The 72089-nt window shown below is 44.1% G+C and overlaps 2 protein-coding genes across 6 annotated transcripts; one reads left to right on the forward strand and one right to left on the reverse strand.

The window, feature by feature from the left end:
* Nucleotides 1–6100: 6100 nt before the first annotated feature.
* Nucleotides 6101–40369, reverse strand: LOC124041520 (fizzy-related protein homolog). Of its 4 annotated transcripts, XM_046359203.1 has the most exons (14): nucleotides 24335–24473; nucleotides 22517–22734; nucleotides 22362–22432; nucleotides 17551–17679; nucleotides 17368–17431; nucleotides 17142–17272; nucleotides 16871–16953; nucleotides 16521–16704; nucleotides 13823–13888; nucleotides 11862–11964; nucleotides 11431–11615; nucleotides 10856–11089; nucleotides 7998–8195; nucleotides 6101–7807 (listed from the first exon to the last, which is right to left on the reverse strand). In XM_046359203.1, exons 3-14 carry the CDS (start codon nucleotides 22428–22430, stop codon nucleotides 7766–7768), a joined length of 1488 nt encoding a protein of 495 aa, XP_046215159.1. In that variant the 5' UTR covers nucleotides 22431–22432; nucleotides 22517–22734; nucleotides 24335–24473; the 3' UTR covers nucleotides 6101–7765. The 4 variants fall into 4 exon arrangements, with proteins under 4 accessions (XP_046215159.1, XP_046215160.1, XP_046215157.1 ...); XM_046359204.1 differs by lacking the exons at nucleotides 22517–22734; nucleotides 24335–24473 and adding an exon at nucleotides 40351–40369; XM_046359201.1 differs by lacking the exon at nucleotides 22517–22734.
* On the forward strand, nucleotides 39671–44216 carry LOC124041521 (splicing factor 3A subunit 2-like). Of its 2 annotated transcripts, none has more exons than XM_046359206.1 (8): nucleotides 39671–39849; nucleotides 40397–40683; nucleotides 40777–40823; nucleotides 40913–41022; nucleotides 41125–41174; nucleotides 43015–43155; nucleotides 43277–43345; nucleotides 43455–44216. In XM_046359206.1, exons 2-8 carry the CDS (start codon nucleotides 40486–40488, stop codon nucleotides 43764–43766), a joined length of 927 nt encoding a protein of 308 aa, XP_046215162.1. In that variant the 5' UTR covers nucleotides 39671–39849; nucleotides 40397–40485; the 3' UTR covers nucleotides 43767–44216. The 2 variants fall into 2 exon arrangements, with proteins under 2 accessions (XP_046215162.1, XP_046215163.1); XM_046359207.1 differs by lacking the exon at nucleotides 39671–39849 and adding an exon at nucleotides 40027–40156.
* The last annotated feature ends 27873 nt before the right edge of the window (nucleotides 44217–72089 follow it).

A 72089-nucleotide genomic window follows, 5' to 3' on the forward strand; every position in this document is an offset into this window, starting at 1 on the left:
CCCTTTGTCATGGCAAGCCTAAGTTGCATAGACTCAGCCTGTGTGCAATAATAGTGCTTAACATAATTTTTAAATGACTACCTTTATCTCTTTACCCCACACATCCAATTATCTGTAGGGTACCTCAGTCGAGCTGTGAAATTATTTAATATCTTTTTCTCCCCAATTTTTTGTGATATCCAATTGCGATCCCATTACAATCTTCTCTAATCGCTTCAACTCCTCAATGGGCTCGGGAGAGGCACAATTTGCATCATGCGTCCTCTGAAACATGACCTGCCAAACCTCGCTTCTTAAAACCCGCCCGCTTAACCCAGAAGCCTGCTGCACCAATGTGTCGGAGGAAACATCATTCAACTGATGATTGAAGTCAGCCTGCAAGCGCCTCGCCCACCACATGGAGACGCTAGAGTGCGATGAGCCAAGAAGTTGAGTGTCGTCCACATAGCAATGATAGGTGAGGTTATGAGGTTATGATGGAGCCGAGTGACTTGGTGTATAGAGAAAAGAGGAGAGGGCATAGAAGCAAGCTCTGGGGGACACCAATAGTGAGAGTATGTGGTGCAGACAAAGATTCTCTCCACGTCACCTGGTAGGAGCGGCCTGCCAGGTAGAATGTGCAGAGCCTGAGGGGCACAGCCATGAGAGGGTGGAGAGGTGGATCTGATGGTTCACCGTGTTGAAGGCAGAGGACAGATCTAGGAGGAAGAGAACAGAGGAGAGAGAGTCAGCTTTAGCAGTGCGGAGAGCCTCCATGACACAGAGAAGAGCAGTCTCGATTGAGTGACTGGTCTTGAAGCCGGACTGGTTAGGGTCAAGAAGATCGTTCTGAGAGAGATAATGAGAGAGTTGATCAGATACAGCATGCTCAAGTGTTTTGGAAAGAAAAGAAAGAAGGGACACGGGTCTGTAGTTTTTGATGTCCGGGTGTTAGTTTCTTAAGGAGGGGAGCGACCTGTGACATTTTGAAGTGAAATGCGACGCAGCAGGTGGTCAGGGATGAGTTGTTGAGGGAAGTGAAGAATGGGCCACGGTCTCCAGAGATGGTCTGAAGAAGGGAGGAGAGGATGGGGTCGAGCCGGGAGGTTGTCAGGCGGCCAGGCCACACTAGTCACAAGATTTAATCTGGAGAGAGGGGAGGAAGTGGTCAAGGCATAAAGTAGTTCTGTGTGAGTGGGACCAGTGGACTCAATAGGCTGAGTAAATGAGGAGTGGATGTCAACAACCTTTTCAAAGTGGTTGACAAATTAGTCCGCAGAGAAGGAGGAGGGAGGGGGTAAAGGATTAAGGAGAAGGTGGAAAAGAGTTTCCTAGAGTTAGAGGCAGAAGCTTGAAATTTAGAGTGATAGAAAGTGGCTTTAGCAGCAGATACAGAGGAAGAGAAGGTAGAACGGAGGGAGTGAAAGAATGATAGGTCCTCCGGAAGTTAATTTGAATCCATTTTCACTCAACTGCCTGCAGCCCTGTTCTTTAAGGGGTGCCAGGAGGATAGGGGACAGTGCGAGTCATATGATGCGGAAAGAGATGAGAATTAGGGGACAGGAGGTGAAGAATTTAGCAAAAAGGAGAGATGATAGGATAAATAGAGAGTAGTGGGGGAGAGAAAGCGAATGTTGACTTTAAAACAGCTACAGAGTTTAATGGCTGTGATAGGAGAAAACTGAGGATGGATCAACAACATCGTAGTTACTCCACAATACTAACCTAATGGACAGAGTGAAAAGAAGGAAGCCTGTACAGAAATAAAATATTCCAAAACATGCATCCTGTTTTCAACAAGTCAAAAATTTGGCAAAGCAATTAATTTTTTTGTCCTGAATACAAAGTGAGTACTGTACACATTATTGCACATGTAGATAATACATTTTAGGTTTAGTTGTATGGAGTAAAAAGGACATTAATTTCTGTATGTAGTGAAGGAATGTAAGTGAAGTAAAAGTTGTCAAAGATATAAATAGTCCAAGTATAGATACCTTAAAAAACTTCCATAAAAAATTACTAAGGGAGTACTTTTAATTATTTTTACTCAAGTACTTTATACCCCTGCATGTTGGTTATTGATTTGGCCACTTAAAAAAAAGAATTACTGCAAGTCTTGTCAACAGGAAGCAGCGACAGCATCATTTTCAACTTAAGTTTAAGGAATATGTAACTTTAAACATTAATTTCCAATGTATTGTACTTAATCAGGTAAAGAACTGCTGAATGAGTCCAAAAATGTGCTGTTATTGATACATTTTGATGGTGTACCAGAAATCACCAAAATGTGTTTGGTTTTTTGATAACATTGAGTTTTATTGCATATTTCCGGTGGTTTTGACCCACAGATTTGCAGATAGACTGGCAGGTCAACTATTTTTTGGCTTGTCTAGCTAGCTAATAGTTTTTATAATAATATTTTCAAATGATGCACCTGGACACTGTACCATTTATTTATTTCACCTGGCTGCTGGTTCCTGATATTTTGAAAACATAAACTGAAGAGTCACCTGAAGCTTGAGAGGAATATGAGATGCAGTAGAGGGCTTGTAGCAAGGAAGACTGGCTACTACTGTGAACCATGTGTGGTGGGCTTTCTGGCACCCAGAGCTGCTGAGGCATCATTCAAGTGTGTGCTATACACAATGGAGAAGTACAGTGGCTACATGACTCACAATGGTTCCCAGAGTAGCCTTCTACAAGATTGTCGCCAGACTCTTCATCAACCATCTCCCTGACTACCTTTCTTTGATCAAGCCATAAACTGTCTCTCTCCATCTTTTTAGGATGCATCATGCACTCAAATACTTACTCTTGGTTGACCTAACTAACTACACTGCTCAAAAAATAAAGGGAACACTTAAACAACACAATGTAACTCCAAGTCAATCACACTTCTGTGAAATCAAACTGTCCACTTAGGAAGCCACACTGATTGACAATACATTTCACATGCTGTTGTGCAAATGGAATAGACAACAGGTGGAAATTATAGGCAATTAGCAAGACGCCCCCAATAAAGGAGTGATTCTGCAGGTGGTGACCACAGACCACTTCTCAGTTCCTATGCTTCCTGGCTGATGTTTTGGTCACTTTTGAATGCTGGCGGTGCTTTCACTCTAGTGGTAGCATGAGACGGAGTCTACAACCCACACAAGTGGCTCAGGTAGTGGAGCTCATCCAGGATGGCACATTAATGCGAGCTGTGGCAAGAAGGTTTGCTGTGTCTGTCAGCGTAGTGTCCAGAGCATGGAGGCGCTACCAGGAGACAGGCCAGTACATCAGGAGACGTGGAGGAGGCCATAGGAGGGCAACAACCCAGTAGCAAGACCGCTACCTCCGCCTTTGTGCAAGGAGGAGCACTGCCAGAGCCCTGCAAAATGACCTCCAACAGGCCACAAATGTGCATGTGTCTGCTCAAACGGTCAGAAACAGACTCCATGAGGGTGGTATGAGGGCCCGGCATCCACAGGTGGGGGTTGTGCTTACAGCCCAACACCGTGCAGGACGTTTGGCATTTTCCAGAGAACACCAAGATTGGCAAATTCGCCACTGGCGTCCTGTGCTCTTCACAGATGAAAGCAGGTTCACACTGAGCACATGTGACAGATGTCTGGAGACACCATGGAGAACGTTCTGCTGCCTGCAACATCCTCCAGCATGACCGGTTTGGTGGTGGGTGAGTCATGGTGTGGCATTTCTTTGGGGGCCGCACTGCCCTCCATGTGCTCGCCAGAGGTAGCCTGAATGCCATTAGGTACCGAGATGAGATCGTCAGACCTCTTGTGAGACCATATGCTGGTGCGGTTGGCCCTGGGTTCCTCCTGATGCAAGACAATGCTAGACCTCATGTGGCTGGAGTGTGTCAGCAGTTCCTGCAAGAGGAAGGCATTGATGCTATGGACTGGCCCGCCCGTTCACCAGACCTGAATCCAATTGAGCACATCTGGGACATCATGTCTCGATCCATCCACCACAGACTGTCCAGGAGTTGGCGGATGCTTTTAGTCCAGGTCTGGGAGGAGATCCCTCAGGAGACCATCCGCCACCTCATCAGGAGCATGCCCAGGCATTGAAGGGAGGTCATACAGGCACGTGGAGGCCACACACACTACTGAGCCTCATTTTGACTTGTTTTAAGGACATTACATCAAAGTCGGATCAGCCTGTAGTGTGGTTTTCCACTTTAATTTTGAGTGTGACTCCAAACGCAGACCTCCATGGGTTGATACATTTGATTTCCATTGATCATTTTTGTGTGATTTTGTTGTCAGCACATTCAACTATGTAAAGAAAAAAGTATTTAATAAGAATATTTCATTCATTCAGATCTAGGATGTGTTATTTTAGTGTTCCCTTTATTTTTTTGAGCAGTGTATATGGGCTACTCATGATGTATTGCTTCTTTGCTTTTGAAGCGCTTTTTAAAATAATTTATTATTATTATTATTGAGTGCACAACCTAATGTTTACCAGTAAATAGGCTATGCATGGTATTATATCCTATTAATAGGATATGGCATCAAATCATATATCCTTACAATGTTGTATTGAAAACCAACCCAAGATATAGGTCTATCCTGTCTTTCGGTCTGAAGAAATCCTTCCATTTTGAGCCAACAGGTTGTTGGGGGGACAGGCAGAATGAGAATCCATTTGCAAAAGAGCTCTATGACCCACTACAGCTCCATTCTGTTCAGGAAATGTCAGCAGGACGGGCCTGGGTAGCCAACACTCAGCTCCACTCCTTTGATAGCCAAGAAGTGTGGTGGTGACTAGCACTACAACTGGGTTTAATATGGATCATACAGACTTCTCTCTCTGGGATGTCTCCTGATAGACTCATCGGGAGGCAGGATTATCCAGATGAAGACATCTACCTCTATTCTCCAACCTTCTCTCAAGGCTTAATGATACAGGTTCTAAGCTGGAGCTGCTGTAGAGATGTAATGCTGTGCGTGTCCTGGTGTATCCCTACATCACAATAGAATATCTGTGTAATTTGCATGGGATTATGATCGGTCTGGAGGAAAGGTTTCTACAAGAAGATGGAAGACACAATCCATTATCTGTCTGGGGAGCACACCGCTTTGATCCTTCTTTGTTTTGTGGTCCAATAGTAGTAGTTTCCATTTGTCTATCTGGTTGAAAACAAACTCATGTGTTTGCAGAACTGAAGGGACTGGATAGGTGAAAACAACAGATTTGCAAACAAGCAACAAGGTTAGACAGGGGGAGGGGGCTTGGTAAGTTGTTTTTAGAATGGCCTTCTATCCCCTCTCTCACCATGACCAGTGAAGGGTAAAGAGACACCTTATTGGCCTCTCCTTTCACTTCAGTGGTCATGAAGAAAAGGAAGCAATTCAATACTATTAAGAAGCAGCTGTGATATGGGCCCATATGGAACATTACCAGTTCAAGACCCTTTGGTTTTGTCTCATCTCTAGAAACAATATTGTTGAAAATCTTAAGCGTTTGAAGGACTAGTTTAAGCAGAAGCTCCATATTTCTCACAATTCCTCAGTCCTTTCACACATGTGAACACTGAAGGGGTGGGAGCTAGGGCACTAGCTCAAGAGGGCTCTGAATGGTCAGTGTGTGTGCAGGCACATTCAACCCATTCAACGAATCCACCTACGTTTTTTATGCAACCATTAGTTCAATCAAATATCACAGGGCTGGATCAAAAGTTTGCACAAACTGCAGCCTTCCAGAACTGGAGTTGTCCACCACTTGCCTGATCTTGGTGTGGAAATGGAACAGAGGTGTGGATGAAAGGCTGCTGTAGAAGAGAAGACTGGTGCCCTCTGGTGCTTCTTTTGTATTAGGACAGCTTTACAATAGCCATCTCACACTGGACTTCAGTTTCTGGTACAATAACATGTGATGAAACCCACCAGAAAAACAGTAATGAAACCCACCAAAAAACTGAACTACTGCTGCTCCATTTCACACATCCCTTTCAGTCCTGGCAGAATCTCTCGGTCTACATGCAGAATCTGCCCACGGGAGATTAACGGTATGATAGTCATCAACACATACAGCAGTTAAAGCTCTTTAGCAAGAATGATGTCTCTCTCAGGGGTCTATTCAACACTACGCCAATCATACACGCTCTGCATTCCCTCTCGTACACACACACTTTATATTGCAAACAGATAATAGCATACACTCGAAAATAGTGATGTGATCACTTAATTTTTTTCTCAGTACAGAAATATTTTTTGACCTTCATAACATTCTTTATGCATTTCAATTTGGCAGCATTCTTTGTTTTGTTTCTGTGTCATAAAATAATAAAGTACAAACGCTTAGCTAGGACTGGCGCTAGTATATACACTGTACAGGTCAGCATTCAATCTTTCAACTATCAGATAATAATCATCTCTCAGAATAATATACACATGCTGTGTGTACTGGACACTTTTACACAGCTCAAAATAAATAGCACTCATTCAAAGACGGCACACAAGGTCACTCAAAACCCACATTCAAACTGAGAAAATGAAAAAAGGTACCACCACAAGAATCAAACAAAGAAATGCTGAGAAAAAAAAATACCCTCGATTAAATGTCTTTATACCGCAGACAGACACACATAGCACAATGTAACCATCAAGGCCTTTAAGAGACCATGAATGTTTTTCCCTTTTCTTTAAAGCGCATTTCAGTTACTGCTACACCCAGGAAAAAAATTACAATTTAAATATTTTTCAGGTTTAATCCTGTGTAAGTATAAATTCCAATGTGTATGCCGAGTTTTTTTAACCTATGTTCCCAAATACTACTTGCTCGCTATCAGACTGAGTGCAATGACATTTTCTTAGAACTAAAGACACCAAAAATTGTAATTTGTCTCTGTAAATGTAGGTTAACCTACATATATCCATGCAAGTGATTACTGAGTACTGATACTTTGGTTAAAAATTAAAAAAGACAATTAACTGGCAAAACAACACAATTTACAGAGAAAAACTGTAAGTGATTCTATGTAGTTTAGTATTTGGCCACTGCTCAAATTTCAAAACGACAACTGCAGATTTGTTTTCTAATTAAAAAATGTAAGATTTCCACCATTATTGACACGCGTCACACAATTAACTTAAAAATTCTTTTTTTTTACCGTGTGAATAAATTAGAATGGTCTACAACATGTATAAAAAAAAGGTACAGGACAGCTCACCCTGAAGTCAAAGCATGTCACACATTTTCATACCTCGTGAGGCAAAAAAATATTTGACATACTTTCATTTTAAGATGTAAACTATCCCTTTATAAGGCAGGCACAAACAAAACTTTCAGGCTCTTCAGGCTGAAGAGTCCGACACGCAACATTCACTCACACAGGAAACAAAACAAAGTCTGCTGTTGCACACTGGCGACGTTACGTGATAAACAATAAATAAAACATTTTAAAAAAGGACAAACTTCATATTTGGCAGGTATGCACAGTCTGTCTGTAAACAAAACAGAATCACTTGGGGAAGCTAACATCCCAGAATCCTCCTCTTCCAGGGAAAATCACCAATTGTACTATATGGGGGTGTGGCCTTGTAATGTCACACTGGTTGTGATGGGTGTTGTGAGGATAGGATTTATTCCACTGGAATATTGACTCCCATCTATCGGCTTGACGACCTGGCCTTGGGTATTTGAAAGGACCATAGGCTACCAGAGGCCGGGGAGGACATAAGGGGTAGAGAAAGGGGAGTTGTTTTTTTTAGAATGAAATCCAGTGTGCTGGTTCACCCCCTTGTTCCCTTGTTGGACACAAGCTTCCCTCTGGCTACCGGATCCTGGTAAACAGGTTCAGAACAGATACGGACTCCTGCAGAGGAAGAGAGCAGGGGTCAGTTCTCTAACACACTAGAATTCTCTACACCAGTGTTTCCCAAATGAGACACTGGTTTTGCTTATTGGGTTGTATTGGTAACAAAATTATTTAAAAACAGGTAGACTTTAAGTGGGGCACAGGCAGCACAAAATCAATGTCACCAGTCAATGAGGTGCGGGGTTACCTTGGTGGACCTCATCTTGCTGAAGACGTTCCAGAAGCGCAGGGTCTCGTCTCCGGCGCCTGTCACGATGGCCTCTCCGTCAGGGGACATGGCCAGGTAGAGCACTCTGTAGGAGTGGCCTGTGAGTTTCGCCACCTGTGTGAGAGAGGGGTACTTCCACACCAAGATCTGGTTCTGGGAGTAACCGTGTGTGCTCACCTGGAAGTAAAAATAATAGTGACAAATGCTTAAAGGGGATAATCCACCCAATTTTGTGAAAGACTATGTTCAGTAAAACATTTCCCCCCCATGATTTAACTTCTAAGTGGTCGGTCTGAAATAAAGAAATCTAGTAGGAATGTGTCATAGCTACATGTTCTCGTTACTGGAGATCGGGTTATGGCCCATCACGTTTCATAATTACTTGGGGCTGGATTCACAAAACATTAAGAAAAAAAAGTTTAAGGAAAAATTCAAGTTCCTAAGATAGTTCATTCTTAGGAACTTCGTAAATACCTTATGTGGCATTGACATTGGTGACGTGCTTGAACCCAATCCCCCGTCGGGGGAATGGCAAGTGACGCCACTGTAAAAAACAAAAATAGTGGTTCGACATCAAGTCGGCTGCTAAGAAGAGGGGAGCTGAGAGACCATTCATGGGGGCCAGCTGGAGGAGAAGGTGTTGTCCATGATAAGAGAGATGGTGGTAGAGGGACTGCACGAACGGTAAGTTAGCTGATGTAAACTCACCCCATTCCGTACAAATGTTCGCAACCGCGACATTCAAACGAGGCTACACAGAAAACTAATGGGACTGTGTTGACTTCAACATCTGGGGTGTGAACTGTGTTTCTATTCAAGGGTTGATTGACATGGTAATGGACATTAGTATTGGAGAAAAGTTGAAAAAAATGGACCCTCCGTTACATTATGACGTGTCATGCCGTAACGTACAGCACGCATAAAGCTACTATTTCTGTCTTACAATCTCTCTCCACCAGGTTTAGCACTTCTCTCATCGTTTAAAAACAAGAAATGGACAGTGACAGGGGTATATTTTGCGTCGTCACTGCAAGCGATCACGACTCAAAAAAATGGTTTACTTATGAAGATCACTTTTAGCGCCATCCTAAAAACCCGATTCAAATTCGACACAAACCTTCAAATAGGTATGTAATCACACATTATATAAACTCTTTAGTGTTTTATTTACATTTTAGAGGCAAAAAGGTGGACAGATCGAGTGAAAAAAAAGCAATTTTCCCACACAACCTCTCTCCTTACTATCATGCATTAGTTTCGCTACCCGACGGGGCTCATTGCCTGCTTGAATTATGCAGAAACGGGCAGCGTTTAGGTCATGTCATTTATTTTGTTGGAAAGGGGAAAAAGTGTGCTTTACAATGGTGTTGATATTACGTTTTTGGTGCGCTAAAATAAGGTCAATTGTACGGACCAAGGCGATATGCAAAAGTGAGTGAGTTTACGTTAGCTAACGCATAACGACATTATAGCCAACATAGCTAACCTTAGCCAAGTTCTTCTTTGCCATTTGACGAGCTAACACTAGCTTTTTAACACTTCTACAATATGGTAATATATTGTTAATTACTAGCTAGCTAGATAACTAATTGAACGCACTTCATCTTTCTTGCCGAATGTAAATGTCCGGTAGCCAACTGTGTCTGTGACGCTAGAAAAGGTTAATTAATGGTTCCAACAGTATCCACTCGTCACAAGACACGCATTTAGCTGTTCTAAAGTGAAGTACATTTCCAAGAAGAAATCCTAGAACATTATTTTCAAGTATTAGTGTGTAAAGGGTCTGAATACTTATGTAAATGTGATATTTCAGTTTTATTATATATATATATATATATTAGAAAAAGCTTCTAAACCCGTTTTTGCTTTGCTTTGTCATGGTGTATTGTGTGTATATTGAGGGACACACACATTTTTTTTACACACAATACACCATGACAAAGCAAAACAGAGACTTGTCCCTAGCAAACTTTTGCATAGGTGAACCTTATCCCCAGCCTATGAGCAGGTTTATGCCTTCAAATGAGTTGATTCAGCTATTTCTGCCACACCAGTTGCTGACATGTTTATAAAACAGAGCACACAGCCATGCAATGTCCATAAACAAACCAATGGCAGCCTTATTGAAGTGACTTTCAACCGGGAGGTCCGTGGGGCGACGCACAATTGGCCTAGCGTCGTCCGGGTTAGGGTTTGGCCGGTAGGGATATCCTTGTCTCATCGCACACCAGCGACTCCTGTGGCGGGCCGGCCGCACGCTAAAAAAGGTCGCCAGGTGCACGGTGTTTCCTCCGACACATTGGTGCAGCTGGCTTCCGGGTTCGATGCGCGCTGTGTTCAGAAACAGTGCAGCTTGGTTGGGTTGTGTTTCGGAGGACGCATGACTTTCGACCTTCGTCTCTGCCGAGCCCGTGCGGGAGTTGTAGAGAAGAGACAAGATAGTACCACGAAATTGGAGAGAAAAGGGGGGTAAAATTCAACAAAAAAAATAACACAGCACGCATTCAACCCGGAAGCCAGCCAACCCTGTGCACCTGGCGACCTTAGTTGTGCACTGTGCCCTGGGCCCGCCACAGGAGTCGCTTGAGACAAGGATATCCCTACCGGCCAAACCCTCCATAACCCGGATGACGCTAGGCCAATTGTGCGTCGCCCCACAGACCTCCCGGTCATGGCCGGCTGCGACAGAGCCTGGGCGCGAACCTAGTGTCTCTGGTGGCACAGCTAGCGCAGCAGTGCCCTAGGCCATTGCGCCACCCGGGAGACCCCATTTCATAATCATTTGTTGGTCAGGTTTCCCAAAGAATGAACTCAAAAAGCACCCACTAGCTACGTACCAGTTCATTGGTGTGTTTGGACCAGGCCAGGTTGCACACCTGGGATCCGGTGTCGGTGCACTGCAGGGGCTGGCCCGTCAAGGTGTTCCAGAAGCGGATACAGCGGTCGGCTGTGCCCCCTCCAGATGCCAGCAGGCCGTGCTGATGGGGGGACCAAGCAATGGCCTTCACCGCAGCCAGGTGCTCTGTGTACTGCTGCACCGGGAGAAGACTGGAGTGGTTCCATACCAGTAGCTATGGGGAGGGGGAAGGATTGTTAGTTTTCTAGGAAAATAATGCTATAGGATAAGGATAAAAGCAGTCGTGTAGTTAATCAAGAGAGGGTTTAACTATTGTGAGATGGGATAGGTCAGACTGCAGGTTTGTGTTTCTGTGTGCGTCTTGTAATTACACCGATACCAGTAGTTGGTTGGTCTGTGCTGTGCAGGGCTGAGGTCAATTCCATTTAAAATTAGTCCATTTAGAATATAGACCAAATTCTAAATTTTCCTCATCGAAAAACGTTGGAGAATCAGAATTTCAATGTACTTCCTGATTTCAAATGGCATTGACTGGTGCCTTGTCTGTGCATGTACCTTGTTGTCGTTTCCCCCCGAGGCAAGCAGCTGATGGTCTGTGCTCCACTTGAGGCCGCAGACTTCCTGTCTGTGTCCCTGGAGACGGCGTTCTGACTGGAGGGGTGGGGCTCGGATGTCCCTCTGCAGGATCACCCTATCACGACTGCCCGACGATAACTGGTCGGCATTCCACGCCAACGCACCTAGAGAAAGTTTGCAAATAAATGATATTCAAATCATACAAAACAGTTGAAATGCACTCAATTTTCATAGCTGTTTTGACTAAACGCTAAATGTTTACATGAAGCCATAGCAATATAATTAATAGATATTGTATTCTGTATCAATCTATTTCTATGGTGCATCACTACTGTTCCTCTCTCTAAGGAGAAGCTGTCCTGTTCTCTCTGTAAGACGGGCAGCATCAGTCTCAGTCTACACCCACTCACCCACTCTGGCTGTGTGTCCCTCCAGTACAGACAGCTTCTTCCCTGCTGCCGCATCCCAGATCTGTACATAGCCCTTATGAGTCCCCACTGCTACCAGGTTCCCCTGAAACCACACACACACAAATACAATAACCAGACATGGTATCAGGGCAAATCCATCACACCCACTGAAATCTCTAGAAACACATGACTACAACGGGATATAGGGTCGACTAAGGGGCAGAGACATATATTTAGCCAACTTTCAGAATTTATTTCATTCAGTTATATAGCATTGTTTAGACATTACTCATGTAATGGTAATAGGGTGCAAACAATGGCTGCCATAGAATGTTGTAGTGTCCTGTACAGTGCATTCGGAAAGTATTGAGATCCCCTTACTTTTCCGACATGTTGTTACGTTACAGCCTTATTCTAAAATGGATTAAACAAATGTTTCCTCAATCTACACACAATAGCCCATAAGGAAAAAGTGAAAACAGGTTTAGACATTTTTGCAAATGTATAAAAAAATAAGACATAAATACCTTATCAACACAAGTATTCAGACCCTTTGCTATGAGACTCGAAATTGATCTCGAGTGCATCCTGTTTGCATTAATTATCCTTGAGATGTTTCTACAACTTGACTGGAGTCCCAAAGTTGACAGTGCATGTCAGAGCATAACTCTAGCCATAAAGTTGAAGGAATTTGTCCATGGGCTCCGAGACAGGATTGTGTCGAGGCACACACAACACATTTCTGCCGTATTGAAGGCCCCCACGAACACAGTGGCCTCCATCACTCTTAAATGGAAGAAGTTTGGAACACCAAGACTCTTCCTAGAGCTGGCCGCCCGGTCAAACTGAGCAAATCAGGGGAGAAGAGACTTGGTCAGGGAGGTGACCAAGAACCCGATAGCCACTCTGACAGAGTTCCAGAGTTCCTCTGTGGAGATGGGAGAACCTTCCAGAAGGACAACCATCTCTGCAGCACTCCATCAAGCAGGCCTTTATGGTAGTGTCCAGACGGAAGCCACTCCTCAGTAAAAGGCACATGGCAGGTCACTTGGAGTTACCAAAAGGTACCGAAAAACACTCAGACCATGAGAAACAAGATTATCTGGTCTGAATGGCAAGTGCCACATCTGGAAGAAACCTGGCGTCATGCCTACAGGTGGTTGCAGTGTGGTTGCAGCGTCATGCTGTGGGGAAATTTTTCAGTGGCAGGGACTGGGAGACTAGTCAGGATCAAGGCAAAGATGAACAGAGCAAAGTAAAGAGAGATCCTTGATGAAAACCTGATCCAGGGTGGTTAGGACCTCAGTCTGGGGCGAAGGTTCACCTTCCAACAGGACAATGACCCTAAGCACACAGCCAAGACACTGCAGGACTGGCTTCTCTGAATGTCCTTGAGTGACCCAGCCACAGCCCAGACTTGAACCCGATCGAACACCTCTAGAGAGACCTGAAAATAGCTGTGCCGCAACGCTCCTCATCCAACCAGACAGAGCTTGAGAGGATCTGCAGAGAAGAATGGGAGAAACTCCCCAAATACAGGTGTGCCAAGTAGCGTCATACCAAAGAAGAATTGAGGCTGTAATCGCTGCCAAAGGCACTTCAACTACTTTGAAGTGCCCCTCATCGATCTACAAATACCCCATAATGACAAAGCAAAAACAGGTTTTTATATATGTTTGCAAATCAGTTAAAAATTTCTTTAAAAAAAAATGTAAATATCACATTTCATACCCTTTACTCAGTACTTTCTGAGTAAAGGGTGTGAAATGTGATATTTACATTTTTTTTAAAGAAATTTTTGAATATGGGTGTAACATAATAAAAAGGTATGAATACTTTCTGAATGCACTGAAAATGCATCATAATGCAAAGTCTCAATGTCCCAACTCTATAAACACAGTACATGGCTTTGATAAGGGGTATACATGAGAACATATCGGAGGCAAAGTAGACAGACACACCCTCTCTGACCAGCCCACTGACGTGACAGAGTCCCCCTCCACTGACAGGTCACACAGACGAGTCACCTGGAGACCAAAAGATATAATTGATATATTGTCAATTACCAACTCATGAAAGAGCTTACACATGAAAGAGCTTACAAAAGGCCTTTGAGATAAATGGAAACATCAAATAGTAGGCCGTTTCTCGCGGTGAGAAGGTGGTCACTGATTTCAGTGTATCAAATAGTAACTTTCATGATTTTTTATTTTTTTTATTGTTGCTGAAAACCAGATGTTCCGGCTTAGTTATAGTGAAACATGTCAATTCTGGCCTCATTTTGACAGTTTGTTGCAAAAGTGACACATTATGGTCTTTTAATAGTAAATCTAGCCAGGATTTTATCATACATGTCAAGCGGTGCAGTTCCAGCTCTGTCTGTCCGTGGCCTCTCTTTCACGGTGCGCACTGTCACTGTGACCGTTTCCATCTTGTCCAGCTGTGTCTAACATTTCACGTAAATCCTGTTTCATGTCTGCATCGAAGTAGCGGTCCTTGTACCGATCATCTAGCATGGTGGCAACACAGTAAAGAGACTCAGAGAATGCCACCAAATCGCTTGTTCACAGCCTCAAGTACTTTTGTAAGTTAACCCCACAGTCTGTCGGCAGTTTTGTTGAGCAGGCGTTTCAATGACATGACAGAGGGTATCACATCTGCTGCAGGCGCAATTGAGCTTATTTCTTTAGTCCGTTGTTCGAATGGTGCTAGGAGTGTGTTCATGTTTCCAAGTTTCAAACATGTTCTCAAATGCCATTGAAATGGCAGCAGCGGTATGAGAACCAGCACATTCTTGAGCATGCAATAAATACGGCTTTCAAATCAAATCAAATGTATTTATATAGCCCTTCGTACATCAGCTGATATCTCAAAGTGCTGTACAGAAACCCAGTCTAAAACCCCAAACAGCAAGCAATGCAGGTGTTGAACCACGTTGGCTAGGAAAAACTCCCTAGAAAGGTCAGTATGATATCCTCGTTTACCAACTGTGCTGTCAGACTCCATGCTCATGGGGCTGACGTCGCTGGTCCAGATGTCAGATGTGAAGCGAACAACAGTGATGCACATGGATGTGAATTTCAACAATACTGTGTAACTCTGGTAGGGCAACATCTGAAAAATAGTGTGTACCAGGGCTCGAACAGTCAGAGAAAGCCAACATAATCCACAACAGGACGGTTGATTGTCAAGGGCAATGAATTCCATTATCTTGGCGTTAAATGAAGTTCGCCTCTGTGTTGTCTCGCTGAAATGTTCTTACTCTTTCAAAGGACAAGCTCGACTTGAACTTGTTTAGTTGTTGGAAGTGTCCGTTGAGAATTTCTCTGCTTTTGTTCTGTGTAGCGCTGTATTTTTCATGGATATATAGGTATGCATGTCAGCTTTGACATTGGATTTGGCGTTGGCGTTAAACTAGACATCAGGCCAATGTTGGGATTTTTAGCTAATATCGGCCGATTCCGAAATGCTCACCGATATATTGTGCATCCCTACAAGTAAGTGAAAGAAATAGGTTGATTATGTTTTCATATGGGTATATCTCTATTTTTATTTTATTTTATTTTAGCTTTATTTAACCAGGCAAGTCAATTAAGAACAAATTCTTATTTTCAATGATGGCCAGGGGCAGAACAACAGATTTGTACCTTGTCAGCTCGGGGGTTTGAACTCGCAACCTTCCGGTTACTAGTCCAACACTCTAACCACTAGGCTACCCTGCCGCCCCGTAGCACGCACTTGCTCACTTCTGTCATCATGATGTAGCCAAGAATCATATTACCTCTACCTGACACCCTTGGAAACAACTCTTACAATTCCAACTATTGAATTCTGCAAGATACTGTTAATTATACAACTAACTTTTTGGGCCAAGCAGAGATGCTGGAAAAAAATGTTTTGCCCAAGCTACATATGTATAGATCAGTCTGCTAATACTAGTAAAGGCCCAGTTTGTGAAAATATATATATTAAAAAACTAAATTAACATCCATCATAAGAACAAATAGATGACATTAGTGGTCATGTCAACTTGTTGTATTTTCCCCCTGAATGCTATGACCGATTGGTTGCTCAGTCCACTATGACAGTTGGCTCATAATACAATGGCTGTGAGTTCTAATCCCACATGGGGCAGATAAAGCATTTGGAGATAAAAATCTATTTACAATAATCATCTCATACCCAGACACTTCTAATTCTGAAAAGTAAAAGCATACCTGTAAGAGGGGGTTGCCCTGGTAGTAATTGTAGATTTTTACAGTACCCAAGACAAATATGAGTTAATTTGGCCATTGGAAAAAAAGCTACTACGTAATAATGCAATACGGGATGGATTGAATTGAGCCCCTCATGTTCATTTTCAAGGTGATGATCGCACTTCTTCCCAGCACAATATGCAATAAATGGGAGTTTTACATCTCAAACATTATTTTTGCACCCCATAGATATCAGGAATTCGCCACCTTACCACTGTGAGCCAACTGTCCAAAGCCCTATTTACTTGCGATGCGCATTCATTTCATCAGATTAATATTCATGAGCAATTCCCCACACCCACATCTTCTCACCTGAATGATTTTTTTTTTTTGAAGGGGTTGGGCAAAGGCTGAAATTTGGGTTGAGAGTTACCCTTTAATACACAATCACAATCACACACACCTGGCTGGTGCAGGCACTCCACAGGTAGACACAGGTTCCCAGGCCGACACTGAGGACGTTGAGGGAGGACCAGTCCACCAGGTTGAGGTAGAAGTCATCCTGCAGCTCCGGAGCATCCAGCACCTTGAAGGGGATCTTAGAGATCTTACGTGTGGGTTTCCTAGGCGACCGTAACAGCTTCTGACTAGGAGGGAGACAAGGAGGGCTGGATTGCTCATTCAATGTGAAACAGAAGACTCTTCTTCACCAAGAGTAATATCATTAGAATGGAATGAGAGGGAGAGGAGGAATAAAACATCACTGTTGGCCATATAATATAAAATGTATGAGAAAGTGAAGGTGGTGGTTACCTGTTGCTGCTAACAGGAGACAGGGAGTATGGAGAGACAGTTTTGCCATCCTCAGGGAGAGACCGTTTGGCACAGACAGAATACTGTAAACCCACACAAGTGGCATATTGAGAATCAAAAGTTAACATGTTGTAGTACGACTAACAAATATTAAAAGTACGACTAACAAATATTAAAAGTGGCTAACTCCAGCATACAGCACAGCACACTAGTCCTGGTAGTTTTGAAAAAGACGCCATTGCCCCAGAATGTATAAGGGCCTACTACGGACACTAAAGAGGCTCCTCTTGGCAGGGGTTGAGGGCTGGAGGCGGCGATCCTCTGACTGGGGGTCCTGGACCTTCTCTATGCCTGCCCCCAGCAGCTCGTTCTTTAGCAGGGCAGAGTACGCCAGGCCGTCTGCTAAAGGAGAAAAAGTGGAGGACAGGGTGAGCAGACATGCATGAGCAGCACAGATTAAGTGCGTAGGAGACTTTTAAAGGAGTCAAGAGGGTTACCTTTGCTAGTGTCTGTTGTGCCATCCTTTGTCTTCCTGTTCTGATTGTGGGACTTCTCATTCTCCTACACAACATCAACACAGTGATTACATGTGCTGAAACCCAGAAAGTGATTACAATCAACACAGATGTAAAACTTTTGGGCAGAAGACAAAATCCCAGGGTGCATTGCAGGGGACTCACGTTGATGCGGTGGAAGTTGACGCTCCAGTTGGCGCCGGCGCGGGAGGGAATGAAGCGGTCGCCATGTTTGCTTGGTGACGACAGAGGGGAGTTGGTGGGTGTCAGCGCTCGTACTGCATCTATGGCCTTCTTTACAGGGGGGAAGAGCGAAGGATAGTGTAAGACGAGGAAATCGTCAGAGGACACCAATTTTTAAGCCAATTTCCTGCAGTTCTACACATTTCTCCAATGGAGCTGAGCTAAAATGTTTGCAGTTTTAAAGCTAGGGCACTATACACGTTTTATTTTGAGTCGATACCACAGACTTTCAGTCATTGCGCTAATGCTCGCGGCTCCCAAAAACTACCAACTTCCTTCATACTGGACAGACATACAAATTCACGACCTCATCTGCCTCTTGGGAAATAGATAGCCAAAATCCCTTTCAAACACGTTAGGAAAAAATCTAAACAAACTTAGAATTTTGGGTGTAGTTATCCTTTAATGCAAGTGCATTTATTAATGTATTTGTATCGCCATATAATCCACCGAAAAAAGGACCGGTATAAGATTAGGAGATAACAGACTTCAAGGCAATGTGCTGCGTAGGTAGAAGCTTGGCAGCTCAATAAAGTGCCAGAAATGCACACTGGCCATATACTGTTACATTAAGTGTCATGGTATGGTGTTGGGTGTCGTAAAAAACAATTGATGCTATGCCCAAATGTAAAGTGGTGCTAAGAAGTGCCGTGCTAAGAACGTTCAACTCTGTGGTGATGTTAACATTGCACCCCTTTATTGAAGCCGGCAAAATCTGGTGTTTTATATTTGCTCTTTGCAAAGGTTATTCCTCAAGCTCTGTCATTCAAATGTTTATATAGACATACACACACAAAAACAGCAGGTTACAAAATAGCGCTTCTTTTTGATGTATGGGTTGTCATTTGTCAGGGACTGGTCCAAATTCACGTTTCGTCACCCCCATCTTGCCAGCAGTGTGAGAGTAGTGGACACCGTTCACTGGGGGTAGTGTTAACAGGAATCCTTGGGACGTTTAGCATAGGCTAAACCCTAACCTAATCATAAACCTAACCTAACCTTAATCCTTACCATTTCAAAAAGTTAAACTTCAAATTGGGTAGGGACGTCCGAAAGATCCCGCACGGAGTCAACGCCTTGGGCGAGAGGCAGCGCTATGCCAGCTGCAAATGTTGTGATTGTTGTTTTTCCTTTCTAGTGATTACTACCAGAATTCAGTGGCCCATGTCGTTGTTTTCCAGCTGGCTAGTAGGAGGCAGCGCAGTCTTCAGATAATTATTTGCTGGAATCTGTGCAGTTTATCCTTTCAATAGAGTAACAGTTTTTCTATTTAAAAAAATGTCTTCTGGTGCTCCTAAATTTTACGTGGTGCTTACATTAATGTTCTTTCCTCAAATTTAAGAAATCAGCTTTGAATATCTTTGTTTGTGCTTGAAAACAGCACTATCATTTCATATTTTTTTGGTCCAGCTATAATAAAAATATCAGCAGATACTGTATAAGTCAGTGAAACCCATATCGGTGGGGGTTTACACAACACACAGAGATGGGCAGCCTCTCGCAGACAGTCTGAGCACTGATGGAGGGATTGTGCATTCCTGGTGTAACTCGGGCAGTTGTTGCTGCCATCTTGTACCCGTCCCACAGGTGTGATGTTCAGATGCACCGATCCTGTGCAGGTGTTGTTACACGTGGTCTGCCACTGCGAGGACGATCAGCTGTCCATCCTGTCTCCCTGTAGCGCTGTCTTAGGCGTTTCACAGTACGGACACTGCAATTTATTTCCCTAGCCACATCTGTAGTTCCCATGCCTCCTTGCAGCATGCCTAAGGCACGTTCACGCAGATGAGCAGGGACCCTGGGCATCTTTCTGGTGGTGTTTTTCTGAGTCAGTAGAAAGGCCTCTTTAGTGTCCTATGTTTAAGCTGTAAGTAAGTGTCCTAAGTAAGCTGTTAGTGTCTTAACGACCATTCCACAGGTGCATGTTCATTAATTGTTCATGGTTCATTGAACAAGGATGGGAAACAGTCTAAACCCTTTACAATGAAGATCTGTAAAGTTTGAAAGACAGGGTCCTGAAAAAGGTACGTTTCTTTTTCTGCTGAGCACACACAAACACACAGTGCCTTCGGAAAGTATTCATACATACCCCTTGACATTTTCCCATTGTTTGGCCTTAATCTAAAATAGATTTGTTTTAAATCCCCTCAATCTACACACATTACCCCATAATGACAAAAAACAGACTTTTTTGCTAATTTATTAAAAATAAACTGAAATATCTAATTTACATAAGTATTCAGACCTTTACTCAGTACTTTGTTGAAGCACCTTTTGCAGCAATTACAGCATCACATATTCTTGGGTATGACACTACAAGCTTGGCACACCTGTATTTGGAGAGTTTCTCTTATTCTTCCCTGCAGATTCTCACAATCTCCGTCAGGTTGGATGTGGAGCTTTGTTGACACAGTTATTTTAAGGTCTCCCCAGAGACCTTCGATAGGATTCAAGTCCAGGCTTTGGGTCACTCAAGGACATTCAGAGACTTTTCCTGAAGCCACTCCTAAGTTGTCTTGGCTGTGTGCTTAGGGACGTTGTCCTGTTGGAAGGTGAACCGTTGAGGTCTGAGGCCCTGAGCACTCTGGATCAGGTTTTCATCAAGGATCTCTGTACTTTGCTCCGTTCATCTTTCCAGCAATTCTGACAAGTGTCCCAGTACCTGCATCTGAAAAACATCCCCACAGCATGAGGCTGCCACCACCATGATTCACTGTAGAGATGGTGCCAGATTTCCTTTAGAAGTGACACTTGGTATTCAGGCCAGAGTTCAATCTTGGGTTCATCAGACTGAAGAATCTTGTCTATAGGTGCCTTTTGGCAAACTCAAAGCGGGCTGTCATGAGCCTTTTACTGAGGTGTGGCTTCTGTCTGGTCACTCTACCATAAAGGCCTGATTAGTGGGGTGCTGCAGAGATGGTTGTCCTTCTTGAAGTTTCTCCCATCTCCACAGAGGAACTCTAGAGCTCTGTCAGAGTGACCATCGGGTTCTTGGTCACCTCCCTGACCAAGGCCCTTCTCTCCAGATTGTACAGTTTGGCAGGGCGGCCAGCTCTCGGAAGAGTCTTGGTGATTCCAAACTTCTTCCATTTAAGAATGGAGGCCACTGTGTTCTTGGAGACCTTCAATGATGCAGACATTTTTTGGGAACCTTCCCTAGATCTTTTTTATTTGTTTTATTTCACCTTTATTTATGCAGGTAGACTAGTTGAGAACAAGTTCTCATTTGCAACTGCGACCTGGCCAAGATAAAGCATAGCAGTGTGAACAGACAACACAGAGTTACACATGGAGTAAACAATTAACAAGTCAATAACACAGTAGAAAAAAAGAGTCTATATACATTGTGTGCAAAAGGCATGAGGAGGTAGGCAAATAATTACAATTTTGCAGATTAACACTGGAGTGATAAATGATCAGATGGTCATGTACACGTAGAGATATTGGTGTGCAAAAGGGCAGAAAAGTAAATAAATAAAAACAGTATGGGGATGAGGTAGGTCAAATTGGGTGGGATATTTACCGATAGACTATGTACAGCTGCAGCTATCGGTTAGCTGCTCAGATAGCAGATGTTTGAAATTGGTGAGGGAGATAAGTCTCCAACTTCCAACGATTTTTGCAATTCGTTCCAGTCACAGGCAGCAGAGAACTGGAACGAAAGGCGGCCAAATGAGGTGTTGGCTTTAGGGATGATCAGTGAGATACACCTGCTGGAGCGCGTGCTACGGGTGGGTGATGCCATCGTGACCAGTGAACTGAGATAAGGCGGAGCTTTACCTAGCATGGACTTGTAGATGACCTGAAGTCAGTGGGTCTGGCGACAAATATGTAGCGAGGGCCAGCCGACTAGAGCATACAGGTCGCAGTGGTGGGTGGTATAAGGTGCTTTAGTAACAAAACGGATGGCACTGTGATAAACTGCATCCAGTTTGCTGAGTAGAGTGTTGGAAGCTATTTTGTAGATGACATCGCCGAAGTCGAGGATCGGTAGGATAGTCAGTCTTACTAGGGTAAGTTTGGCGGCGTGAGTGAAGGAGGCTTTGTTGTGGAATAGAAAGCCGATTTTAGATTGGAGATGTTTGATATGAGTCTGGAAGGAGAGTTTACAGTCTAGCCAGACACCTAGGTACTTATAGATGTCCACATATTCTAAGTGGGGTTATCACCTCAGCCACGCTCAAAATAGCCCTTTAAATCGTGGCCATCAAAATATTTGCATTTAGAATTATTGGTGGCGCAATGACTGGGCTTACAAAAGCATGTTTCACTCCAGTAGCACATTTCTGATGAGCTGCTCTCGCTCTGTTTGACAGGAGATAGGCTATTCCGCTCCACAAACTAGGCTGTGTGATAAATGAGATACATGACAACTAACGAAAATACACACACGCGCCAATTTAATTCCACCAAATTATGCAAATTAACCTGTACACTGAAGCGTTAACATCACCAGTATCTCTGGATAGATTACCTTCACCCCATGTCCCATCAATTGAACTAAAACTCACTCTCCAAATCCCTGAACATTCTGTGGTCAGCTAAGTGTGTGCCAAGCGATTCATACAGGAATACATTTAGACACCATCTTGAGGTTCGAATTCTAAGATATTTGCAAGATGTAAACAAGGGAACATCATACCATCTCAATACAGAATGATATTGGACAACACAAGCCAATGCAGAATAACAAACAGTACAGACAATACCTTTTAAAAAGTCAATCCACTTACAATAGGGCTGGCATTCTCATTCTGAATGTTGATCTGCCTGAGCAGCCGACACTCATAGTCCTGGTCCATAGCTGTAAAGGAATAGGAAATGATATAGCATTGATTTACATTCAAAAATATCATAGCTACACTACTGACCAAAAGTATGTGGACACCTGCTTGAACACCTCATTCCAAAATCATGGAGTTGGTCACCCCTTTGCTGTCACAACAGCTACCACTCTTCTGGGAAGGCTTGCCACTAGATATTGGAACATTGCTGCAGGTACTTGCTTCCAATCAGCCACAAGAGCATTCCAATTAATTCCAAAGGTGTTTGATGGGGTTGAGGTCAGGGTTCTGTGCAGGCCTGTCAAGATCTTCCACACCATTTCTGTATGGGGCGGCAGGGTAGCCTAGTGGTTAGGAAGTGGTTAGGAAGGTTGCGAGTTCAAACCTCTGAGCTGACAAGGTACAAATCTGTCGTTCTGCCCCTGAACAGGCAGTTAACCCACTGTTCCTAGGCCGTCATTGAAAATAAGAATTTGTTCTTAACTGACTTGCCTGGTTAAATAAAGGTAAAATAAAAAAATAAAAAATGGGGCCATTAACTTGCTGAAACAGGAAAGGGCCACAAAGTTGGAAGCAAAAAATAGTCTAGAATTTCATTGTATACTGTATCGTTAAGATTTCCCTTCACTGGAAGGCTAATAATTACAATTTTGCAGGAGTTTAGACTTTCTGATGATGAAATTAGAGTAAACCGTAAAACACAGAACTTTGAAAAATGTACGGAGAAAAAATGGAATTTGGAAAAAAATTAAACGGATTTCATAGGGCCATACATCACCACTCCAGCCGACACTTGGCATTGCGCATGGTGATCTTAGCTAGTGTGCAGATGTTCTACCATGGAAACCCACATCATGAAGCTCCCAACAAACAGTTCTTCTTCCAGACGCAGTTTTGGAACTCGGTAGTGAGTGTTGAAACCGAGAACAGACCATTTTTTTAACTACAGCCCTGGGCAGTCCTGTTCTGTGAGCTTGCGTGGCCTACCACTTCACGGCTGTCCGTCGTTGCTCCTAGACCTTTCCACTTCACAGCACATACAGTTGACCGGAGCAGCTTGCTAGAAAGGTGCCACATTGAAAGTCTCAAATATCTTCAGTAAGGACATTCTTCTGCCAATGTTTGTCCATGGAGATTGTATGACGGTGTGCTCGATTGTATACACCTGTCAGCAACAGGTGAGGGAGAAATAGCCAAATACTCTCATTTGAAGGCGTGTCCACATACTTTTGTATATATAGTGCACTTGTCAGCTGCATATTATGCATATCCTATGTGATACTGGGCCTTGCCTTAATGATGTAGATTAATTCAATACTTTAGTTCCAAAGCACTGTTTGGTTTTCTGTCAATTGTACCTAGCTGTTCGGGTTGTTTTGTGTGGAGACTTGAATAGCTGGCGCACTAATCTCGCTGGCTGTAAATGAACTTATCCTATGCAGCAGGGGTAACTTTAGGTCTTCCTTTCCTGTGGTGGTCCTCACGAGAGCCAGTTTCATAATAGAGCTATATGCAACTGCTTCTGTCGTACATAATCAGAAAACTGTTGGCGTAGCTTACTGATGTTGTTCTCTCTAAACTAAGCCCGATGGTTTATGTTACAATTTTAATTGGCAGAAAACTCATGTTTAGATCTCTAGTTCAAGAATGATTGAACTAGCTCGCCATATTAATAGTTCTCGACTTGAGCCAATATGAAAGCCACTTTCAAACACCGTCCAAAAATACAATTATTCGACGACACTAAAGCCACTGATTGTAGAAAGCTAACTACAATTACCACGATAAAGCCATGCTAGTCATAAATCACAACTGTTCCTTTCGCTGACCAGTAACGTTAGTACCGCGCTAACGTTAGCAACCTATCAATCTCCAAACGTTCGAACTTGTTTCTCACACAAACATTTTTCAAATGGACCTACCGTGCAGCGTGAAAGACTCTCAGTTATGCACTGAATCGGAGATTTGTCTGGCGAGATTTATGTGGAGAAAAAATACATATTCTTTATTCTCCAGCCCAGAAAGAGACGAATGTTTTCACCAACACACACTTGACCGGGATTCGCAAAGGAACATGGGAAAAACGCGGTGACGTCACTTTTTTCGAATCACACATTTTGCGTTGTCAAGGGAACAGACATGCAGAAGTGATTCTGACGAGTCATGGGTAACTGCATACATGAATGGGGTGTGTCTGACAGTGGGTGTGTCAACAGAAGTGGGAGGATCAACATAAGTAGGTGTAAAGAAAAGTATATAGTAAAGGAATCAAAGTGACATAGTAAAGGAATCAAAGTGACATAGTAAAGGAATCAAAGTGACATAGTAAAGGAATCAAAGTGACATTGTAAAGGAATCAAAGTGACATTGTAAAGGAATCAAAGTGACATAGTAAAGGAATCAAAGTGACATAGTAAAGGAATCAAAGTGACATAGTAAAGGAATCAAAGTGACATAGTAAAGGAATCAAAGTGACATAGTAAAGGAATCAAAGTGACATAGTAAAGGAATCAAAGTGACATTGTAAAGGAATCAAAGTGACATAGTAAAGGAATCAAAGTGACATAATAAAGGAATCAAAGTGACATAGTAAAGGAATCAAAGTGACATTGTAAAGGAATCAAAGTGACATTGTAAATATAATAAAACTAAATCAAGTAAAGAAACATGCAGATCAAAGGAAATAAGTTAACTTAGATAGCCTATAGGCATCTATACTGAACAAAAATATAAACTCAACATGACAACTTCAACAATTTCATGAGTTACAGTTCATATAAGGAAATAGGTCAATTGAAGTCAGTTGAAGCTCGCATCCGCTACAAGACCATGGTGCTTGCCTACGGAGCTGTGAGGGGAACGGCACCTCAGTACCTCCAGGCTCTGATCAGGCCCTACACCCAAATAAGGGCACTGCGTTCATCCACCTCTGGCCTGCTCGCCTCCCTACCACTGAGGAAGTACAGTTCCCGCTCAGCCCAGTCAAAACTGTTCGCTGCTCTGGCTCCCCAATGGTGGAACAAACTCCCTCACGACGCCAGGACAGCGGAGTCAATCACCACCTTCCGGAGACACCTGAAACCCCACCTCTTTAAGGAATACCTAGGATAGGCTAAAGTAATCCTTCTCACCCCCTCCCCCCTTAAAATATGTAGATGCACTATTGTAAAGTGGCTGTTCCACTGGATGTCATAAGGTGAATGCACCAATTTGTAAGTCGCTCTGGATAAGAGCGTCTGCTAAATGACTTAAATGTAAATGTAAATGTAAAGAAAGGGAATCAGCTAATTGGGCAGATTTGTTGCCACTCAAGACAGTTTCGCTTTTTGTTAAGCCTAAACCCAACACTTTTCCTAGCCTCATTCTCCTAACCTGCTGCCCATTCTACCTAAACCTAAACCCAACCCCTTTCCTAATCTTAAATTAATTATCTTTAATTCTTCTAACCTGCCAAGTTATTTATCCTAACCCTCTATTCATTTTAGCGTGCTAAGTAGATATCAATAATGATCGCCATTGACTACACCACTGCTGTCATCCTTACCTCCAAGTGTTTATTCAAGTTGGATAACCTTTGGATGCCACCAGCAGTCGCACCATTGGAAGACATAGTTTGGACCGTAGCCTACAAAAGCCTATTCCTGCACTTTTCCCTAGATCCATCAAACACATTTGGTATGTCATCATTGTGGTCTCTGACTTAATGTCAGACTCGCTCACGTTGAACAAATTTAAACTTGCTCTATTTTTCAAAGCTGTTTGAATGTCATTGAGAAAACAGAGAAGTGTCAAAGATGGTTTTTTCACAAGCATCCTTTCTGAATTTAAAAGTAATCCTCAAAGTAATAATCACATTTTTCAAAAGTATCTAATCTGATTATAATATTGTTGCTGGTAATGTAACTGATTACAGTTTTTGCAATCACTTACATGTAATTCGTTACTCTCCAACCCTGTATGGCACAATACATTTCTGTCAATCAAATTTGACCCACATAATCAATTTCGCAATGCCAGTATACCATAAACACTTTTCCAATACATACTGTTCCATTTACAGTAATAAAAAAACAATAGGCTTATCAAGAAGACCATAATAGAATGTAGCATACCGAAATGTATTCATTCCCAGGGTCATCATTTGGGTTCTTGCATTGGAATTATATTGAATTCTGCTTATATCACGCTGTACCACAGTAAACATACGAGTTCAAAAAATGCTTTAGAACAAGAAGTGACAGGCTGAATGGCACGAAATCTCGCAGCGCTCTATCAGCACAATGGACACACTAAAGCAAGATTTTGATTTTAAAAAACAACCAGCTAGATTGTTTCAATCTTAACTTTCCAAATGAGTTGCAGCTTCCTTCATGCTCTGTGAAACTTCCTGAGTAATCTATCATTCCATTCTCCCGAAATCTTCTTATAAGATCCCCCTCAAATGCCAGTTGGATTAGTTGACCTTTGTTCGGGTGTATAGCATGTTTCTTCTGTGCTACCTGAACATGTTTGTCAAAGTGGAAAATTAGTTCTCGCGTGTAGCTCACATGTAGCATGAATCAGCTACCTATGGATGAGTGGCTATGGAGGAACTGAGAATGTCGGAGAAAGAGAGGGACCCTGATGAAGAGCTCCTGCCCTGTCTGACAGATTGACTTTCTCTCTGGCTGTAGGCCTACTGTACAATCGATGCACCCTTTGCTCAAGGCAAACTGCCTTTTCTTACCAAACATCCGCTGACTAGAGACACAATTATTTTCCCATTGTTCATTTGTTGTTCATTGATGACTTATATATTTTGAACATGGCTACTTCTTAATTTCTCAAAGGAAAAACCTCAACCAATTTCTAAAGACTGTTGACATCCAGTGGAAGCGATAGGAACTGCAAGAAGGTCCTTTAGAAATCTGGATTCCCAATGAAAACCATTGAAAGGAGAGTGACCTCAACAACAACAAAACATCTGAATGGTTTGTCCTCGGGGTTTCGCCTGCCAAATAAGTTCTGTTATAGTCACAGACATGATTCACACTGTTTTCTAAACTTCTGTGTGTTTTCTATCCAAATTTACTAATATTATACATATTTTAGCTTCTCGGCATGAGTAGCAGGCAATTAAATGTGGGCACGCTTTTCATCCAAAATTCTGAATGCTGCCCCCTATCCTAGAGAAGTTAAGGATCTCTCTGTATTTTGGTCCACCGTACACAGAAATGCTGATTTTAGGCAGCACTAAAAAGGCAGGGCAGGCCAGGGCTCATGTCTGGAGTATTCGTTGCAGTGTGTAATTCAGTGTAGCTTACAGTAGCTTGTTTTACACCATCCCAGCAGATCAAAAGACTCAGGGCTGAAACAAAATCATTTGGGGCTACAGCTCCAAAAGCTTGAGTCTGGTGATTTAAATATTTTTAAAGTGACCAGTGTTCGTGAAGAGGGCACGACAAAACCTATTCCCCATCCTCAGATCCTCAAAAGGTACTACAGCTGCACCATCGAGAGCATCTTGACAGGTTGCTTCACTGCCTGGTTTGGCAACTGCCCGGCCTCTGACCGCAAGGCACTACAAAGGGTAAGTGCTTACGCCCCAGTACATCACTGGTGCCAAGCTTCCTGCCATTCAAGACCTCTATACCAGGAGGTGTCAGAGGAAGGCCATAAGAATTGTTAAAGACTCAAGCCACCCTAGTCATAGACTGTTCTCTCTTCTCCCACACGGAAAGCGGTACTGGAGTGCCAAGTTTAGGTCCAAGAGGCTTCTTAACAGCTTCCACCCGAAGCCATAAGACTCCTGAACATCTAATCAAATGGCTACCCAAACTATTTGCATTCCCCCCTTTTACACTGGTGCTACTCTCTGTTATTATCTATGCATAGTCACTTTAATACCTCCTACATGTACATATTATTCAACAAAAAGTTCATTTGTGGAATTTATTTCCTTCTTAATACATTTGAGCCAATCAGTTGTGTTGTGACAAGGTAGGGGTGGTATACAGAAGATATAATTGCCATAATTGGTAAAAGACCAAGTCCATATTATGGCAAGAACAGCTCAAATAAGCATAGAGAAATGACAGTCCATCATTACTTTAAGACATGAAGGTCTGTCAATCCGGAAAATTTCAAGAACTTCGAAAGTTTCTTCAAGTGCAGTTGCAAAAACCATCAAGCTCTATCATGAAACTGGCTCTCATGAGGACCGCCACAGGAAAGGAAGACGCAGAGCTACCTCTGGTAATTAAAGTTAATTGCACCTCAGATTGCAGCCCAAATAAATGCTTCACAGAGTTCAAGTTCAGATACATCTCAACATCAACTGTTCAGAGGAGACTGTGTGAATCAGGCCTTCATAGTTGAAATGCTGCAAAGAAACCACTACTAAAGGACACCAATAATAAGAAGAGACTTGCTTGGGATAAGAAACACCAGCAATTAGATTGGTCGAAATCTGATCAGTCAAAATTTATGATTTATGGTTCCAACCGCCATCTGTTTGTGAGACGCAGAGTAGGTGAACGGATGATCTCCGCATGTGTGGTTCCCACAGTGAAGCGTGGAGGAGAAGGTGTGATGGTGTGTGGGTGCTTTGCTGGTGACACTGTCTGTGATTTATTTAGAATTCAAGGCACACTTAACCAGTGTGGCTACCACAGCTTTCTGCAGTGATACGCCATCCCATCGGTTTTGCTCTTAGTGGGACTATCATTTGTTTTTCAACAGGACAATGACCCAGAACACACTTCCATGCTGTGTAAGGGCTATTTGACCAAGAAGGAGAGTGATGGAGTGCTGCATCAGATGACCTGGCCTCCACAATCACCCGACCTCAACCTAATTGAGATGGTTTGGGATGAGTTGGACCGCAGAGGGAAGGAAAAGCAGTCAACAAGTGCTCAGCATATGTGGGAACTCCTTCAAGACTGTTGGAATAGTATTCCTCATAAAGCTGTTTGAGTAAATGCCATGAGTTTGCAAACCTGTCCTCAAAGCAAAGGGTGGCTACTTTGAAGAATCTAAAATATTTTGATTTGTTTAACACCCTTTCAATTACTACATGATTCCATATGTGTCCCTTTGCAGAAAAACAGCCCCAAAGCATGCTGTTTCCACCCCCATGCTTCACATTAGGTATGGTGTTCTTTGGATGCAACTCAGCATTCTTTGTCCTCCAAACACTACGAGTTGAGTTTTTACCAAAAAGTTATATTTTGGTTTCATCTCACCATATGACATTCTCCCAATCTTCTTCTGGATCATCCAAATGCTCTCTAGCAAACTTCAGACATGTACTGGCTTAAGCAGGGGGACACGTCTGGCACTGCAGGTTTTGAGTCCCTGGCGGCGTAGTGTGTTACTGATGGTAGGCTTTGTTACTTTGGTCCCAGCTCTCTGCAGGTCATTCACTAGGTCCCCCCGTGTGGTTCTGGGATTTTTACTCACTGTTCTTGTGATCATTTTGACCCCATGGGGTGAGATCTTGCGTGGAGCCCCTGATCGAGGGAGATTATCAGTGGTCTTGTATGTCTTCCATGTCTTCCATTTCCTAATAATTGCTCCCACAGTTGATTTCTTCAAACCAAGCTGCTTACCTATTGCAGATTCAGTCTTCCCAGCCTGGTGCAGGTCTACAATATTGTTCTGGTGTCCTTTGACAGCTCTTTGGTCTTACCCATAGTGGCGTTTGTGGTGTGACTGTTTGAGGTTGTGGACAGGTTGCTTTTATACTGATAACAAGTTCAAACAGGTACCATTAATACAGGTAACGAGTGGAGGACAGATGAGCCTCTTAAAGAAGAAGTTACAGGTCTGTTAGAGACAGAAATCTTGACCAAAATACTTATTTTCCACCATAATTTGCAAATAAATTCATTAAAAATCCTACAATGTGATTTTCAGGATTTCTTTTTCTCATTTTGTCTGTCATAGTTGAAATGTACCTATGATGAAAATTACAGTCCTCTCATCTTTTTAAGTGGGAGAACTTGCACAATTGGTGGCTGACTAAAAACTTTTTTGCCCCACTGTAGCTGATACTAAAATGTTTTGTCATGGCTGGTTGCACCCCTCCCATGCAGATCGGTGGGCATCATATGCCATTTTTTGGGTTCATCTTGTGCACCTGGTGTTGTTTTAACCCCCAACCTGGCTTAGTTTCCCAAATACAAGAATGATTAGAAACAATGAGGGATTGTTCTACTCCTAAACTATCTCTAGTAAAACCCATGTCCTTGACCATGCGCCCAGATTAGCTGCAGGGAGCTAGTGTGGAGACTATAAAAACACAGCATTAGTAGAACAGAAATGTCTTACTATTTGTTAATTATTAATTGTTAACTATTAATATAAAACATCTGGTAAATATGTAATTTCTCTCACATTCCCCCATTTTCAGATTTCTCTCAATTTAAAAGAAAAATTACAAAGTTTCAAAAGACATTAAAAATATCAATATCAAGTCAGAGTACATTTTTCATACTGTTGATACTGAGCATACTCCCATTGATCAATATAACTATTTCCATCCCTATAGCACCATCTGTAGGAACACAAATTAGCATATCTTGTTGGACAAATCCAGTTATTGACTCTCGGTGTCACACCCTGATCTGTTTCACCTATCATGTGCTTGTCTCCACCCCCCCACCAGGTGTCTCCCATTTATGAATTTCTGCATGTCCTCGACCTGCCTCTTGCCTGCCCCTTGTTTTTCAATAAATATCAGAGACTCGAACCATCTGCCTCCGGTGTCTGCATCTGTGTCTCGCCCTGTGTCGTTATACTCTGTTTAAAATGCATTCTGTTTAGTGCCTAATGAACATGACCCAGGACAAGCATCATGATCCCACTATTTATAAGGCAATGCCTATGGCATCTATGTTCCATTAGCATAAACCTGCTATAGTTCCTGAGTATTTATCATGTACCATAAAAAATGTAATTTGGTAATGGGTATAGGTCAAATAGATTAAGATCAGTTTCATTCTCAGGATCAGAGTTCACCCTTTCCACTCACCAGGGCATGCTGAGAATAGTGTCAACATCTTTAGTACACAACTTCTTTACACATGTCAGCATAACAACAATCAAAACCAATTCAGATTAAATTAATTGCTTCACTCATATACAGTAGTTATTAACATACTAAAACTTACTCAAATCAAACAGTCAGTTTTAAAAACCCTTCAGTTTCCAAGTCACATTCAAAACCCAATTCACTTCTTTGGGATAGGGGACAGCATTTTCACTTTTGGATGAATAGCGTGCCAAGAGTAAACTGCCTTCTACTCAGTCCTAGATGCTAATATATGCATATTATTATTAGCATTGGATAGACAACACTCTGATGTTTCTAAAACTGTTTGAATGATGTCTGTGAGTATAACAGAACTCATATGGCAGGCAGAAACCTGAGAAAAATCCAAACAGGAAATCTGAGATTTATAGTTACCCCTATCGAATACACAGTGGGATATGGGTTATTTTTCACTTCCTAAGCCTTCCACTAGATGTCAACTGTCTTTAGAACATTGTTTCAGGCTGCTCCTGTAAAGGGGGGCCGGATGAGAGCTGTTTGACTAAGGTGTCTGCCAGCAGCCTCGTTCTCAGTCACACGCATTTCACATGAGAGGTAACTCTCGTTCCATTGCTTTTCTACAGACAATGGAATTATCCGGTTGGAACATTATTGAACATTTATGATAAAAACAACCTAAAGATTGCTTCTATACTTAGTTTGACAAGTATCTTCGACCTGTAACGGAACTTTTTTAACTTTTCGTCCCACTTTTGGATTTGTTTACCAAACGCCCTAACAAAAGAAGCTATTTGGACATAAATGGACATAAATTATGGACATTATCGAACAAAACAAGCATTTATTGTGGAACTGCGATTCCTGGGAGTGCATTCTGATGAAGATCATCAAAGGTAAGTGAATATTTATAATGCTATTTATGACTAATGTTGACTACCCAACATGGCGGATATTTCTCTGGCTGGTTTGGGCTCTGAGAACCGTTCTCAGATTATGCTTTTTCCATAAAGTTTTTTAAAATCTGACACAGCGGTTGCATTAAATTAAGGAGAAGTGTATCTAAAGTTCCATGCATAACACTTGAATTTTCACCAACATTTACAATGAGTATTTCTGTGAATTCATGTAGCTCTCTGCAATATCACTGCACGTTGTGGAACTACTGAACATAACACGCCAATGTAAAATAAGATTTTTGGATATAAATATGAACTTTACCGAACAAAACATACAGTATATATATATATATGTATATATATATATGCATATATTTTTAAAATACATTCTCCTTTATTACCTTCTAACCCTCCCCTAATTGGAGTAAACTAGTGAACAGCAACAACAGGCCTCTACTTACAGCTTATACATACTATATACATTTTATGGACACAGTCTATTTTACAATTGGTATATTTATCCTCAACCTCTATTTCTGTCACACCCTGATCTTTTTTCACATGTCTTTGTGCATGTCTCCACCCCCCGCAAGGTGTCGCCCATCTTCCCATTATCCCCTGTGTATTTATACCTGTGTTCTCTGTTTTTCTGTTGCCAGTTCATCTTGTCTTGTCAAGTCATACCAGCGTACTTTCCCGGCTTCCTTTTTCTCAAGTTATTTTTTCCCGGTTCTGACCATTATTACTGCACAGTCAAATGACTTTATGATCCGTCAGGACGGAAGGCAGTATTTTTACCTTTACAGTGTTGGGATCAAGGCTTGAGGTTATCACCCACAAGTCAATTATTGATTGTAGTGAACGATCTATATTACTCCATGTGTACGTTAATCTCCAGGGTTTTTAACTCTCCATATGTCACTTAAATCCAGAAATTCGCTAATCTGTTCACACCAATGTTTGGCCTAAGGGGTAATCTATCAGTCTCATTTTAATTAACCATATTAAAATCCCCACCAACTATAATCTGACTGGATGGATATTTTCTTAGAAGACTTAAGAATTTCCTAAATTTCCTCTAGATTAAGTTATTTGCACACATGTGGTTACCTATAGAATTTCCTGAGTTTTCCCCGCATTCCCAGCATAAGGCGCTAGTAGATTCAGGCGCAGCTGGGAACTTTATTGACCGCACCTTGGCACATAGATTAGGGATCCCTATTGTTCCTGTTGATGTTCCCTTTCCTGAACATGCCTTAGATAGTCGTCCTTTGGGTCAGGGCTAATTGGGGAGGTCACAGCGCCCATTGCTATGAGAATGCAGGGGGGTCACGAGGAGAGAATTAGTCTCTTCCTGATCGACTCTCCTGCGTTTCCTGTTGTGTTGGGCCTTCCCTGGTTGGACTCTCATGATCCTATTATTTCGTGGCAACAGAGGGCTCTCAAGGGATGGTCCTGTCAGTGTTCAGGGAGGTGTGTAGGTGTTTCCTTAGGTGCCACTACAGTGGAAAGTCCAAACCAGGTTTCCACCATGCACATTCCCCCCGAATATGCCGATTTGGCACTTGCCTTCTGTAAAAAGAAGGCGACTCAATTAACACCCCATCGACAGGGGGATTGTGCGATAGATCTCTTGGTAGAAGCTGCACTTCCCAGGAGTCACGTGTATCCTCTGTCACAGGAGGAGACGGTGGCTATGGAGACATATGTCACAGAATCTCTGGGACAGGGATACATTCAGCCTTCCATCTCACCTGTCTCCTCGAAGTTTCTTTTTTGTGAAGAAGAAGGATGGAGGTTTGCGCCCATGAATTTATTATCGAGGTTTAAATAAGATCACGGTAAAATACAGTTTATCGCTACTGCTCATAGCCAGTATGACTGAGTCATTACACGGGGCGAGCTTCTTCACAAAATTGGACCTCAGGAGCGCTTACAACCTGGTGCGTATCCGGGCGGGAGATGAGTGGAAGACTGCATTTAGCACCACTTCTGGGCATTATGAGTACCTTGTCATGCCGTACGGGTTAATGAATGATCCATCAGTCTTCCAATCCTTTGTAGATGAGATTTTCAGGGACCTGCACGGGCAGGGTGTAGTGGTGTATATAGATGACATTCTAATATACTCCGCTACACGCGCCGAGCATGTGTCCCTGGTACGCAGGGTGCTTGATCGACTGTTGGAACATGACCTGTACATCAAGGCTGAGAAATCTCCTTCCTAGGGTACCGCTTTTGAGCGTCAGGGGAAGAGATGGAGATTGACCGCATTTCAGTTGCGGTTTTTAGGGTCTGCCAACTACTACCAGAGATTTATCCGGGGTTTTGGTCAGGTAGCGGCTCCCATTACCTCACTGTTGAAGGGGGGACCAGTGCGACTGCAGTGATCAGCTGGGGCGGACAGGGCTTTTGGTCACCTGAAGGCTCTGTTTACCTCGGCTCCCGTGCTGGCTCATCCTGATCCCTCCTTAGCGTTCATAGTTGAGGTGGACACGTCCGAGGCAGGGATAGGGGCTGTGCTGTCTCAGCACTCCGCTACGCCACTAAAGCTCCGCCCCTGTGCATTGTTTTCGAAGAAGCTCAGCCCAGCGGAGCGAAACTATGACGTGGGGGACCGGGAGTTGTTGGCTGTTGTCAAGGCTCTGAAAGCATGGAGACATTGGCTGGGAGGGGCTAGACACCCTTTTCTCATTTGGACTGACCACCGCATTCTGGAGTACATTCGAGCAGCGAGGAGACTGAACCCTTGCCAGGCAAGGTGGGCCATGTTTTTCACCCGTTTTGTTTTCACCCTTTCCTACAAACCAGGTTCCCAGGTCGTTAACATTTACATTACATTTAAGTCATTTAGCAGACGCTCTTATCCAGAGCGACTTACAAATTGGTGCGTTCACCTTATGACATCGAGTGGAGCAGCCACTTTACAATAGTGCATCTAAATCTTATAAGGGGGGGGTGAGAAGGATTACTTATCCTATCCTAGGTATTCCTTAAAGAGGTGGGGTTTCAGGTGTCTCCGGAAGGTGGTGATTGACTCCGCTGTCCTGGCGTCGTGAGGGAGTTTGTTCCACCATTGGGGGGCCAGAGCAGCGAACAGTTTTGACTGGGCTGAGCGGGAGCTGTACTTCCTCAGTGGTAGGGAGGCGAGCAGGCCAGAGGTGGATGAACGCAGTGCCCTTGTTTGGGTGTAGGGCCTGATCAGAGCCTGGAGGTACTGAGGTGCCGTTCCCCTCACAGCTCCGTAGGCAAGCACCATGGTCTTGTAGCGGATGCGAGCTTCAACTGGAAGCCAGTGGAGAGAGCGGAGGAGCGGGGTGACGTGAGAGAACTTGGGAAGGTTGAACACCAGACGGGCTGCGGCGTTCTGGATGAGTTGTAGGGGTTTAATGGCACAGGCAGGGAGCCCAGCCAACAGCGCGTTGCAGTAATCCAGACGGGAGATGACAAGTGCCTGGATTAGGACCTGCGCCGCTTCCTGTGTGAGGCAGGGTCGTACTCTGCGGATGTTGTAGAGCATGAACCTACAGGAACGGGCCACCGCCTTGATGTTGGTTGAGAACGACAGGGTGTTGTCCAGGATCACGCCAAGGTTCTTAGCGCTCTGGGAGGAGGACACAATGGAGTTGTCAACCGTGATGGCGAGATCATGGAACGGGCAGTCCTTCCCCGGGAGGAAGAGCAGCTCCGTCTTGCCGAGGTTCAGCTTGAGGTGGTGATCCGTCATCCACACTGATATGTCTGCCAGACATGCAGAGATGCGATTCGCCACCTGGTCATCAGAAGGGGGAAAGGAGAAGATTAATTGTGTGTCGTCTGCATAGCAATGATAGGAGAGACCATGTGAGGTTATGACAGAGCCAAGTGACTTGGTGTATAGCGAGAATAGGAGAGGGCCTAGAACAGAGCCCTGGGGGACACCAGGGGTGAGAGCGCGTGGTGAGGATTCTTGCCACGCCACCTGGTAGGAGCGACCTGTCAGGTAGGACGCAATCCAAGCGTGGGCCGCGCCGGAGATGCCCAACTCGGAGAGGGTGGAGAGGAGGATCTGATGGTTCACAGTATCGAAGGCAGCCGATAGGTCTAGAAGGATGAGAGCAGAGGAGAGAGAGTTAGCTTTAGCAGTACGGAGCGCCTCCGTGATACAGAGAAGAGCAGTCTCAGTTGAATGACTAGTCTTGAAACCTGACTGATTTGGATCAAGAAGGTCATTCTGAGAGAGATAGCGGGAGAGCTGGCCAAGGACGGCACTTTCAAGAGTTTCGGAGAGAAAAGAAAGAAGGGATACTGGTCTGTAGTTGTTGACATCGGAGGGATCGAGTGTAGGTTTTTTCAGAAGGGGTGCAACTCTCGCTCTCTTGAAGACGGAAGGGACGTAGCCAGCGGTCAGGGATGAGATGATGAGCGAGGTGAGGTAAGGGAGAAGGTCTCCGGAAATGGTCTGGAGAAGAGAGGAGGGGATAGGGTCAAGCGGGCAGGTTGTTGGGCGGCCGGCCGTCACAAGACGCGAGATTTCATCTGGAGAGAGAGGGGAGAAAGAGGTCAGAGCACACGGTAGGGCAGTGTGAGCAGAACCAGCGGTGTCGTTTGACTTAGCAAACGAGGATCGGATGTCGTCGACCTTCTTTTCAAAATGGTTGACGAAGTCATCTGCAGAGACTGAGGAGGGGGTAGGGGGAGGAGGATTCAGGAGGGAGGAGAAGGTGGCAAAGAGCTTCCTAGGGTTAGAGGCAGATGCTTGGAATTTAGAGTGGTAGAAAGTGGCTTTAGCAGCAGAGACAGCGGAGGAAAATGTAGAGAGGAGGGAGTGAAAGGATGCCAGGTCCGCAGGGAGGCGAGTTTTCCTCCATTTCCGCTCGGCTGCCCGGAGCCCTGTTCTGTGAGCTCGCAATGAGTCGTCGAGCCACGGAGCGGGAGGGGAGGACCGAGCCGACCTGGAGGATAGGGGACATAGAGAGTCAAAGGATGCAGAAAGGGAGGAGAGGAGGGTTGAGGAGGCAGAATCAGGAGATAGGTTGGAGAAGGTTTGAGCAGAGGGAAGAGATGATAGGATGGAAGAGGAGAGAGTAGCGGGGGAGAGCGAAGGTTGGGACGGCGCGATACCATCCGAGTAGGGGCAGTGTGGGAAGTGTTGGATGAGAGCGAGAGGGAAAAGGATGCAAGGTGGTGGTCGGAGACATGGAGGGGAGTTGCAATGAGGTTAGTGGAAGAACAGCATCTAGTAAAGATGAGGTCGAGCGTATTGCCTGCCTTGTGAGTAGGGGGGGAAGGTGAGAGGGTGAGGTCAAAAGAGGAGAGGAGTGGAAAGAAGGAGGCAGAGAGGAATGAGTCAAATGTAGACGTGGGGAGGTTAAAGTCGCCCAGAACTGTGAGAGGTGAGCCGTCCTCAGGAAAGGAGCTTATCAAGGCATCAAGCTCATTGATGAACTCTCCGAGGGAACCTGGAGGGCGATAAATGATAAGGATGTTAAGCTTGAAAAGGCTGGTAACTGTGACAGCATGGAATTCAAAGGAGGCGATAGACAGATGGGTGAGGGGAGAAAGAGAGAATGACCACTTGGGAGAGATGAGGATCCCGGTGCCACCGCCCCGCTGACCAGAAGCTCTCGGGGTGTGCGAGAACACGTGGGCGGACGAAGAGAGAGCAGTGGGAGTAGCAGTGTTATCTGTGGTGATCCATGTTTCCGTCAGTGCCAAGAAGTCGAGGGACTGGAGGGAGGCATAGGCTGAGATGAACTCTGCCTTGTTGGCCGCAGATCGGCAGTTCCAGAGGCTACCAGAGACCTGGAACTCCACGTGGGTTGTGCGCGCTGGGACCACCAGATTAGGGTGGCCGCGGCCACGCGGTGTGGAGCGTTTGTATGGTCTGTGCAGAGAGGAGAGAACAGGGATAGACAGACACATAGTTGACAGGCTACAGAAGAGGCTACGCTAATGCAAAGGAGATTGGAATGACAAGTGGACTACACGTCTCGAATGTTCAGAAAGTTAAGCTTACGTAGCAAGAATCTTATTGACTAAAATGATTAAAATGATACAGTACTGCTGAAGTAGGCTAGCTGGCAGTGGCTGCGTTGTTGACTTTGTAGGCTAGCTGGCAGTGGCTGCGTTGTTGACACTACACTAATCAAGTCGTTCCGTTGAGTGTAATAGTTTCTACAGTGCTGCTATTCGGGGGCTAGCTGGCTAGCTAGCAGTGTTGATTACGTTACGTTAAAAGAACGACAATAGCTGGCTAGCTAACCTAGAAAATCGCTCTAGACTACACAATTATCTTTGATACAAAGACGGCTATGTAGCTAGCTATGTAGCTAGCTACGATCAAACAAATCAAACCGTTGTACTGTAATGAAATGAAATGAAAATGTGATACTACCTGTGGAGCGAAGCGGAATGTGACCGGGTTGTTGAGTTCTATTCGGAAGACGTTGGCTAGCTGTTGGCTAGCTAGCAGTGTCTCCTACGTTAAGGACGACAAATAGCTGGCTAGCTAACCTCGGTAAATTAAGATAATCACTCTAACACTACACACTCTAAACTACACAATTATCTTGGATACGAAGACAGCAGAGACAGCTATGTAGCTAGCTAACACTACACTAATCAAGTCGTTCAGTTGAGTGTAATAGTTTCTACAGTGCTGCTATTCGGTGGACGTTTGCTAGCTGGCTAGCTGCTGGGCAAATAGCAGTGAAGACTACGTTAGGACGACGAAATGCGATAATTACGCAATTATCTTTGATACAAAGACGGCTATGTAGCTAGCTAAGAAGAAATTGCTAAGATTAGACAAATCAAACCGTTTTATAATTGTTAATTTTCTTGATGACTTTTGTTTGTTATGGGAGAATGTGCTGCTCGGTTTCCTTTATCACAATAAAGATAAAGGAAAACAATTTTACCTCATAAATCTAATTTTGCTAATGCCAAATTTCACATTCATAAATGTAAATTCACTAATAAAAAATCACTCTTCCGTGTATTCTATAAGGAATTTGAGCAGTACATTAGGACCATTCTACATGATTCTAATAAGAAAGCTGTTAAAACAATCAATATGTGTGTTTCTTTTAAAGTCTTTGTATAATCTGTAATTTGTTGTACCCCCTAGCATATGTTATTATTGTCTATTTATGTACTTATTGTATGTATACAGACTTTTTCTACATGGGTAATAAAACAAATATATATATATATGTTTTTTTAAAGGCAGTTAACCCACTGTTCCTGTTAACTGTTAACTGACTTGCCTAGTTAAATAAATAAATACAAAATACGCAGTTGAACATTGTAGGCTATACATTATAGACAAACGGACGTCTTGCATTTTAGAGGCTTAACTTCAAATATTCACGTTTCTGCTGAACTATCTCGTAAAATATATAAAAAATACATTGTTTGAACTATGTGTTTTGTGTAGTTTTGTCAATAAAGTTATACACATGTACGAAACGGAAGTTTGCCTATGCGCATTAGTGTTTACGTTGTGAACGGCGTGGAGGAATTGGTGAGTTTAAAAACGAGTAATTCTGTGGTAAATGAGATATTAAAGATATTCAATTAACTTGATTAGATGCACCTACATTTACCACAGCAACAGATATGAAAAGAAGTCCCGTTTTGTTCGTCAAAGTCGTAGCTGCTTTGCCGGTTACCTCAACAAAGCTAACACAAGCTAATATTAGCATAGCTAGCTAATCCACCCTCTGCACCAAAACCCAGTGTATAAGATAGATATACTATAGCCTATAGTAGTTGTCTTATAATAGTGTAATTACATGCATTGTTGGGCCTCTTGCTTTTGGTGTAGAAATGTATGTAACAAACTACGTTTGAATAGTAGCTTTAGTTAGTTGGCTAGTTGCACCCTAATGGCTAGCTAGGTGCCATGGTCTGCGAATGTTACTAGTTAGCTAAGCTGAACAAATGTTATTTAATTTGGTACAATTTCAAGTCTTCATTTCATTTTCCAAAGATGCTCCCCAAATGCACAAGTGAAAAAACGTACCTTTTTAAATGATGTTAAACTTTTTTCCCCCAATATGTTTCTCCAGAGTGAAGACGTCTACCTTGAGTATTTGACCAGTTGTCCAGGAGGTGGAGTTGAGTGTTTTGACTGTGAGTGAATCCATTGCCCTGCAAAATGGATTTCCAACACAGAGCTGGGGGCAAGACTGGGAGTGGTGGGGTTGCGTCCTCCTCGGAGAGCAACCGGGACCGGCGAGAGCGGCTCCGCCAGCTGGCCCTGGAGACCATTGACATCAACAAGGACCCCTATTTCATGAAGAACCATCTGGGCTCTTATGAGTGTAAACTGTGTCTGACACTCCACAACAATGAGGTAAGGAAGTGCTCATTTTAACATAACTCTTTATATGATGATCAATTGTCATTGGAATTACAGATTTTAACAATTGTTGTTTTCTCTTTACAGGGCAGCTACCTGGCCCATACACAGGGAAAGAAGCATCAAACAAATTTGTAAGTACATATGGATTACTACTACTTTTGTGTCATTTTAGCACTGTGTATATTTGGTTGTGCTCACTTCTCTATTTTGTTGAATGCAGAGCGAGAAGAGCAGCCAAAGAAGCAAAAGAAGCTCCCGCACAACCAGCCCCCGAAAAGGTGAAGGTTGAGGTCAAGAAATTTGTGAAAATTGGTCGACCGGGGTACAAAGGTAGGTTAATGTGTTTTGTTAGTCATCATCAGGCTCTCAAAGGATTTGATGACTCTAGAACAATCTAATGTAATGTATTGATATTATTTACCTTCTCAACAGTAACAAAACAGAGAGATCCAGAGAGCGGGCAACAGTCTTTACTTTTCCAGGTGAGTCTGAATCAGAGTATGTGAGCGGAGCTGGCGAGGAGTGGAGAGTGCCCAATTTGACTGGAGAGTGGAGCGAGATTCCCAAAGGCTGGAGCGTTGGCATTCTCGCTTGCCCCAATTTCGCTCCAGTAGCGCTCACATCACAAGCTCAGGGCATGCCTGCCCCAGCATGCATTTGTAGTCTACTTGTGTGCTGCAAATAGCCCCTTGCTAATGTCATGGAGTTTGTTAAATATTTTCATAAAGAAACTGATTAAACACACAGGTGCTAAATCAAGGTGACTTACAAAGACGAGGTCCAAGAGGGAGTGCAGTGATGTAGTGTCCACAACTAAAGAATCATTGTGGAATCTAAAAGACATTTATCCCAAAAGCCTGAAGCCACAGACTGGTCAAACTCGTGTTTCTAAAAAGTAACTCAATTTTTTTTTTAAACATTTTAATTTCACCTTTATTTAACCAGGTAGGCCAGTTGAGAACAAGTTCTCATTTACAACTGGGACCTGGCCAAGATAAAGCAAAGCAGTGCAACAAAAACAACACAGAGTTACACATGGGATAAACAATCGTACAGTCAATAACACAATAAAAAAATATGTATACAGTGTGTGCAAATTAAGTAAGGAGGTAAGGCAATAAATAGGCCAATAGTGGTGAATTAATTTCAATTTAGCAATTTACACTGGAGTGATATGTGCAGGTAGAAATACTGGTCTGCAAAAGAGCAGAAAAACAAAACAAAAACAAATATAGGGATGAAGTAGGTAGTTGGTTGGATGGGCTATTTACAGATGGGCTGTGTACAGCTGCAGAGATCGGTAAGCTGCTCTGACAGCTGACGCTTAAAGTTAGTGAGGGAGATATGTCTCCAACTTAAGTGATTTTTGCAATTCGTTCCAGTCATTGGCAGCAGAGAACTGGAAGGAAAGGCGGCCAAAGGAAGTGTTGACTTTGGGGATGACCAGTGAAATATACACGGGGTGGGTGTTGCTATGGTGACCAGTGAGCTGAGATAAGGCGGTTCTTTACCTAGCAAAGACTTATAGATGACCTGGAGCCGGTGGGTTTGGCGACAAATATGTAGCGAGGACCAGCCAGCAAGAGAATACAGGTTTCAGTGGTGGGTAGTATATGGGGCTTTGGTGACAAAACGGATGGCACTGTGATAGACTGCATTCAATTAGTTAAGTGTATTGGAAGCTATTTTGTAAATGACATCGCCGAAGTCAAGGATCGGTAGGATAGTCAGTTTTACAAGGGTATGTTTGGCAGCATGAGTGAGGGAGGCTTTGTTTTCAAAATAGGAAGCCAGTTTTAGATTTAACTTTGGATTGGAGATGCTTAATGTGAGTCTGGAAGGAGAGTTTACAGTCTAGCCAGACATCTAGGTATTTATAGTTGTCCACATTCTAAGTCAGAACCATGCAGAGTAGTGATGCTGGTCGGGTGAGGTCAGCAATCGGTTAAAAAGCATGCATTTCGTGTTACTAGCATTTAAGAGGAGTTGGAGGCCATGGAAGGAGTGTTGTATGATGTTGAAGCTCATTTGGAGGTTTTTTAACAGTGTCCAAAGAAGGGTCCGTGGCCTCCAACAGAATGGTGTCGTTTGAATGAATTCTAAAAATGATTTCAAAGGCACTGTTTAATTTGTATTTCATTCTAAGTATGTCACAGCCTAGATGCACAATTTAGAGACTATATCATGATTTAATACAATAAAATGTTGTATGGCCTAGCCCAAACCATTATTCCTCCTCCACCTCCTCCACCAAACGTTACTGTTGGCACTTTGGGCTGCATGTTCTGAGACACTGGCTACTTTCTCTTCCTCCCCTATCAGATTGATTACCCAGAGATAGCAGAGGGCATAGGACCCAGGCATCGCTTCATGTCTGCATACGAGCAGCGCATCGAGCCCCCAGACCGTCGTTGGCAGTACCTTCTACTGGCTGCAGAGCCCTACGAGACGATCGCCTTCAAGGTGTGTGCGTGTCTTTATTTGGACCTAAGAAAATCCCCAATCACTCTCATTTGTCTTTGCTTCGTTCAGTTTTCCTATGAATGACAACTCATACCTTTTGGTATCTTCTATATTTATGCAGGTGCCAAGCAGAGAGATTGATAAAGGCGAGAGTCGCTTCTGGACCCACTGGAACAAAGATACAAAACAGGTAAAGTACATTTGGTGTTGACAGTCCCATGGTTGGTCTTATCTGACTTGGTTTTTGGAGTATATTTAGGTATTAATGGAATCCAACTAAATGTACCTTCCCTCTCCAGTTCTTCCTGCAGTTCCACTTCAAGATGGAGAAAGCCCTCGCCCCACCCAGCGGACCCGTACCCCCCATAGGTATAAAGCGCCCACCTCCCCTGATGAGTGGGATGGGGCCTCGACCCCCGAGTGAGCCCATGCCCCCTCCACTACCAGGGGGGATGAATATGCCCCCTTTACCCCCTGGCGCCCCCGGCCCTCCCCAGATGCACCAACACCATCAAATGCAGCACAGTGGCCCCGGAATGGGTATGCCACCCCTGATGAGACCCCCACTCCCCTCTGACAGCCATGAAGGTATGCCCCATCAAAACAACTGATCTTCAACCAGCACATCAACCCTTCTGTTAGATTGTTTGCCTATCATTTGGTTACTATAACAGTGCCCCATTTTAGGACTATGTCAAGTGTACTGTTTCATTGTGTGATGTACTTTTTCTAAACTCTGAAAGAAACTTTGTATACCTACATATATTCTACAGATGCAAAATGGGCCATATTCAATAGGTTTTGTACACAGTTGCCAAGGCATTGTATTTATCATGCTCGTCTAATATCCACACTATCATACCATTTTTAGAATGAGGCAATATAATGTGCAAGCTTTAAGTGTTATGCTAGTGTGGCTATAGGAAGATATCCATTGTTTTAGGTACTTTGTGATGGCACCAATATTAATAGGATCCTGCTGTATTGTAAAGGTTGAGTCCTGTGAATGAAACAACATATTTTAAGGTTCTTTTTTTTATAATAAAACATGTGGAAAAGTGTATCATGATCTTTCTCTGTGTGCTTGGCTGAACATAAAATGTGTTTAGAGGCAAAGATATGATACATAACAGGGAAAGCTTTATTGACAATTAGGGTAGCAAAAAAAGGATTTCAGATTAATGCATTTTTTATTTTTTTTGTAACAGTTGCCCAGCAGTTATAGGCAATCTGAAACATTCCCATAGTCCCTACAAAGAGTCCCCAATAAAGCAATTCAATTTGCTTTATTGGCATGATGTAACAATGTGCATATTGCCAAAGCTTACTCTGGAGATTTACAACATTAACAATTAAAATAATACTGTCAATGGAATAACAGTAACAACAATCAAGGGTCCAAATAACAATACATTGAAAAATGACAAGCATAGAGGACATGTTGGTTTACAATAGCACCCAGACAATTACTCAAATGAGACGTCTTGCTCAACTTTATAATACAAACAAACATTTTCAAAACGGCATCACTGAACAATATTCTAAGCAACAAAGACATGGCAGACTGGGAAATCAGTCATGCTTCTCTTCTGACTGGCACTTGCAATGGCTGCCAAAGAGCCAGCAGCAATTATAGTTGGAACATTCATTTGTGCAGAGAACCCATAATGTGTTCACAATGATGCCCATCCACGTTACCTTATTTTACTATTATGTAGAACTACTGTTGTATTCCTTTACTTAATTCTTCATCAGACTGCATGCCATTTTCCCTTCTATGATTTGCTTTCATTTCTTAACCTTTTGTATCATGGGTTTAACTTCCTCCTCCATTTTCCACCACTTATTTTTCCTCCCCTCTCAGCTTGACCTGTTTTCCCTTTTTCTTCAACTTAGTTTCTTCTTCCCTCTCTCTCTTAGCCCTCTTTTCCTCCCCTTCTCTGCCTTTGGAAAGTATTCTCTCTGGTGTTCCCCTGCTTCTCAGGCCCTTCAGGGACCTCTCTCTGACCCCCTTCTTCAATTGACCTTGTTTGGTTTCCCCGTCATCATCTTCGTCATTAAAGTCAGGTAACCACCAGAACAACACCTCATACAACGAGGTCTCAGGCTGCAGGAAACAGGAAATGGTCATTACTACGTTATATAAAAATGCAACATTTTCCAAGATTTTACTGAGTTACAGTTCATATAAGGAAATCAGTCAATTTAAATAAATACATTAGGCCCTAATCTATGGATTACACTTGACTGGGAATACAGATTTAAATCTGTTGGTCACAGATACCTTTAAAAAAAGGTAGGGGCGTGGATCAGAAAACCAGTCCGTATCTGTTGTGACCACCGCATAGAGTTGATCAGGCTGTTGATTGTGGCCTGTGGAATGTTGTCCCACTCCTCTTCAATGGCTCTTCAAAGCTGTTGATTATTGGCGGGAACTAGAACACGCTGGTCAATCCAGCCTGCCCATACCATAACCCCACCGCCACCATGGCACACTCTGTTCACAATGTTCACGTCAGCAAAATGCTCGCCTACAAAACGCTCGCCATCTGCCCGGTACAGTTGAAACTTGGATTAATCCAGCATGCCAGTGGCCATCAAAGGTGAGCATTTGGTGAGCATTTGCCCACTGAAGTCAGTTACAATGCCAAACTGCAGTCAGGTCAAGACCCTGGTAAGGACGACGAGCACACAGATGAGCTTCCTTGAGACTGTTTCTGACAGTTTGTGAAGAAATTTTTCGGTTGCGCAAACCCACAGTTTCATCAGCTGTCCAGGTGGCTGGTCTCAGACGATCCCGCAGGTGCAGAAGCCCGGATGTGGAGGTCCTGGGCTGGCGTGGTTACACGTGGTCTGCGGTTGTGAGGCAAGGTAGACGTACTGCCAAATTCTCCTGTCAGGTGGATAGATTATCTTGGCAAAGGAGAAAGGCTCACTAACAGGGATGTAAACACATTTGTGCACAAAGTTTTAGAGAAATAAGCTTTTTGTGCATATAGAACATTTCTAGGATCTTTTACTTCAACTCATGAAACATGGGACAAACACGTTACATGTTGCATTTATTTTTGTGTTCCGTATAGTATATAGTTTGTTTGCAAACTTCAGCATACAAGCACTCATCGACGAGACACAGAGGTCTCAGCCCTCAATGCATTCAGGGCAGAGGAGACTGGTGAGAGGAGACATATGAGTGCGGGCACATTGTAATGGCTGGAATCAATAAATAGAACCGAGTCAAACATGGTTACTCTATGTTTGATACCTTTCCGTTTATTTAATTACAGCCATTACATTGAGCCCCTCCTCCTATAGCTCCGTCCACCAGCCTCCTCTGATTCAGGGGTATAATAAAAAAATGTTTTTGAGGAATTTAGAGGTCACATACACATTATTTCACTGAATGTCACTGAATGTGTATGCATTAACTGAATGTGTATACTACCTAATAAATGTTCACATATACTCATACCTACTAAATATTATAGAAGTATGATTCCATACACACCCGGTGTCACCTAAATGTCCTTGAGAAGCCAGCCATTTGATTGGATGCTCCAGCTAACCGCCAGTGCAGCAGTGGCTGATTTGCAAAGTGCAAATGAAAACCAGCACACACTGCAGCCCTTAGGAGTGGCACTTTGCAGCAAATCTCCTGTAATTCATACCATGTTGGGAATGAGGATTCTGAGCCCGGAGAGACAGGTGAGTATTTTGTTTCTGTGCCACTACCTCCTGTGGTTGGACTTTGTGTCTTAATGCAGAGTGCCTCACAGTCAGCACATCAGCATACTCCTTTTCCTCCACAGGCCGTCGACCTTTAATGGTTTCTATAGGATGACGGTGCGCTCACATTATGGATGGCAAACTACAACAAAAATGTGTGTCTGTATGTGTCATTGTCACTGACTGGTTTGAGTTAAAGTTTACCCCCCTAAATTAATATTAATTGTGCTTTAACAACTCAACATAATTGTATACAGTAAGTGTAGTGGACTGTGGTCCACACTAGTGTACATGCCATGTAGTTTCTGAAAGCCGGAGCTGAGCAGCAGGATTGTGATTGCTATGAGCAGACAGCGGTTAAGTGTGACCCCTTCCCAGGTTGTCTCTATCTGGCTCAGGTTCTGGGGGGGATATAGCCTTACGCAGAGACACTGACGAATGCAGAGACAGAGGGAAAGACACGGATTATAACAGCATAAATCACAGTGTCGTAAAGTAAAGTGCGTAAAGTACTTTGAAGTACTGCTTAAGTAGTTTTTTGGAGTATTTCTACTTTACTATTTATATATACAGTACCAGTCAAAGATTTGGACACACCTACTCATTCAAGGGTTTTAATTTATTTTTAGTATTTTCTACATTGTAAACTATGAAATAGCACATATGGAATCATGTAGTAACCAAAAAAAGTGTTAATATGTCAACCAACTTCATGAGGTAGTCACCTGGAATGCATTTTAATTAACACGTTTTTTTTGTGGAATTTCTTTCCTTAATGCGTTTGAGCCAATCAGTTGCGTTGTGACAAGGAAGGGTAGGTATACGGAAGATTTGGTAAAAGACCAAGTCCATATTATGGCAAGAACAGCTCAAATAAGCATAGAGAAACAAACGTCTATCATTACTTTAAGACATGACGGTCAGTTAATCCGGAAAATGTCAAGAATTGAAACTGGCTCTCATGAGGACCGCCACAGGAAAGGAAGACCCAGAGTTACCTCTGGTGCAGAGGATAAGTTCATTAGAGTTAACTGCACCTCAGATTGCAGCCCAAATACATGCTTCACAGAGTTCAAGTACCATACACATCTCAACATCAGCTGTTTAGAGGAGACTGCGTGCATCAGGCCTTCATGGTCAAAATGCTGCAAAGAAACCACTACTAAAAGATGTGCATGGGCCAAGAAACACAAGTAATAGACATTAGACCAGTGGAAATCTGTACTTTTTTTGGTTCCAACCGCCATGTCTTTGTGACGCACAGTAGGTGCAAACAGATGATCTCTGCATGTGTGGTTCCCACCGTGAAGCATGGAGGAGGAGGTATGATGGTGTGGGGGTGCTTTGCTGGTGACCCTGTCTGGGATTTATTTAGAATTCAAGGAACACTTATCTAGCATGGTTACCACAGCATTCTACAGTGATTTGGTTTGCGCTTAGTCCCATTTGGTTTGCGCTTAGTGGGACTATCATCTGTTTTTGAACAGGACAATGACCCAACACACCTCCAGGCTGTGTAAGGACTATTTGACCAAGATGGAGCGCTGCATCAGATGACCTGGCCTCCACAATCACCCAACATCAACCCAATTGAGATGGTTTGGGATGAGTTGGACCGCAGCGCGAAAGGAAAGCAGCCATCTAGTGCTCAGCATATGTGGGAACTCCTTCAAGACTTTTGGAAAAGCATTCCTCACAAAGCTGGTTGAAAGAATGCCAAGAGTGTGCAAAGCTATCATCAAGGCAACGGGTGGCTACTTTGAAGAATCTAAAATCAAAAATATATTTTGATTTGTTCATCACTTTTTTGGTTACTCCATTATTCTATTGTTGTTATTTCATAGTTTTGATGTCTTCACTATTATTCTACAATGTATAAAATAGTAAAAAATTAAGAATGAGTAGGTGTGCCCAAACCTTTGACTGGTACTACTATATATATTTCACCCCTTTTTTAATCCCAAATTTCATGACATCCAATTGGTAGTTACAGTCTTGTCCCATCGCTGCAACTCCCGTACGGGCTTGGCAGAGGCGAAGATCGAGAGCCATGCGTCCTCTGAAACATGACCCTTCCAAGCCACACTGCTTCTTGACACAATTCTCGCTTAATCAGGAAGCCAGTCACACCAATGTGTCTGAGGAAAAACCGTACAACTGCCAACCATGTCAGCGTTCATGCGCCCGGCCTGCCACAGGTGTTGCTAGATCGCGATGGCCAAACCCTCCCCTAACCTGGACGACGCTGGGCCAATTGTGCGCTGCCTCATGCGTCTCTCGATCGCGGCCGGCTGCGACACAGACCTGGATTGAACCCGGGTCTGAAGTGACGCCTCAAGAACTGCTATGCAGTGCCTAAGATCGCAGCACCACTCAGGAGGCCGACTAATATTTACATGATTTACTTTTACTTCACTACATTCCTAAAGAAAATAATGTACTTTTTACTCCCTACATTTACCTTGACACCCAAAAGTACTCATTACATTTTAAATGCTAAGCACGATAGGAAAATTGTCCAATTCACGAACATATCATCCCTACTGCCTCTGATCTGGAGGAATCACTAAACACAAATGCATTGTTTCTAAAGTGTTGGAGTGTGCCCCTGTCTATCCATACATTTAAAAAACAAGAAAATGGTGCTGTCTGCTTTGCTTAATATAAGGAATTTTAAATTATTTATACCTTAGGTACTTTGATTCCAGGAACACAGAATGAGATGTTACTATCCTTTGTGCAAGCACTTCCAAGAGTTCATGAACAGTGAGCCTGGTGAAATTTGAGGAGCGCATCGCCAGTAATGTACCTTTGGTTCCTAGGGTGTTTCGGCCTTTCATACTATACACCCTCCCCAAAGGCGACCAGCGACAGGGTGATCAATCCTACGCTTGCGTCCCATTCCCAATTAGTCATAGGAGTTGCCTTGTTGTTGATAGCCAACATCCCATGGGACTATGCATGGCAGGGGCGTCCTCCTCCCTGAGTCAAGCATTGTTGACCGCATACCTCCTGGCCCTCTCACTTCGGGGCCCAGCTGGGGTCTTTCCTCTTCATCCAGAGCCACTGACTGCTGCCTTCTGCCGCCTCCGATACAGCTTTGATTGCCGAACGCTGGCTCTGGCCCTTAATTCCCAGGTCTCTAAGCAGTCTGGTTGTAGATGTTGCCACAAAACCTCTGCAGCCCACCTCCACTGGTCGGACTTCTGTGTTCCAGCCATGATGCGGTGCTTCGACAGCTAGATCAGCATAGAGCAGATGTTTTCGGCCATAAGCCTCATCTACTGAGTCCTCCCAGGGTACTGTGAGCTCAATGATGAAGACCTTCTTGAGCAAACGGGACCAGAGCACCATGTCAGGTCTTAGGGTGGTGGTTGCGATCTCCAGAGGAAACACAAGTTTCCGGCCAATGTCAGCTAGCATTTTCCAGTCTCGGGCCAAGCGCAGCTGGTCTCGCTCTAATGGTGTAGAGCCGCTCTTCAGTGGTTTAGCTCCTTCGCGGACAAAGGTCGTCCGTAAGGGGTGTGATGCTGCTGGGGGTGGTAGGGAGTTGGTGGCAGCTCGCTTGTCCTCCAGGGTGGACGCAAGGTTTTTAAGGACTTGGTTGTGACGCCAAGTGTAGCGTCCTTGGGTGAGGCTTGTTTTACACGCTGTGAGAATGTGCCTCAGGTTGGCTGGCATGGAACAAAGGGCACAGTCCGGATCTTCACCATACTATTGGTGAAGATTAACTGGTGTTGGAAGGATGTCATATGTTGCTCTGATGGAAAAGCTCAACCGCCTCGCTTCCATGGCCCACAGATCCTTCCAGCTGATCTTCCTCTTCTCCACACTGTCCTATCGAGGCCACTGTCCCTGTTTGGCAAGAGAGACTGCCTTGGCCCACCTTGCAGCCTCCTCCTGATGGCGTACTTCCTGCACTACCATCTTCCGCCGCTCTGGTGCAGTGGCTTTACTACAAGCAGCACGGCTAGTTAGCCCAAGGCCTCCTCTCCCTTGCTGAACATGACCCACAATGTCAGCATGTCTGAGGGCTGCTGTTGCCTCCTGGACTGCTTTTTTTGTTGTTTTTGCGCCCAGTTGCCAAGGTCGGCGCGTTGTGGCTCACCACTGGATCTCGAGATTCATTCAGTGTCATCTGGGGCCTGGTTTTTGCACAGTTGAATTCCTCTGTTAGACTGGTGAGGGGCAGCTTGAGGACAACATCTCCATAGAGGCCTATGGTGGTAAGGCATCGTGGAACTCAGAGCCACTTCTTTAAGTAGCCTGTGACTCCTCTTTCAATCTTCTCCACTGTTGAGATTGGAACCTCATACACTGCTAGGGGCCACAACACCCGGGGTAGGAGACCAAATTGCAGACACCAGGCCTTTAACTTTCCGGGTAGCTGGGTGTTGTCGATGGACTGTAGGCTACTACTGATATCTTTACGCAGCTGTTGCACCTGGTCTTTGTCCTTCAGGCTTGCATCATACTACCTTCCAAGGCTTTTTACCGGCTGCTCAGACACTGTTGGGATTTGGTCATCTCGGATGAAGAACTTCAGGTAAGTGAGTACTCCCTTCACAATCGAGATGCTGCGTGACTTGGATGGTTTAATCTTCATACGGGCCCAGCTGATGTTCTCCTCGAGTTTTCTGAGCAGTCTCCTGGTGCATGGGACAGTGGTGGTCAATGTTATAATATCGTCCATGTAGGCTCTGAGTGGAGGGAGGCGGAAACCAGAGTCGACTCGCTGTCCACCAGCAACCCATTTTGAGGATCTGATGATAACCTCCATTGCCATTATGAATGCCAACGGATAAATGGTACATCAGGGTTGTGATGGTGTCCGGTATGTGGAAAAATCTGAAGGCAGACCACAGGAGTTCATGGGGCACATTGGCCATTTTGATCTGGTGCCAGATCATGCTGGAATGTTCCAAGCAGCCAGAGAACCCTGATATTCCTGCCTTCTGTATAGATGTATCGATGTATGCATTCCTTTGCAAGTACTTGGCCATCATCTGGGCAATGAAGATTTTACCCTCGACATTCAGTAAGGAGATTGGGCAGAATTGGCTGATGTTCACTGCATCCTTCTCCTTAGGGCAGGCGGGGTATATTTAGAACCAAATACTTTTAGACTTTTACTCAAGTAGTATTTTACTGCACAACTTTCACTTTTACTTGAGTAACTTTCTATAAAGGTATCTTTACTTTTACTTTTGACCAGGTGGCGAATCGCATCTCTGCATGTCTGGCAGATATATCAGTGTGGATGACGGATCACCACCTCAAGCTGAACCTCGGCAAGACGGAGCTGCTCTTCCTCCCGGGGAAGGACTGCCCGTTCCATGATCTCGCCATCACGGTTGACAACTCCATTGTGTCCTCCTCCCAGAGCGCTAAGAATGTTTGCTCAAGAAGGTCTTCATCATTGAGCTCACAGTACCCTGGGAGGACTCAGTAGATGAGGCTTATGGCCGAAAACATCTGCTCTATGCTGATCTAGCTGTCGAAGCACCGCATCATGGCTGGAACACAGAAGTCCGACCAGTGGAGGTGGGCTGCAGAGGTTTTGTGGCAACATCTACAACCAGACTGCTTAGAGACCTGGGAATTAAGGGCCAGAGCCAGCGTTCGGCAATCAAAGCTGTATCGGAGGCGGCAGAAGGCAGCAGTCAGTGGCTCTGGATGAAGAGGAAAGACCCCAGCTGGGCCCCGAAGTGAGAGGGCCAGGAGGTATGCGGTCAACAATGCTTGACTCAGGGAGGAGGACGCCCCTGCCATGCATAGTCCCATGGGATGTTGGCTATCAACAACAAGGCAACTCCTATGACTAATTTCTGTAGCTCAGTTGGTAGAGCATGGCGCTTGTAACGCCAGGTTAGTGGGTTCGATCCCCGGGACCACCCATACGTAGAATGTATGCACACATGACTGTAAGTCGCTTTGGATAAAAGCGTCTGCTAAATGGCATATATTATTATATTATTATCCTGGACAACACCCTGTCGTTCTCAACCAACATCAAGGCGGTGGCCCGTTCCTGTAGGTTCATGCTCTACAACATCCGCAGAGTACGACCCTGCCTCACACAGGAAGCGGCGCAGGTCCTAATCCAGGCACTTGTCATCTCCCGTCTGGACTACTGCAACTCGCTGTTGGCTGGGCTCCCTGCCTGTGCCATTAAACCCCTTCAACTCATCCAGAACGCCGCAGCCCGTCTGGTGTTCAACCTTCCCAAGTTCTCTCACGTCACCCCGCTCCTCCGTTCTCTCCACTGGCTTCCAGTTGAAGCTCGCATCCGCTACAAGACCATGGTGCTTGCCTACGGAGCTGTGAGGGGAACGGCACCTCAGTACCTCCAGGCTCTGATCAGGCCCTACACCCAAACAAGGGCACTGCGTTCATCCACCTCTGGCCTGCTCGCCTCCCTACCACTGAGGAAGTACAGCTCCCGCTCAGCCCAGTCAAAACTGTTCGCTGCTCTGGCCCCCCAATGGTGGAACAAACTCCCTCACGACGCCAGGACAGCGGAGTCAATCACCACCTTCCGGAGACACCTGAAACCCCACCTCTTTAAGGAATACCTAGGATAGGATAAGTAATCCCTCTCACCCCCCCCCTTTAAGATTTAGATGCACTATTGTTAAGTGACTGTCCCACTGGATGTCATAAGGTGAATGCACCAATTTGTAAGTCGCTCTGGATAAGAGCGTCTGCTAAATGACTTAAATGTAAATGTAATGTAAATGCTGTAGCGCATAAAAATTGTCTGTCCTGTCCACAGTGCACAAAGCGAGATCCATACAGAAATGGTTTGTTGAGATTGAAGTGTCACATACTTTTGGTCATGTAGTATACCTATAGATCACACAGCTGGTAAAGGAGAAAAGCCATCACAATGCTTTTGTTATGTCACTCATGTTTCCTGGTTCAGTAGTACTTAGCAATATTTAATTGATGGTCTGCCACAGGAACTAAAACAGTGCCTGACTCATGCTCTTTGTTGCAGTCAGTGAGTTTTAGTTGCATCAGTGGTCTACACCAAGTGTGTGTGTGTGTGTGTGTATATATGCGTGTGTGTGTGTGTGTGTGTGTGTGTGTGTGTGTGTGTGTGTGTGTGTGTGTGTGTATTCCTTACCTGGAACTGGTCTGCAGCAATTTGAGGGGGAGGCTCTGGCCTGCCTAACTCCTCCTCAAACATCTCAAAACTCTCTTCCATCTTTGCCCTGACAGGGAGAGAAAAAGATAGAGGGGGAAATGTGAAAAGGGAGGGAAAGAGAAAGAGATTTATAGCACAGTCTGTATTTTTAGATTAGCTATTTTTGCTTGTTGTCCATAGACATGTAGTAGCATTATTCACATATTGCAGATCTGTATATCAGCTATTATATAATCAGTCATTACAAAATAGATATTGTGTATAAACCAACACATTACAGCTATTGCATGCTCAATTGCTTTGTAATAGACCTAAATACCTTGGTAAAGCAACAACAACAAAGCAATAAAGGCCTCAACTATGGCTTCGGTGAATTAGAATGTAATCATTTAGAGTCTAAATGATTACATTCTAATTCACCGAAGCCATAGTTGAGGACATTACATTTCTGATCTAACCCTGAACTAATTTTATAGCAGTCCTAAAAATAGGGATGCGTCCAAACCAACCTTTCTTATAGTTTAAGTCGTGACCCACGGACCTGTTAATTGTGGGTCGCGATGTGTTACTGCAGCCTTTCTTAAATGTATGGGTCACGACCCAAAGTCGGTCGCAGACCTGTTAATGGTGGGTCGCGAAGTGTTAGAGTAAATGTATCATTATTTAATGAATTACTTGGAATTGATTTGGCCTAGTGCAAATGCGCTCTCTTCAGTGCGCTCTCTGCTTGGCAGCGGTGTCAGTTTGGCAGCTGCCGAGTTGGAGGGAAATGCCCGTGTGCTTCGCGGTTTACCAGATATTTTTTCTGCAGTTTTCTTGAAGATCTCTCCAAGACCCACACGCTGCAGCGCTGTCGTTCAGCAGCAGATGATGTGCTGTCCGCCAATGACTTGTCATTCCTACTCGCCATCACTCACTGCCATCAAATGGAGTCAAGCTAGCCACAAATTACAGCGACGAGTTTCTCTCTCTTGGGGTGTGTTCGTAAATTCAATCTGGAGTGCCAGAGTGCGCGTTCGTAAATTCAGAGTTGTCAGATTGTCTTTTCGTAAATTCAGAGCGTTTGCGCTCTCGGGGGGTACATTGGATGAGTAAGGTTGATCCGAGCGTTTTGACCTCACAACCGCAGTCAAGCACTAAAGCTAACTTGCTGGTTACTTCCAGACGCATGAGAGAACACCTCAGACTATTTTACTCACTCTAGCAGAGCTGGTTATACTGTTTTCATGTTATCCAGAGCATTGTTGACTGTAACTGTGCTACTGGCATCAATTGAATTACATTTTTTCCCCCCAACGTTTACTGACACCGACCATATTCAACCGGTGTTGAGCGTTCGTAAATGCATCAGTTATTCTGCGCTCTGGCACACTCAGGCGAGAGTGCTTTGAAATCGGAGTAGATAGCCAGATCGAATTTACGAACGCACCCTTGTTTTTATACACACTTGGAGAAATGAAGCGGGGAAGTGCTTAGTAATACGTCTCTCAAAAGGATAACATTTAAATGACACAACCTGACCAAACATCAACAGCAGGGAGTTCTTTCAGAACAGGGTGGAATGCTTCAGGAAACTGCTTCGACAGTGGAAAAGTAAGTCGGCTAGCATGGCATTGTTGTCATTTTACAACAGGTGATGATGATAAGCAGAAATAAGGGAGTACTATCTCTCACAATAGTAGAAGTGAGTTTCTCTTTCAAACAATTCCCTTGTACACAGCTAATAGCTAACTTTAGCCAAAGCAAGCTACCTAGCTACTGATAGTGTGCAACCCTAACTAACAGTATATAAACTCAACAAAAAAAGAAACGTCCTCTCACTGTCAACTGCGTTTATTTTCAGCAAACTTAACATGTGTACATATTTGTATGAGCATAAGCTTCAACAACAGACATAAACTGAACAAGTTCCACAGACATGTGACTAACAGAAATGTAATAATGTGTCCCTGAACAAAGGGGGGTCAAAATCAAAAGTAACAGTCAGTATCTGGTGTGGCCACCAGCTGCAATAAGTACTGCAGTCCTCATGGACTGCACCAGATTTGCCAGTTCTTGCTGTGATCTGTTACCCCACTCTTCCACCAAGGCACCTGCAAGTTCCCGGACATTTCTGGGGGGACTGGACCTAGCCCTCACCTTCCAATCCAACAGGTCCCAGGCGTGCTCAATGGGATTGAGATCCAGGCTCTTCGCTGGACATGGCAGAACACTGACATTCCTGTCTTGCAGGAAATCACCCACAGAACGAGCAGTACGGCTGGTGCCATTGTCACGCTGGAGGGTCATGTCAGGATGAGCCTGCAGGGAAGGTACCACATGAGGGAGGAGGATGTCTTCCCTGTAATGCACAGTGTTGAGATTGCCTGCAATGACAACAAGCTCAGTCCGATGATGCTCTGACACACCGCCCCAGACCATGACGGACCCTCCACCTCCAAATCGATCACGCTCCAGAGTACAGGCCTCGGTGTAACGTTCATTCCTTCGACGATAAACCCGAATCCGACCATCACCCGTGGTGAGACAAAACCGCGACTTGTCAGTGAAGAGCACTTTTTGCCAGTCCTGTCTGGTCCAGTGACAGAGAGTTTGTGCCCATAGGTGACATTGTTGTCGGTGATATCTAGTGAGGACCTGCCTTTGCAACAGGCCTACAAGCCCTCAGTCCAGCCTCCTATTACGGACAGTTACGGACAGTCTGATCACTGATGGAGGGATTGTGCGTTCCTGGTGTAACTCGGGCAGTTGTTGTTGCCATCCTGTACCTGTCACGCAGGTGTGATGTTCGGATGTACCAATCCTGTGCAGGTATTGTTACACATGGTCTGCCACTGCGAGGATGATCAGCTGTCCATCCTGTCTCCTTGTAGCGCTGTCTTAGGTGTCTCACAGTACGGACACTGCAATTTATTGCCCTGGCCACATCTGCAGTCCTCATGTCTCCTTGCAGCATGCCAAAGGCACGTTCACATAGATGAGCAGGGACCCTGGGCATCTTTCTTGTGGTGTTTTTCAGAGTCAGTAGAAAGGCCTCTTTAGTGTCCTAAGTTTTCGTAACTGTGACCTTAATTGCCTACCGTCTGCAAGCTGTTAGTGTCTTAACGACCGTTCCACAGGTGCATGTTCATGAATTGTTTATGGTTCATTGAACAAGCATGTGAAACAGTGTTTAAACCCTTTACAATGAAGATCTGTGAAGTTATTTGGATTTTTACAAATTATCTTTGAAGGACAGGGTCCTGAAAAGTGGACGTTTCTTTTTTTGCTGAGTTTATGAAGATGAAAAATGATCAGACCAACTGTACTTCTTACTGTAAAAATGATTGGTGAAAACACATCTAGGTTGCAACTATTGTGGTTAAAATACAAGTAATATTTTTTTTTCTGAACTGGAATAAACTGATTGAAGCAAGATGCTTTTTGAGGCAAACACAGTTCTGGGTTGCTCATCTACAGCAGGAAGCGGTCTCCTGCCTGACTGAGAAAGCAGTAGATGTTCTGATCCAGTTTGGCACCACATACCTGTGTGAGTTAGGGTTCTCAACTCTGGCGTAATTAATAAACAAGTACAGAAACAGACTCAATTCTGAGGATGACCTCAGGGTTGCAGTGTCCAAAACTGAGCCCAGAATAATGCTTGTTGAAAACTTCAACCAGCCACACACCTCTCATTAGGATAGTGTGTGTTTTTCTGGTCTAGATCTGTGTGATATGATCAGTCAGTCAATTCCAATTTAGAATACAAATGATGTATTGTATTTTAACAGCAACCGTTCCAACCTAGACAGATATGTAAACGTGTTTTTAATGGGGGAAAATAAACATGAATAGCTATTTTATATTTACTTTATTTGTTATTTGTCTATATTGCATTTGTTTTAGGCTGGCATAAGGGCAATGACACGTACTTGAAATATAGTTGCATGTTTTCATAAGTTTGGGTCCCAGGAAAACACAGAATTTCGAATTTGGGTCCCAGGCTGAAAAAGTTTAAGAAACTATAGACAGAGACATTCTAGATACACAGAATTTCAGAGATACATTGATGTTCCAGCTGTGGTAGCAGCTTGTCACTCCAATTACATGGACGATTCTAACCCTTGAACTCAGACGGTGGGTGTCTTACCTGGTTCGACATGAGGCATCCCCCAGAAAACACCAAGGACCTCTATCACGAGAGGTTGTCCTGTAGCAGGGCTGGGGTGGTGGTAGAGACATCCTCTGTGTGGAGGGTGATAGCCAAGCACAGGTGCAGCCTGGAGAAATGAAAAAATAAAAAGCATTTTGTGTCAGCCAGAGGGATTGAACAAGGCTGGGTGGACTACATGCCAGCTGCCAAATCCAGAGAGAGAAAGAGGGATGGGGGGAGAAAGCAAGGCCAGGGTTATGCTAAATCAGGAATGGCCACTCTTGATGCTGCAGGGATGATTTGTATGTAGGCTTTTGTTTCAGACCAGAACCCACCTGAGTCAATTATTTACTTATTTATGAATTAAGTTACCCATGGATGCTTAAAAATTCAACTTTGATGTTTTTGGGTCAACACTAAGATGTTTTATTTGTATCAAGCTGTATGGGTGATAACTGGGCCCGGTTTCCTAAAAGCATCTTATGGCTAAATTAATCATTGGAACCTTTGTTAAATCTCAGAGCTGTTTCACCAAAACTATAGTTTCTAAAGTTGCACTTAACAAAGCTTGCTAAATAATCATATTGAAATCAATGTCATGTTCAATCAATTTATTCTATTTTGCTAATTGTAGGCTACTGTCTAATTTCTGCCTCAATTTATTTCATGTGTAACAATGTATGCCAAATCAGTGATTTAGTGCATTATTATATGGTAGCCTACAATAAGCCGCAATATTTGCAGCCATAGGCCTAGGCCTGTAGGTGATAATCTCTCTATGAGCTGATTCGTCGTCAGTATTGTGGAATAATTCTGTTAAAGTATGATTTGAATGGAAAAGACTGATCATAGAGCATCGCTGCCGTTCTTTTGATCCTATCAATACACGACACGCCTCAACTACGCACTCGAGCAAACGTTCTCTCTGCATGGTGTTTTGGGAAACTTATGTTACATCTTCAGCCCTTCTACGAAAGATACATTCGCAAACCGAAAATTCTTCGCTCATTATTTCAGTAGCCTACCAAATGAGGGTGTCATTTGCAGAATTGACCACCAGGGAGCTGTACAAGGCCAGAGGTACAGTAGAGGCCAAGCCGGGTCTGATTCAGGTGGTTGAAGTATCCAGTGCATTTCAGTCAGCTGTGTTACCTAATAGTCACATTTAGAGAGAATATGCACATTTCGATGTGTGTCCTTTTGTGATACACAATATTAACTCAAGAAAAATGAGAAAATGCTGAATAATTGGTTTTGGTGACAGTGTTGGAGGGGGTTTTGGAAGGGATGGGGGAGGCTTTGGGACAGGATTTGGGGTTACGGGAGAAACAAGCTGGGAAGCAGGATTAGCTAGTGGGGAGGAAGGTTGACTTGGTGGCATTGTTTGTGGCTGAGCCATTCTTGGTACTGCATGCATGCACACATGACTGTAAGTCGCTTTGGATAAAAACGTCTGCTAAATGGCATATATTATTATTATGTGATCTGGACGGTGCCTGCCAGTGGTCACCCTCTATCGGGTACAGTGGACAGGATCTGTGGCTCAAATTACACCCTATTCTTCAGATAAGGTACTACTTGGAAATTTCTACTCCCCCTATAGTGTACTGCTATTGATCCGTCTGCATAGCAGTGCACTACATAAGGAACAGGGTGTTGTTATTTATTTGGCCCCCTAAGACTCGTTATTTGGTTTTCCTCTAAGACTCGTTGAACGACACTGAGATTCTATACCAGGCATTATGCACTACTGTATATGCTGCAGTCTATCTCATACCCATACTGTACATTGATGGAATGTCTGATTTAGAAGTTATAATGCAGAAGTCTTACTGACTTCATTATTTTTTTATTTTCTTTCTCTCTTAGATGGCTTGTCATCATTGATTAGTCCAAAGGATATGAACTTGTAAGAACTGGAGAGTGGACTGAGTTATTTGTTTGATCAACAAGGTTGTGTTTTTTTCCCCTAATTTAATCTGATTTGAAATATCCAGAGAAATCAGAGTGACTCTCTTGTCAATGCTGTGAGATAAAATGTTTTAATTTAACCTTTATTTAACCAGGCAAGTCAGTTAAGAACAAATTATTATTTTACAATGACGGCCTACTCCTAACCTGGACGACGCTAGGGCAATTGTGTGCCGCCCTATGGGACTCCCGATCACGGCCGGTTGTGATACTGCCCAGGATCGAACCAGGGTCTGTAGTGATGCCTCTAGCACTGAGGTGCAGTGCCTTAGACCGCTGCACCACTCGGGAGTACAGTAGGGAGAAGTCTTCCAAGTTTGTCATAAAGTGTTGGGACTGTTTCAAGATCTACGTAAGACCCATACGGACATAGTTTTGGGTAAAGTGGGCTAACAAAGCCTCCGAACTCCCTGTGTCTCAAATTCTCTCACATGGGCGTGCTCGGGTTGGATGTGGCGCTTCTGAATCTGCCGCTTTTGACCTTATGTAATGAAGAAATAGCTCAGAGGGCAAAGTGACTGTGTCTGTCAACCACGTTCGAACCTCTCTATGCCCTGCCTCCCTACGGGACAGCATGAAGCGTAAAATCCCATTAGCTCTTATTACCTGGCTGCCAATTAGAGGGCATGATGACTTCACAGATTAAGTAAGCATGACTGTTAATTGTTACTTCTATTGTTGAACAGTCAGCGACAGTCTGACGATGAGGAACGCAGCCACAGATTTTAGTGATAATGGCTGTAACAGCAATTGACAATGTGACAGTGCATTAACCACAGTGCCGGATATGCTCCATTTACAGTTTGTACCAATACTGTGTAAAGTTTGTACCTGTGATTATTAAGAGGGAATAAAATAGAAAAGAGTATAAATAAATACTGTTTATTTTGGTATTTTATGAATTTATCATGCCTTCTCAAGCCTGCCTCAGTAACATGCAGGGATTAAAGACCAGAGGACATAGCACTTCTAAAACATTTGAAGAGAAGGAGGAATACGGAACTGGAATGAATGAAGGGATGATGATGATGATGATGATGATGGAGGGATAGAAAAATGGAGGAGAGGTACAGTCATCACAAAACCTGACGAGAAGTGGAGTATGAATCACTGCTTCTGGATTGTTTTCTGCAACGCCTCTGGAGTGTTTTTTCGGGAGAGAGTGAGGGTAAAGCCATTCAATGCAGATCTCTTCAGAATGCTGTAGATTAGTGGTGGGGAATCACAAATCTGCATCCAGCAGAGTGGGATAAACTGTTATAATCTAGGAGGATTCTGCATACGGAGTAACGGAACACTCAGAGGGGGTCGGTGTTCCGGAATTAGAATGTTCAGACCAAGGACAGAGGTGTGAAAGGACATTTGGTTGTTTCTGTGGGAGTTCATCAAAGTGGGTTGATGGAATAAAATGAAAGTGAAGAAGTAGTGTGTTGGCCGGTGTACAAACAATTTACCACCTCCTTGGCTCTGAAATGACATTTCTGTAGGCCTGTAAGGATGGTTATAGATGACCATTATCCTGAATAATACATCTTAAGAATGGACTGTCATCTGATTGATATTATTCAGCAGTTGTGTCCAGGACATGTTGGGGTAGATAGAAGGTATCACAACTGAAACTCCAGGCTTCCTCTGATACAGGTCGAAATCGATGCATTTGTTCTCTTTGATATTTTTCACTGAGTCCACTCTGCTCTATCTCTCTCTCGCTCGCTTTCTCTATTTGTCTACTTCCCACCTTTGATCTCCCATAAACTACTTTATGTGCTGTACCATATGTACATACCCTCTCTAGTTCTGTTGGAAAATACAAAAATTCTCACTCAGGCCTCAGGCGGATGACTGTACAGACATCTCCTCTGGGTGGTGATCCATCCACCATTCTCCCACCAGAGGAGAGGAAAGCAGAGGAGTGACACCTGAGAATAAAGGGCAGAACAGAGAGTTTTGGGGCTTGGCATGCAGTGGCCTGTAAAGAGCAACTGTCCCAGAGGTGGGCTGTCACGTCCACATTCATGGTGTGTTACCGCACTGTTCTCTGGTTACGTTAGTGTCAAACTACAATGTTTTCCATCAAGTTCAGGCCTTGCATTGCTGCTCATTGATCTTATTAATAGAGCCTCCAGAGGATCCTGGCAGGCTTCTTTTTTCTGTGTTCTGGCAGCAGGTGTAGTTCCCGAAGGGAAGAGGATTGAGTCAGCAAAGAATGAAGAGGTAGATTATTCACCCTCACGTGTACTCCAATAGAGTAGGTGGGTAGGTGTGTGTATACAGTGTATGCCTGTTTCTTTCTATGGTGATGAGTTGGGGAGAGGCAAATGATGTCCCTAGGTAATGACAGCCCCAGTCATTAGAGCTGGCAGTACTTGATACTGGAGTAGCAGGCACAGGTGTTGGTGGGGTGGCTGATAACCACGTAATAAGACCCTGTGCTGAGTGGACACCCGCGGTGACAGGAGAGGAGAGGAAAGAAATGAGAGGAAAAGGGAGGGAGAAGGAGGAGAGAAAAGAAGCAGAGCCTGGCTTAAGAGCAGCTGAAAAGGAGCTCTGACATTGGAGAAGTGCACTGACTGTAATGGAGAGGAGCATCAGAAAGGAGGATGTAGGGCAGCTGGGCAGGGCCAATCAAATCTGCTGTTGACCAACAGCAGAGACGGTAGAGAAAGCAAGACATCTCATGGATGTTTGTATATACAGTACTAGTCAAGGTGTGGACACCTACTCATTCAAGGGTTGTTCTACATTGTAGAATAATAGTGAAGACATCAAAACTATGAAATAACACACGTGGAGTCATGTAGTAACTAAAAAAAGCTAAATATTTGTTTAGATTTGAGATTCTTCAAAGTAGCCACCCTTTGCCTTGACAGCTTTGCACACTCTTGGCATTCTCTCAACCAGCTTCACCTGGAATGCTTTTCCAACAGGAAGGAGTTCCCACATATGCTGAGCACTAGTTGGCTGCTTTACCTTCACTCATCCCAAACCATCTCAATTGGGTTGAGGTCAGGTGATTGTGGAAGCCAGGTCATCTGATGCAGCACTGGAGGTGTCTTTTGGATCATTGTCCTGTTGAAAAACAAATGATAGTACCACTAAGTGCAAACCAAACGGGATGGTGTATCGCTGCAAAATGCTGTGGTAGCTATGCTGGTTAATGTTGCCTTGAATTCTAAATAAAATCACAGACATTGTCACCAGCAAAGCACCATCACACCACCTCCTCCATGCTTCATGGTGGGAACCACACATGTGGAGATCATCCATTCCCCTACTCTGCGTCTCACAAAGCCACAGCGGTTGGAAACAGAAATAAAAAATGTTGACTATTCAGGCCAAAGGACAGATTTCCACCTGTCTAATGTCCATTGCTTGGCCCAATCAAGTCTCTTCTACTTATTGGTGTCCTTTAGTAGTGGTTTCTTTGCGGTAATTCGACCATCAAGGCCTGATTCACGCAGTCTCCTCTGAACAGTTGATGAGATGTGTCTGTTACTTGAACTATGTAAAGCATTTATTTGGGCTGCAATTTCTGTTTTTTGCAACTGCACCTGAAGAAACTTTCAAAGTTCTTGACATTTTTCTGAATTGACTGACCTTCGTGTCTTAAAGTAATGATGGCCTGTCATTTGTCTTTGCTTATTTGAGCTGTTCTTGCCATAATATGGACTTGGTCTTTTAACAAATATGGCTATCTTCTGTATACCACCCCTACCTTGTCACAACACAACTGATTGGCTCAAACACATTAAGATGGAAAGAAATTCAACAAATGAACTTTTACAAGGCACACCTGATAATTGAAATGCATTCCAGGTGACTACCTCATGAAGCTAGTTGAGAGAATGCCAAGAGTGTGCAAAGCTGTCACCAAGGCAAAGGGTGGCTACTTTGAAGAATCTCAAAAAATATTTAGATTTTTTAAAACACTTTTTTGGTTACTACATGATTCCATGTGTGTTCTTTCATAGTTTTGATGTCGTCACTATTATTCTACAATGTAGAAAATAGTAAAAATAAAAACCCTGGAATGAGTAGTTGTACAACATTTTTACTGGTACTGTATATTCTGTCTAAAACAGATGACCACCTCTATGTACACTTTAAATTGGGCACACCTTAAACAACATTAATCATGAATTGTTAGGTGAATGGAACTGGCAAATGCCGGCAACCCAGTAACTTCTAGCAATAGAAAGTTGCGCATGCTTTTGATGCACACCACAAATAACAGGCACAGACACACAGTGCATTCGGAAAGCATTCGTACCACTTGATTTTGTCCTCAATTTGTTACTTTACAGTCTTATTCTAAATTGATTAAATAATCTCCCCCCATCAATCTACACATCTCATAATGACAAAGCAAAAACAGGTTTTTAGACAATTTTGCAAATATCACATTTACATATAGTGGGGAGAACAAGTATTTGATACACTGCCGATTTTACAGGTTTGCCTACTTACAAAGCATGTAGAGGTCTGGAATTTCTGTCATAGGTACACTTCAACTGTGAGAGATGGAATCTAAAACAAAAATCCAGAAAATCACATTGTATGATTTTTAAGTAATTCATTTGCATTTTATTGCATGACAAGTATTTGATACATCAGAAAAGCAGAACTTAATATTTGTTTGCAATTACAGAGATCATATGTCTCCTGTGGTTCTTGACCAGGTTTGCATACACTGCAGCAGGGATTTTGGCCCACTCCTCCATACAGACCTTTGCCAGATCCTTCAGGTTTCGGGGCTCATCCTTCTTCTTCCTCCAAACACGGCGAGTGTTTAGACCAAAAGATCTCTATTTTTGTCTCATCAGACCACATGACCTTCTCCCATTCCTCCTCTGGATCATCCAGATGGTCATTGGCAAACTTCAGACGGGCCTGGACATGCGCTGGCTTGAGCAGGGGGACCTTGCGTGTGCTGCAGGATTTTAATCCATGACGGCGTAGTGTGTTACTAATGGTTTTCTTTGAGACTGTGGTCCCAGTTCTCTTCAGGTCATTGACCAGGTCCCGCCGTGTAGTTCTGGGCTGATCCCTCACCTTCCTCATGATCATTGATGCCCCACGAGGTGAGATCTTGCATGGAGCCCCAGACCAAGGGTGATTGACTGTCATCTTGAACTTCTTCCATTTTCTAATAATTGCGCCAACAGTTGTTGCCTTCTCACCAAGCTGCTTGCCTATTGTCCTGTAGCCCATCCCAGCCTTGTGCAGGTCTACAATTCTACACCCTGATGTCCTTACACAGCTCTCTGATCTTGGCCGTTGTGGAGAGGTTGGAGTCTGTTTGATTGAGTGTGTGGACAGGTGTCTTTTATACAGGTAACGAGTTCAAACAGGTGCAGTTGATACAGGTAATGAGTGGAGAACAGGAGGGCTTCTTAAAGAAAAGCGTACAGGTCTGTGAGAGCCAGAATTCCTACTGGTTGGTAGGTGATCAAATACTTATGTCATGCAATAAAATGTGATTTTCTGGATTTTTGTTTTAGATTCCGTCTCTCACAGTTGAAGTGTACCTATGATAAAAATTACAGACCTCTACATGCTTTGTAAGTAGGAAAACCTGCAAAATCGGCAGTGTATCAAATACTTGTTCTCCCCACTGTAAGTATTGAGACCCTTTACTCAGGACTTTGTTGAAGCACCATTGCCAGCGATTACCTTCTCAAGTCTTCTTTGATATGACACTACAAGCTTCGCACACCTGTATTTGGGGAGTTTATCCCATTCTTCACTGCAGATCCTCTCAAGCTCTGTCAGGTTGGATGAGAGTTGCTGCACACCAATATCAGGTCTCTCCAGAGATGTTCGATCGGCTTCAAGTCCGGGCTCTGGCAGGGCCAGAGCTATAAACTAGCTTACTGCCATCAAAGGAGCTTAAAGTGGACCTGACAGCATTTTAGCAACATCAAATCTTAATAAAATCTGTTCATATACACCCTCAAAGAGAATATGACACTTTAAAAAAAACATTTTTTGACAAGCGAGCACTTAGATATGATAATTTTCACGTATTCATAAATTCTTAGAATGTTGGGGAATTATACATATGTAGCCAGGTGGTAATAGCACATAGCTGTATTAATTTATATCCACTTGATGGCACTGTCCCTTTAGAGATCCCTAAATAATATCTGCAAGTGGTTATGGGTTTGCGCATGCACAGTGTGAAAGAGTGAGCACAAGCAATTACACTGGAGAGCTGTTGAAATCCATCGTGGGTCCAACGTTACTTTAGATAGATTGACAAGAGGATGTTAGCGTCTTGCTAGCTGAATACCAGTGCTCTCAGAACCACATTGCGGAGTTGATGATAACATTATTTGAAGCTGCTGTACGGACGAGATGAGGATTTACTTTACACTTTACTTTACTGACATTTATTTCACTTGATTCTGATTTAGACTGAACTTTACTTTATGATAACTTCACCTTGCTGTGATTTCCCCTCTACGTTATCCTATTTTACATTTTTATCTTCGACAGAATAAGCAACCCCAAATGAGTTTGAGTCCTGTGCTGGGTTTACTTTAGCCAGGCTACATATACTAAGGCATTTGTGAAAGTTCTAGAGCAAAATAGAGTGGGAAATCAGCCGTGAGTTTGGACAATTAATAGACGCTGCAGTAAATAAAATCTAATAAAATCATCTGCCTTGTCCAGGACCAGAGTCTACGCAGACCAGTGCGCCATAGCCAATCAGAGCTACAGTAGGCCTTTATGCAAACAAGCCATTTGTTTGCCTGCCATCATTCACTTTGAACTGGACTGTTTGTTTACAGGAAGTTGCAACAGCACAAGATTAGATCATTAGAATTACATTCACCAAAAGCCACAAAATACACCTGAATGGTTACGATTTCTGCAAACATGTCAATACCCCTTGGGAGTCCTTTTACATTTGGGAACATTACAGTCCTATTGATCAAACAACCATGAAATGGTAGGCTCTCCCTCAGTTATGCACATCAACAACAAAATGAACAACCGCTAATGCTAACCAGACAAGGATGAGCTAACATCTAACGAATGAACATTAGATAAATCCTCTCAAACTTTTTCAGCTGGTTGGTCTTCAAAATTGCACGGATAAACGATGGGGAATTGTAGCCTACTCATCCTTGCCTTCCAACAATGCATGCTTGTCCCAACCATGCACCCAAGGCTAAATGGCTAAAGTTGGCTAGCTTGCTAGCTAGCTACTTCCAGACACAAATGAGAGAACACCTTACTCTGACCATCTTACTCACCCTAGTAGAGCCGGTTAGGTTGTTTACATGTTATCTAGATCTTTCGTGACTAACGTAAACTCACCCACATTTGTACATCGCCTTGGTCCGTACAATTGACCTTATTTTAGTGCCCCAAAAATTTAATACTTCCAGATCAACTGTAATGTCAAGACCATTGTAAAGCACACTTTCTCCCCTTTCCAACAAAATAAATGACATGATTTAAACGCTGCCCGTTTCTGCATAATTCAAGAAGGCAATGAGCACCGTCTGGTCTTTTTAAAAATGGTGGGTGGGGAAGCGAAACTAATGCGCTAACTAAGCCGGCGAGAAGAAGAGATGTTGTGTGGGAAAATGGCTTTTTTTCACTCGATCTGTCCAACTTATCACCTTATCGCCTCTAAAATGTAAATAAAACACTATAAAGAGTTTATATAATGTGTGATTACATACCTATTTGAAGGTTTGTGTCGAATTTGAATCGGGTTTTTAGGAGGGAGCTCAAGTGATCTTCATAAGTAAATAGTTTTTTTGAGAGTCGTGATCGCTTGCAGTGATGATGCAAAAAGTGACTAGGTATCCCTCTCGTCACTGTCCATTTCTTGTTTTTAAACGATGAGAGAAGTGCTAAACCTGGTGGAGAGAGATTGTAAGACAGAAATAGTTGCTTTATGCGTGCTGTACGTTACGGCATGACACGTCATAATATAACGGAGGTGTTACGATAATGAGTGAAGAGGTGTGGAGTCAGGCGCAGAGAGCAAAAGATGTGGGAAAAACAACACGCTTTAATGTCCCGGAAACATAACATGAACAAATGTGGAAACACAAATGAACAGAAATATAAACGGACAGCGTGAAACCAAAATGCCAACAAAATACACTCAAACAACAAAACAGACGAACAAGCCCGCACGAAACAGAAGCGGGCTAAACAGACTATATATAACCTTATCCTAACAACCAAACTAGAAACAGGTGCTACCAACTAGACAAAACTAAACGAACACAGAACAACGGATCGGCGATAGCTAGTAGACCGGCGACGACGACCGCCGAGCGCCACCCGAACAAGAAGGGGAGTCACCTTCAGTAATATTCGTGACAGTACCCCCCTCCTGACGCGCAGCTCCCGCAGCGCGCCGACCCGGAGGCCGAGGCGCTGGGCGATCCAGTCGAAGGCGATGGAATTCACTCAACATGGATGGGTCTAGAATATCCCTCACCGGAACCCAGCACCTCTCCTCCAGACCGTACCCCTCCCAGTCGACGAGGTACTGCAAGCCTCTCACCCGGCGTCTCGAGTCCAGAATAGCTCGTATCTTGTACGCCGGAGACCCCTCGATGTCCAGAGGGGGCGGAGGAACCTCCGGTACCTCATTTTCCTGCATGGGACCAGCTACCACCGGCCTGAGAAGAGACACATGAAATGAGGGGTTAATACGATAATAGGAAGGAAGTAATAATCGATAACAAACCTCATTTATTCTCCTCAGGACTTTAAATGGCCCTATACACTGCGGACCCAGCTTCCGGCAGGGCAAGCGGAGAGGCAGGTTTCGGGTCGAGAGCCAGACCCTGTCCCCAGGTGCAAACACGGGGGGCTCATTGCGGTGACGGTCAGCGCTCTTCTTCTGCCTTATACTCGCTTGGCGTAATGACTCTTGGACTGCCCTCCAGGTCTCCTTAGAGCGCTGTACCCACTCCTCCACCGCAGGAGCCTCAGTCTGGCTCTGATGCCACGGTGCCAGGACCGGCTGGTACCCCAACACGCACTCAAATGGTGACATGTTGGTAGAAGAGTGGCTTAGTGAATTCTGGGCTATTTCTGCCCAGGGAATATATCTCGCCCACTCGCCTGGCCGGTCCTGGCAATACGACCGCAGAAACCTACCCACCTCCTGGTTAACTCTCTCCACCTGACCATTACTCTCCGGGTGATACCCTGAGGTAAGGCTGACCGAGACCCCCAGACGTTCCATAAATGCCCTCCAAACACGGGAGATAAATTGGGGGCCCTGATCAGAAACTATATCCTCGGGCACCCCGTAGTGTCGGAAGACATGGGTGAAAAGAGCTTCCTCAGTCTGTAGGGCCGTAGGGAGACCGGGCAATGGGATAAGACGGCAGGACTTAGAGAACCGATCCACAACGACCAGGATAGTAGTGTTACCCTGAGAGGAGGGGAGGTCAGTAAGAAAATCCACCGAAAGATGGGTCCACGGCCGTTGTGGAACAGAAAGAGGTTGTAATTTACCTCTTGGCAGGTGTCTAGGAGCCTTACTCTGGGCGCACACCGAACAGGAGGAAACATAGAATCGCACATCCCTCCTCAAAGTGGGCCACCAGTACTTCCTCTCAAGACCTCTCACTCTCCTATAAATACCAGGGTGACCCGACGAGGGACACTGTGGAGGCGTAGGTTCCTCCCTTAGCGCCCACTCGATGTCCGCGTCCACATCCCATACTACCGGTGCCACCAGCTTAGCTGCCGGAATGATGATCGAGTAGGATCGATGGACCTGTCCTCAGTGTCATAGAGTCTTGACAGCGCGTCAGCCTTAATGTTGAGGGAACCTGGTCTATATGAGACAGTGAAACGAAATCTGGTGAAAAACATGGCCCACCTTGCCTGACGAGGATTCAGTCTCCTAGCTGATCGGATATACTCCAGGTTACGATGGTCAGTCCAGATAAGGAAAGGGTGCTTAGCCCCCTCAAGCCAGTGTGTCCACACCTTCAGAGCCTTAACCATAGCCAACAACTCCCTATCCCCCACATCATAATTCCGCTCCGCTGGCCCTAGTTTCTTAGAAAAAAAGGCACAGGGGCGGAGCTTCGGTGGCACACCCGAACGCTGTGAGAGCACCGCTCCAACCCCAGCCTCGGATGCGTCCACCTCTACTATAAACGCCAAAGAAGGGTCTGTATGTGCCAACACCGGCGCCTTAGTAAACATCTCCTTCAATTTATGAAAAGCTCCGTTCGCCTCTGCTGACCACTGTAAACGCACCGGCCCCCCCTTCAGCAGTGAGGTAATAGGGGCAGCTACCTGACCAAAACCCAGGATAAACCTCCGGTAGTAATTGGCAAATCCCAAGAACCGCTGCACCTCCTTTACCGTGGTCGGAGTCGGCCAATTACGCACGGCCTTAACGCGGTCACCCTCCATTACCAAACCAGAGCTGGAAATGCGATAACCCAGGAAGGAAACTGATTGTTTGGAAAACTCACATTTCTCCGCCTTCACATACAGGTCATGCTCCAGCAGTCGTCTAAGAACCTTGCGCACAAGAGATACATGCGCAGAGCGTGTAGCGGAGTAGATCAAAATATCGCCAATATAAACCACTACACCCTGTCCGTGCAGGTCTCTGAGTATTTCATCCACGAAGGATTGAAATATAGCTGGAGCATTCTTTAAACCGTATGGCATGACGAGGTACTCATATTGGCCCGACGTAGTGCTAAATGCAGTTTTCCACTCATCTCCCTCCCGAATACGCACCAAATTATAAGCACTCCTGAGATCCAGTTTAGTGAAGAACTGCGCTCCGTGAAATGATTCCACTACCGTAACAATGAGAGGTAGTGGGTAACTAAAACCCACTGTGATGGAATTTAGACCTCTATAATCAATACACGGACGCAGACCACCATCTTTTTTCTTCACAAAAAAGAAACTCGAAGAGACAGGTGACATGGAGGGCTGAATGTACCCCTGTCCCAGAGCCTCGGTGATACAATTTTCCATAGCCACCTTCTCCTCCTGGGACAAAGGATACACAGGACTCCTGGGGAGTGCAGCGTTAACCTGGAGATTTATCATGCAATCCCCCTGCCTATGGGGTGGTAATTGGGTCGCCTTCTTTTTACTGAAAACGATAGCAAATCGTCATATTCAGCTGGAATGCGCACGGTGGAAACCTGGTCTGGACTCTCCACCGTTGTAGCACCGATGGAAACCCCTACACACCTGCCTGAACACTCATCAGACCACCCCTGTAGAGTTTCCTGTTTCCACGAAATCGTAGGATTATGAATAGCTAGCCAGGGAATCCCCAGAACAACTGGAAACGCAGGTGAATCGATAAGGAACAAACTAATTTGCTCCTTGTGATTCCCCTGCGTAATCATCTCCAACGAAATTGTGGCTTTCTTCACCAGCCCTGACCCTAATGGTCGACTATCTAAAGAGTGCACGGGAAAAGGGGGGTTTACTTTTACTAACGGAATCCTCAACCTCTGAGCGAGTCCGCGATCTATAAAGTTTCCAGCTGCGCCTGAATCTACCAGTGCCTTAAACTGGAGAGAAGGAGAATAATTTAGGAAACAAATTAATAGGAACATGTGACCAACAGGAAACTCTGGGAGAGTGTGGTGCTTACTCACCTGGGGTGACCGATGAGTGTTCTGCCTGCCCTCATGATTCCCAGATGAATTCCTCCAGCACCGACCAGACGTGTGCCCTCTCCGGCCACAACTGGTACAGGAGGAGCTTCCTCCTCCGATCTCCCTTGACGCGGTACCTCCTAGCTCCATCGGGATAGGGGCAGGAGGTTCAGGAGGTAGAACTGACAGGACCCTTTCAGAACGTCCACGAGCAGCTAGCAGATGGTCCAACCGGATCGACAGGTCTATCAGTCCATCCAGGCCAAGTGTAGTATCCCGACAGGCCAGCTCCCTACGGACGTCCTCTCTCAGGCTACAC

This window comes from Oncorhynchus gorbuscha, linkage group LG08, assembly GCF_021184085.1.
Source record: "Oncorhynchus gorbuscha isolate QuinsamMale2020 ecotype Even-year linkage group LG08, OgorEven_v1.0, whole genome shotgun sequence".
Classification (NCBI taxonomy): Eukaryota; Metazoa; Chordata; class Actinopteri; order Salmoniformes; family Salmonidae; genus Oncorhynchus; species Oncorhynchus gorbuscha.

Bases quoted from the DNA above. Each gene is read 5' to 3' on its own strand.
- LOC124041520 (XM_046359204.1), bottom strand. From the start codon at position 22,430: ATGGACCAGGACTATGAGTGTCGGCTGCTCAGGCAGATCAACATTCAG. The intron at 11,090-11,430 runs GTACATGCACAG...CCCTCCCCATAG, and splicing joins CGGGGGGAAACGACAACAAG to CTACTGGTATGGAACCACTC. The intron at 7,808-7,997 runs GTAACCCCGCAC...CTTCCTCTGCAG, and splicing joins GCAAGATGAGGTCCACCAAG to GAGTCCGTATCTGTTCTGAA.
- LOC124041521 (XM_046359206.1), top strand. From the start codon at position 40,486: ATGGATTTCCAACACAGAGCTGGGGGCAAGACTGGGAGTGGTGGGGTT. The intron at 41,175-43,014 runs GTGAGTCTGAAT...CTCCCCTATCAG, and splicing joins AACAGTCTTTACTTTTCCAG to ATTGATTACCCAGAGATAGC. The intron at 43,156-43,276 runs GTGTGTGCGTGT...ATATTTATGCAG, and splicing joins ACGAGACGATCGCCTTCAAG to GTGCCAAGCAGAGAGATTGA.